The sequence below is a fragment of the Aquarana catesbeiana genome, linkage group LG04 (assembly GCF_042186555.1).
Source record: "Aquarana catesbeiana isolate 2022-GZ linkage group LG04, ASM4218655v1, whole genome shotgun sequence".
In the NCBI taxonomy this organism is placed as follows: domain Eukaryota; kingdom Metazoa; phylum Chordata; class Amphibia; order Anura; family Ranidae; genus Aquarana; species Aquarana catesbeiana.
The window spans coordinates 482,947,088-483,019,176 of NC_133327.1; the positions used below are offsets into that span (position 1 = coordinate 482,947,088).

The following is a 72,089-nucleotide window of genomic DNA, read 5'->3' on the forward strand; positions in this document are numbered from 1 at the left end:
AGGCCCATATCTCTTCTGAACGTGGATATCAAAATCTACGTAAAAATCTTGGCCAACAGATTGCTCCCTTTGATTCCCAAACTCTTTTACTTAGATCAGGTGGGTTTTGTCCCTGGAAGGGAGGCCATTGACAACACTATCCGTACCCTAAATCTCCACCACTGGCTCACATCCTCTAAATCACAAGGGTTCTTCCTTTCTCTTGATGCTGAGAAGGCATTTGACAGGGTGGCCTGGGACTATATGTGGGAGGTGCTAGCGGCTGTTGGCCTGGCGCCCCGCATGCTTTTTACATGTGCTAGCCCTATATTCAAACCCCTTTGCCAAGGTAAGAGTTAATGGCCACCTGTCAAATGCCTTCTCCATCAGCAATGGTACACGCCAGGGATGTCCCTTATCCCCCTAATTTACATTTTGACGCTGGAACCCCTCCTCAACAGAATAAGAACCAATCCTGACATTGGGGGTCTGACTGTCGGTGGAAGGGAATTCAAGGTTGCGGCCTTTGCGGACGGCATTCTATTGTCCCTGAAATCACCCCACATCTGATTGCCCAATTTACTGAAAGATCTTGAGCTCTTTGGCAGTCTATCCAATCTCAAGATCAATCACTCAAAATCATATGCTCTGAATGTAACTCTTTCCACTCAGGAGGTACTTCACTGCCAGGATGCCTTTCCTTTCTGATGGGAGAAGGAGGCGATCACATACTTGGGAATTAGAATTATCACCCCACTGTCGGGCCTCTATATTTCTAATTTCCACATAGACGTCAACAAAATTCAAAACCATTTTAAGGAGTGGATGGGCTTGAACGTTTCCTGGTTTGGCCGTTCGGCACTAATTAAAATGATCATTCAGCCAAGATTACTTTATCTCATGCAAACCATCCCTATCCACCTCACTCCAGCCTTTTTCTCAACCTATCGCAAAGCTTGTTCTACCTTTATCTGGAAAAACTCTCCACCTCACATAAAATATTCTCGCCTTATGCTGCAGAAAAAGAATGGGGACATCGGCCTTCCAGATTTATACAGATACTACCTGGCGTGTCACCTGACTAGGATAGTGGACTGGAACGTACACACCACCAGAAAGATTTGGGTAGCCCTGGAAAAATCACTTATACCAGTTCCTTTACATTTACTTCCCTGGCTATCTCACAAACACTGGCCACAGGCGATCTTTTCACATCCCCTTATCTACACCTCCCTGCTGGCCTTTAGTAAAGCAATGAAATCCGGGTTATCTGCCTCAGTGCCAGGTCCCCCAATTCCCCTAAGAGAAAACCCAGAATTTCCCCTGGGTGATTCCGGCTCCTTTTTGCTCCACGAATGGCCACATGATGACGTCCTAGCTCTCCACTTTTTCTCAAAGGGGACCCCTCTCCCCTTCAAGAGCCTGGTAAACATGTCCAAAACTGCCTCTTTTTCCTTTTGGTCATATAGACAAATCCGCCATTTTCTCTCGACCCACTCACACCAGTCCTGTTGGACCAGGCAACTTATTCCTTTCGAAATCCCTTCGTCACCACAAAACATTGCAAAGGCACTTAATATCCACTCTTTACTCCCTCCTTTCATCTACACTGACCCCCTCTCCGGCATCTTCACAGATGGCTTGGGACAGAGACTTTCAAACACCCCTCTCCACAGAAATGTGGGACACCATCTATGAATATGCCCACAAATGCTCCCTAAACATGGTCATTCAAGAAAATGGCTAAAAAATTGCCACAAGGTGGTATAAGACCCCTTCTCGGCTCCATAAATTTTCCCCCTCCATTCCCAACACATCTGGTGGGACTGCGAACGCCTTCAACTCTTCTGGAGAGAAATCATTTCACATGTCACTACATATACCCTTGATTACACCCCCGCACAATTTCTCCTACATCACACATTTCTATCCAAGAAAAAATACTACAAGTCTTTGGCTATGCATATGGTGAACGCCGCCAGATTATGCATCCCGATCCACTGGCGTTCCGCACACACTCCGACGATTGGAGAATGGTTTAGGAGAATATCTAAAATAAAAGGTATGGAAGAACTGATCCATATTTCACAGGAAAGAACACACACATTCTCCTTTACTTGGGCGTGCTGGACACACTTCATGACTACTGAACACTATCGCCCGTAAAAGATGGTACATGAACTTTAACCCTAGCTGTGGACTCTCCTCGGTCGATGGGATGTGGAGGGGAGTGGGCCCTCCAAAGGGTTGTCATCTATGGCACCTGCTCGACCCCTCCCCTCCCTGACTCCTCCCCCCTTCTTCACCCCATCTTTCCCTCCTCTCCCTTCTTGTCCTACTTTACCTATTTTACCCTCTTTACCCCTTCCTTTCCTTTCCCCCTGTGCTCTGTGTCCTTACCTCCCCATCGTCGGCTACCTACCTGATGGCCGACCATCACAATTGCATCTCACCACGGCCCTACCTATATGCTCTTAAGGGTACCTCACTCACAATGCTTTAACTGGTACCAACCGTATCAGCTACCTCCTTTCCTTAGTTGGGCTCTGCCACCCCACTTCTACCACAATATGTATATCTGGTTGTGTTGCCGGTATTTTATTATCATAGCCTACACTAGATGTATCCTGTGTTTCTTTTGCCTTTATACCCTGCTTGTCAATTGTCTTACCGTGTCATTTTTCGTGAATTATAACGAAATAAAATCTTTATGGAGAAAAAAAAAAAAATATGGCAATTAAATAATGGGAAAGTTATGTTTTTATGTATCTACAGATGATTAGATGACTTATTAGGTTTATAATTTTTCAGTGTAAAGGATAATGTATAGAGGTTTATATTGTAGAAATTATTTAGTTATTGAATATTGAATCCTGGGGGCAGGAGGCGGAGCCTAGCGGAGCAGACATGCATTGTTAGAGCTCCACACCGCTGAGGAGAGAAGAGAGGGACAAAGCGGAGCCTGCAGGCTCAAAAGGTATCCATTTGAACCTTTTTGCCCCAGGGAACAAACTGTGAAAGTTTGGGCAGGAAATATGGTACTGGGAGGAAACCGTGGCAGAAATAAAAATCACCTCACGAAGAGCTCACAGGCACTCACTGCAGCTGAAGCAGCTCCAGTCACCTCACAAGATACAGCATCAGGGCGCTCTCACAGACAGAAAATGTCACAGCAAGACTCTCCATTTGAGTCAGATACAGAACAAATCCTCTCACAAACTTCTCCACAAGCCTCCTCAGTATCCCCAGTAATATTATTACAATTTGAAAAGATGCTTCATAAGGCTTTAAAACAAACCTCAGACCAAATAACAAAAAGCCTAACCAAAGAAATAAGAGAGCTGGGAAACCGCACCGCAGCCTTAGAAATAAAAATGGATGAAATTGAAATTACAACCCAAGAAAATATAACAGAATTGGAACAATTAAAAAAAGAGAATTTAATACTTCAAACTAAGCTCGAAGATTACGAAAATAGAGCCAGACGTTCAAACTTGCGCATAAGGGGAATACCTGAAACTGTGACAGACCTGCAATCTACTATTACTGCTCTATTACAAGAACTAAAGCCAGATATCCCTATTGAACGTTTAGAACTGGACAGAGTACACAGAGCCCTCACAGCCAAAAAGAAAGATGGACCCTCACGTGATATAATCACAAAATTTCATTATTACAGAACGAAAGAACAAATACTAATTGCTGCAAGAGAAAAAAAGGAACTTAATTTTCAAGGACACAATTATCACATTTTTGCTGACCTATCCCAACTTACTATTACTAAAAGACGATCCATGAAACCCCAACTAATGGAACTGCAACGCCACAACATTATGTATCAATGGGGCTTCCCCTTTTCAGTCAGATTTAACTACCAAGGTACAATTTACAGAAGCAGATCAGCAGATGAACTACAACAAACCCTTTTAAAATTAAATCTGACAGAACCCACAAGCAGCAACACTCCCACACGCAGAAGAATGGCGTCATCTTCACCTTCAGGCAGCACCCAGAAAATTTCAGAACAAAATGGGAATCATCATTCTCACAAAAGAGGCTGTTATGCCACATCATCCATGGACCAAGAAGATTCAATGGACTGACATCCTAATTCCTGATATCTCTTCATTTATTATACTAAGAGATGGTTCTCTATAAAAAACCTATATTTATAACTGAATGTAACTGCATTCTGATAGTCACACACTGTGTGGGATCATGTTACATTCCAGTTATATTTCTTATTACTTCTGATTCATATAGCCTTAGAATATATAAGTGAAATAAGGAAATTCTTGTTCAGTTATATATTATCAGGTAATAACAATAGATTTATTACTTTTTAGGACAAATATGTTCAATAATCCAGAAGTAGTGGAAGCTTTTTCTTTCTTTTCTTAAAACAAATATATTATTACCTAACTAGTTCCTAGAATTATGTTTTTGTTTATTCTAATCTGAAGCAATACAACCTCAGTTTTATGAGTTAACATATCTAAACAGTTACATATGAATAAAATATGTAATTGTTTACTCTAAAAGGGTTAAAATCCCAAAATAATTCAAACTATCTTCATCAATACCAAAGTTATTAACAGTACCTTTCTAACTGAATTATTTAGCCTAGGGCAAGACTAACCATATACAACCACCCTGGAATAAATAATTTCAACAAAAACTATATTCTGCACTCCAATTAATGAAACATCATTTTGATGTCTTTTGACATAGCACTTCTCTCCTGTAAGCGGAAGATCCGTGTACCCCCATTAGCCCTCCTCATTCTCCCAACCATATTATGTGGGAGTGTGACGAAGGCACTTATTCCCCTGAGAGAGATATTTATTCTCTTTCACGGGTAAATTGTGATTACTTGCAAAAAATAATTTATGCAATGTATCATCTAATCTCATATGTTTTTTGTTTACTCTTTACTCCAGAATTCACTGGTTTCTTTTCTATCTATTCATCTCTTCAGTCCACACAGGTTGATCTGCGCAGTCAGCTCTGCATAACAAAAAGTAAGTCAAAACTATTTGATCTATTGCCATGGCACCACTGAATATATTTTCCCTGAATGTTCAGGGAATAAATGTCCCTCAAAAAAGGACCAAAGCCTTCCGTACTTTCCATAACAAGAAGGCTCACATAGTATGCCTCCAAGAAACACACTTCACCAAAGATTCTACTCCAAAATATATTTCTCCTTTTTATCAACAAATTTACATGGCTTCTGCCTGTACCAAGCAAAGGGGAACTCTAATTGCATTTCACCGATCCACACCATTCACCTTATCATCAGAAATTAAAGACCCAGAAGGTAGATACCTGATACTCATGGGTTATATAATGGATACAGCAATCACGGTGATTTCCTACTACGCTCCTAACAAACAACCTACACCATTCCTCTCACATATATTACAAGTGATTAATACACACAAAATAGGAACAGTGATAATGTGTGGGGATTCGAACCAGGTCCTCCTCCCATTTCTAGATAAATCACCTTTTACACCATCCAAAATAACCTCTAGATTACCTTTTTCTCAACTTCTTTCCAAATACAATCTGGTAGATTCATGGAGAGAAAGTAACCCAATGAAAAAGAAATTCACTTATTTCTCGCACCCTCATCAAACCTTCACCAGAATAGATCATATTTTTCTAACAATAGGAATGATACCAGAAATTATTGCATCAGATATAATTCCGATTCCGTGGTCTGACCATAATGCAGTATACACTACTATAGCCTCGGCCATACCAAAAGCGCATGACCCAACGTGGTACTTACCGGACATAATGCTCAAACACCCACTACATCAGATGGCCATTGAACAAGCTTTAAAGGAATACATATCAATTAATAATACAACAGACATCTCCCCAATAACACTGTGGGAAGCTCATAAGCCTGTCTTGCGTGGTACAATACAAAGACAAATGGCACTATTTAAACGGGAACGCAAAAATCTAGCAAAAAAACTAGAACTCAATGTTAATGCAGCCTACATATCATTTCAAGATAATCCATCTCAGAGTACAAAATCTCATCTGGAAAAATCTAGTTTGGAATACGATCTATTTCTCACTGAGTCGGTTGATAAATCCCTCAAACGCTCCAAACACAATTTCTACATGAATACAAACAAACCAGGTACATATTTGGCTCGGGCATTAAATTCAACTAACAAATCTTTCAAACCAATACGTTTGAAATTATCAAAAAATGTTTACACTTGTAATCCAGTTAAAATAGTCCATAAATTTCACTCACATCTCGCAACTTTATACAAGACAAACAATGAATTTAATCCTACAGAAGCTGAATCCTTCTTCTCAAAAATAACCTTACCTGAGTTATCTCAGAATCAAAAAAGCAGTTTGGATGAGCCTATAACTATAGATGAAGTTGCTAACGCCATAAAAGACCTAAAACTTAACAAAAGACCAGGCCCAGACGGCTACTCGGCTTTATACTATAAAACATTCTCAGAAATACTCTCTCCCATTCTCACTGAAACTTTTAACAAACTTCTAGATGGACATTCTTTTCGGCAAGAAACACTAATGGCAATTGTTTGTATGATCCCAAAACTCCTTTCTGATGATACTTCCTGTGTGAATTATCGGCCTATCTCTCTGTTAAACCTCGATATTAAATTATTAGCAAAAATAATAGCAAAACGCCTCAATAGCATTATAGGAAAATTAATACATAGAGATCAAGTAGGCTTCATGCAAAATAGACAGGCAGGCGATAATATACGCAGGGCAGTGTTATTGGCACATATTGCTAAAAAACGGAAAATCCCTTTATGTTTTCTATCTCTCGATATTAAGAGGGCATTTGACACAGTATCCTGGCAATATATGCAATATTCATTACAAAAATGGGGTTTTGGACCCCACTTTTTAACATGGATCAAAGCATTATATAATAAACCCAAAGCCTATATAAAATATGCTGGATACAAATCTGAAGCCTTCAATATCGAAAGAGGTACCCGACAGGGTTGCCCATTATCTCCCTTATTATTTGCCCTTATACTCGAACCCATGGCCCAATACATCAGAACAAACCAAACTATAACTGGCATTGAAGTAGGAGGTATTACACACAAATTATGTATATTTGCAGACGATATATTACTTTTTCTATCATCACCACAGGTCTCTGGTCCTAACTTAATACCAGCTCTTGATGGATTTGCATCCCTATCCGGCCTTATGATTAATCCTAAGAAATGCCTAGTGCTTAATATTTCACTCACAAACATGGAATTGATCCCGGCTAGGGCTGCACTCCCATTCACATGGGCAGAAAAATCAATCCCATATCTTGGAATTCATTTAACAGCATCTCATTCTGACTTATTCTCAACCAATTATCCTCCTGTATTAAGACAGATCACAAATCTAATAAAACAATGGTCACAACTTCCTTTATCCTGGATAGGGAAGATTAATGCAATCAAAATGACTATTCTACCCAAATTGCTTTATCTATTCAGAGTCCTCCCTATTCCAATTCCTTCCTATTTTTTGAGAATAGTACAAAAAAGAGCAACTTCGTTTATATGGGGCTCTTCTAAACCACGTATACCTATACACACACTACATCTTCCCAAAAATAAAGGAGGCCTGGGATACCCTAATTTTACTAACTACTACAGAGCAGCACATTTGGCCAGTCTGTCCAAATACCATGCAAAACAGGAAATCCCATTATGGGTATTTATAGAGGCTTCAGAAAATGACCCTCTATTAATATCAAATTTATTATGGCTTGATCCTAAAGACCGCTTTAAAATTCATAATCCCATAACTAAACACTTCTTATCTCTCTGGGATAAACTAAAAACCAAATATCAGTTACAATCTCCACACAATCCTCTCCTTTCTTTTATCAGAAATCCGGCCTTTTATCCCGCATGGATCTACTCAAATTCTTTTAAAGCTTGGACAACATCAGGCATTCAGACACTAAATGACTTCATAGCATCTAAATCATTCCTTTCATTCCCATTGCTTAGAGAAAAATATGATCTACCAAACTCTGAGATATTTAGATATCTCCAAATCAAAAATTTCTATACATCATTCCTAAAGGGGGATACACCATTATCCCAATTATCCATTTTTGAATCAATCTGTACAAAAGATCCATTTGCTAAAGGTACAATTTCATCACTTTATAATCAATTATATGGAGTAGCAAATCTTAATAGACCCTCTTACGTTCAGAGGTGGGAGGAGGACCTGGGACGAACTTTAGAAGACACGGACTGGTCTAACATATGGCTCACATCTAAGTCATCTTCACCCAACATCTTAGCACTGGAGACAAATTATAAAGTCCTAACTCGCTGGTACCTTGTACCTGCTAGAGTGGCAAAATATTCACCCAATACCTCAACTCTTTGTTTTCGAGGATGCCCAGAAATAGGCACATATTTACACATATGGTGGACGTGCCCAGTAATCCAAACCTTCTGGAAGGAAGTCTTCGTGATTGCATCTAAAATATTTAAAAAAATAATACAACCAGATCCATATTTAACTTTACTTAATCTAAAACCGGAATGGTTAACACTCTCTCAATTCAAACTTATGATCCAACTAATAACGGCTGCAAAACAAACAGTGGCCAAGGCATGGAAATCTCCTACATTGGTACTAGCAGAAACAATTCACAGAATGAATAATACAATGTCCCATGCTAAGATGGTAGCCATCGATCAAAATCAAATTCCAAAATTTGAAAAACTTTGGCATCCTTGGATAAAACAACAGTTCCTGTCAAACTTCAATGACTCTGTCCTGTTGCCATGGTAACAGATTAAATGAATTACAGAGACACCCATTCTAAGGCTTCAAAGAGAACTAAAAAGAATAATAAACTGACGAGCGGGACAACCTTGTGGACCATACCTCTACTTTTCAACCCTTTTTCTTCTTTCTCTTTCCTTTTCTCCACCTTACGATTAAAGCTCATTATCAGAATTTATTTGACCTATATACACTCTACTTGTAAACAATATGTATAGTAGGTATAAATCATTTAAATACCTACAAAAGTAACTAAGGAAATGATATATATCTTTAATTTAGGTTTACGTGAACCCAATGTTTAATATTTGAAATTTCATGATATTTACCTATATAAACCCTACTGTAAAACAATGAGCTTACTTTATAGATCCTTGTAAACTTACTTTATGTATCTTTAAAACATTGTATACTCAATAAACTTCTTTTGACAAGGAATATTGAATCCTGGAATGGAAGAGATTTATTTATTAATAATTGATATTATAGAGCAATATAATTGGATGATATTACATCATTTAGATAGAGAATTAATTAAAATTAATAAATATAATAAGTTATATTTTCTCGATGGAATGAAATAGTTACATTTTTCACAGGAAAATCTCAGTGTTTTGAAAAAAAAAAAATATATATATATATTTTTTTTACAAAACAAAGGTGCTTTATTGCTGTCAAAATGAATAAGACAGAGCATACATATTATCTTGAAACAAAACCTTACAAAATGTTTGGATACCATACAGAAGGTAAGGACAGACACAACGGTAATTAGCAGAGTCATTGATTAAGTACACGTTTGCAATCGGAGATAAACAGCTACAGGATTGAACAGGAGAAGAGATTTATAGCTGGTAAACATATACATACCCATACCCCACCCTTCTAGTCTCTACATGCTCACCCATGGGGCCCACAACTTGTCATATTTCCATTGGCATCCTCTATTAATGTAGGTTAATCTATACATGGGTAGGGCTGCATCTACCAAAGCTTCCCCGGAGGAGAGAGAAGGGGGGGGGCGACGGATATCCACTTCAGAATCTTCTTCTTTGCATAAAACAGGAGGCATGATATCAGCAGTTTCAAGTGGTGGGAAAATTGTGCATCACCATGGACCCCCCAGCAGTGCCAACTCAGGTGTAACTGAAAGGGACAACTGTAGCCTAATGCCGCGTACACACGGTCGGACTTTTCGTCTACAAAAGTCCGACAGCCTGTCCGACAGACTTCCGGCGGACTTTCGGCGGACTTGCAGCAGACTTTCTAACGAACGGACTTGCCTACACACGACCACACAAAAGTCCGACGGATTCGTACGTGATGACGTACACCAGACTAAAATAAGGAAGTTCATAGCCAGTAGCCAATAGCTGCCCTAGCATGGGTTTTTGTCCGTCGGACTAGCACACAGACGAGCGGATTTTGGGTCCGTCGTAGTTACGACGTAAAGATTTGAAGCATGTTTCAAATCTAAAGTCCGTCGGATTTGAGGCTGAAAAAGTCTGCTGAAAGTCCGGAGAAGCCCACACACGAACGGATTACCAGCCAGCTTTAGTCCGTCGGCGTCCGTTGGACTTTTGTAGACGAAAAGTCCGACCGTGTGTACGCGGCATAAGAGTAATTGCTCTAAAGACCTCTGACCAAAAGAATGTTATAATCGGGCATTCCCCAGAACATATGCAGGAAAGACCTGCATTTGTTTCCTGCATTTGGGGCATATCGGGTCTTGGTCCGGGAAAATATGATGTAGTTTCTGAGTGTAGTATACCCTGTGTAGGAACTTAACCTGAATAAGTTTGTCCCTAGAGGAGATTACCAGTCTGGGTTCCTGTTCCAGGCAGTCATCCCAGTCCTCCCTGTCCAGTGACGGTAGATCACTCTGCCACACCTTCCACAACCCCTCCATCTTACATGGGATCAGCCTGGAGGAGCGGCGGCTGGGGAAACTGTGCTCAAGCGGGATGTCGCAGTTGAAGATATCTAAATCGCATTCACTGGGGCAGTTGAAATTTGTGAATTAAGTCATCTATGGGGAGTAAAGCTCCTTGATACATGACATCTCCCAGGGTTACAACACTTCACCTGGCCCAAGCCTGGGGATCAAGCAGGGTACTGTTGCAAGCTGGGATCACCCCAAAGCGGTTGGGCCGGCGACAGCTGATTGGGTTGTACAAGTCTATATCCAGCAGCCACCGACACTCTCGTTGGTCCAGGAACCTGAGTGTACGCCTTGGGGCCTCTATATGCAAAATTGCTTAAATCAGCTAGGGAACGCAGACTAACTGCCTCCAAACAAGTAGCCGTGTTAGATCTCGAGCCCATGAACCACCACTGGACTGTAACCAGCATTACAGCCCAATAGTAGACCTTAAGGTTGGGCAAGGCCAGGCCCCCCAGACGAGCCGGAAGCCACGGGGTAGAGCGTGCCAGTCTGGGAATGCCTCCACACCAGAGGAAGGGCCCCATACATTGTTCAATTTCTCTAAAAAAGGAAACCGGGACCCATATCGGACAGTTCCTAAAAAAATAGTTGAATTTGGGCAGGAAGATCATTTTAAGAAGATTTATCCGTCCCAGTAAATTGAGTGGCAGGTGGGCCCAGGAGTTACATTTAGCTTTCAGAGTTGTCAACGGGGGGAGAAGGTTCTTATCCATGTATTCAGCAGGGCGTTATCACTATTACCCCCAAATAACGGAATTCCTCTACCCACCGCAGGGGGGAGGAGGCAGCATTCTTTACCGCATCTGCATCTATGGGGAAGAGGACCGACTTGGAACAATTTATCCTAATATCTGAGAAGGCACCAAACTCGTCAAAAATACGAAGAGTGGCCAATAATGAGGGGCCAGCGTCATTAAGATACAGCAATGCCTCGTCTGCATACAAGGACTGCCGCTCTTCCAACTTTCCCAGCCGAAGGCCCATAATGTCCGGAGCAGACCTGATCAAAATGGCCAGGGGCTCCAGTGCCAGGGCAAACAGACTGGGGGAGTAGAGTGTACAGTAGTTTGATTCCGTGGATAAATTTGGGGCCAAACCCGAATCGTTGAGGGTCTTCCCAAAGGTACACCCACTCTACGAAGTCGAATGCCTTTTCGGCATCTAGTGAGGTGATAACTCTAGAGCCCCGATTGTCATGGGGAACAGTCAGGTTAAGATAAAGTCGCCTGATGTTTATGTCGGTTCCCTTCCCCGGCATTGAGTCAGTCTGGTCAACATCAACCAGGTCCTCAATGACTTGGGATAACCGACTAGCTAGGACTTTCGCAAAGATTTTGGCATCCACATTTAGTAAGGATATTGGTCTATACGCCGCACAGTCCTGCGGGTCCTTGCCGGGTTTGAGAACCAACACAATCACGGCTTCATTCATAGTGTCAGGCAACTCCTCCAGGGAACCATAGTCTGAGATAAGGGCAGTCAATTTAGGTGCAAGAATTTCCATGAAATTGCTATAAAATTCAGACGGCAAGCCATCTGTTCCTGGGGCCTTACCACTTTTCAACCGTCCCATGGCCAATTGTACCTCCTCCAGGGTGATATCGGCGTCCAATCTCTCCCTATCCTCCACTGCCAGCGTTGGAAAGCAAATAGGATCAAGGAAAGAGGACAGATCGGAGGGCAAGAAATCAGCCCGGGAGGAGTATAGGTCCTGGAAGAATTGTAGAAAATGAGCATTAATTTGGTCTGGCGCTGTCAGTATGCGATTGTCTTTGTCCCTAACACAGCCAATAGGGGTGACCGGAATGTCTCCTTTCACCAACCAGGCCAGCAGTTTCCCATTCTTTCCCCCCCCGAATTAAAAAACACCTTTTGGGCTGAGTGTAGGAGGACCTTATCAGTCTGGGCCACTCAGAGAGGACAATTCCTTAAGAGCCCGCTGCCATGTCTTATACTGGTCCGGTTCTGGTGCCTGTACATAGGCTGCCTCTAACCTAGTCACCCTCCCCTCCATCTCCTTCAGGGACAGGGAAGCCTCCCTCTGGAGGCATGTAAAGCTAGAGATGTATTCCCCCCTTGCCCATGATTTAAATGAATCCCATAGCACAGGTGGGGAGGTAGTATCTCGGTTGTCTGTCCAGTAGTTATAAATAGAAGCCATCAACGGCTCTTGCAGTCTTTCATCGTTTACCCAAAATCTGGACAGTCTCCACAATCTAGACTCGGGGAACAGTCAGAGCAAGGGAGAGACATATCGGTGCATGATCCAAGATGCCCCTGGGAAGCATAGACATGTCCTGGACATACCTTAAAGCAGTTCTGGACGCAAAGACTAGGTCTATCCTAGATAGGGTCCTATGAGTAGCGAATGACAGGTGAACTCTCTCGTGCTCGGGTGCATATGCCTCCAGACATCCGTAAGGGCATAAGTATCCACCCACAGTCGGAGGTCAGGAGGGTCATGGGCCGAGGAGTGCAATCTATCAAGGGCCGCACATGGGACCATATTGAAATCCCCCATAAAATAAATCAGGTCACTGTCTAATTGAACCACTAGTTGCATAAGATGGTGTAATACCTGGACCGAGGTGGGAGGAGGAATATATACCCCCACCAATACCATTGTCTTGTCATAGATATGGGCGTGAATAACCACAAATCATAGTAGGTGAGGTTGAAAAAAGACACAAGTCCATCAAGTCCAATCCACGTATGTGATTGTATGTCAGTATTACATTGTATATCCCTGTATGTTGCGGTCGTTCAGGTGCTTATCTAATAGTTTCTTGAAACTATCGATGCTCCCCGCTGAGACCACCGCCTGTGGAAGGGAATTCCACATCCTTGCCGCTCTTACAATAAAGAACCCTCTACGTAGTTTAAGGTTAAACCTCTTTTCTTCTAATTTTAATGAGTGGCCATGAGTTTTGTTAAACTCTCTTCTGCAAAAAAGGTTTATCCCTATTGTGGGGTCACCAGTATGGTATTTGTATATTGAAATCATATCCCCTCTCAGGCGTCTCTTCTCCAGAGAGAGTAAGTTCAGTGCTTGCAACCTCTCCTCATAACTAATATCCTCCAGACCCTTTATTAGCTTTGTTGCCCTTCTTTGTACTCGCTCCATTTCCAGTACATCCTTCCTGAGGACAGGTGCCCAGAACTGGACAGTATACTCTAGGTGCGGCCGGATCAGAGTCTTGTAGAGCGGGAGAATTATCGCTTTATCTCTGGCGTTGATCCCCTTTTTTTTTTTTCAAATAACAGTTTTTTATTATTGTTATCATTCTCAGTTGCAATACAGGGTAAAGAAGCATGGAAAGTTGTAAATATTATCCATCATATCTTATCCACTATTAAACATATATTTGTAAAATAAGGGTGTTAAATTCGTGTTAAGTTTCAAAGATTCCTCAACGTTTAACTTATAGCAATTCCTTTTATAGATAGAGGATGTTAATTCAGTTACATTGTTGTAGCATAATGTCTATGAGAACTCAGATATTTTAAAATCTGTGATATAGAAGGATGAATAGGGAGAAAGAAAGAAAGAAAAAGAGGAAGAGAGAGGGAAATATACAGTAGGCCATCTGAGTAAGGTTGGTACCTGGTCATGGTGGGTCCTCCCGGAGATGCCACAGTTCCCAGACCCCGTTGTGAGCCTCCAGTCTGTCCTGCATCCTAGCCGTCATTTTCTCCATCAGTTCAATATCTTTAATTCTCGAGTAAAGATCTTCAGGAGAGGGTGGGGAACGGCGTTTCCAGTTTAGTGCTACTAGGCATCTGGCTGCTGTGAGTATGTGTCTTACTAATTTCTTATATGGCGTGCGGAGTTTGAGTGGTGATAGTCCCAGTAAGAAGAACTTTGGGGAAGCTCGGACCTGCATTTCCAGGAGATGGGACAGTAGAAGTTGGACCTTGTCCCAAAAGGGGGTAATCAGCGGGCACTCCCAATAGATATGTATGAGGGTGCCTTTTCCTCCCTGACAGCGCCAGCATCGATCTGAGCTAGTGGGGAAAATTGCATGGAGCACATCTGGGGTCATATACCAGAAGAATAAAATTTTGTATGCGTTTTCCTTATAGAGAGTGCATAATGAACTCTTTGCTGTTTGGTTCCAGATCGCCTGCCATTGCGCTATAGGGAGTTCCTCATCAAGGATTTTCTCCCATTTAAGCATGTAGGAGTGCTTTCCTTGCTCCTCTAGGGAGATGGTATTTAAAATCTTGTAAATTCCCGATATGATACCCTTCTGAGCATTCCCCTCCAATATTATAGTTTCAAAGGAGGTTGGGGGAGAGAACTGCAGGTTCGAGGTTATAGTTAGTGCATAGTGTCGGATTTGTAAGTATCCGTAGAATGCCTGTTTCGGCAAATCATGTTTTGCTTGTAATTCAGAGAAAGGTAATAATTTACGGGTTCTGGGTTCCACTATACTCCCAAAATGGAATAGGTTCCTAGAGGACCAAGGGTAGGACATCTGATGTGTTAGACTATCTGGCACTTTGGGATTGCAGATAAAAGAAGTCATTGGTGATTTCTCTGAAGATAGTTTATGAGGTCGGGCCAGTGTGCGCCAAGTCCGTCGTAGCAGAGACATGGGGCCCAGCATCCGATCGGGGGGGCACCTCCGCATTCGCACTCCATAGTAGGTTGTTCGGGTGTATTGGTGCTAGCCATAGCTTTTCGATTTCAGTCCATTTGTTATATGATTTATGAGTAAACCATGAGGCTATCGCTTTTAATTGCGCAGCCTGGTAATATTTAATAATATCAGGGAAAGCCAGACCTCCCTCGTTACGTGACGCCAGCATTACTGTCCTTGGTATCCTATGCCTTTTATGGTTACAAACAAATTGGAGTAAGTCCGCCTGGAGCTTTTTCAAGTGTTTGAGTGGTATAGGGATAGGGAGGGTCTGGAAGAGATATAGGAGCTTCGGGAGAATGGTCATCTTAATCGAGGCTTTGCGGCCCAAAAGGGAGATATGGTGTTTTTTCCACTGTGCCAGTAACGCTCTGATGGAGCGAAAGAGGGGTGGGAAGTTTTCTTGGTATAGGGTGTCGTATTTTGGAGTAATAAAGGTCCCTAGATATTTCAGAGCTGTAGTTTTCCAGCTATAATGGAAGTTGGCTTTTAATAGTGCGAGTTCAGCATCAGGGATATGTATAGGCAGGGCTTCTGATTTTGATGCATTGATTTTATAACCTGAGAGAGCTCTAAAGTTATCTAATTCCCTATGTAGGACCGGGAGGGTGGTATGGGGTTGGGTCAGTGTGAGGATGATGTCATCGGCAAATAGGGAGATCTTAAATTCCCTATCTCTAACCATTATCCCCCTTATGTCCTGGTTATTCCGGATCGTGGCGGCCAAGGGTTCCACACATAGTGCAAATAGCAGGGGTGACAATGGGCACCCTTGCCTGGTGCCATTTGCCACCGAAAAGGATGTGGAGAGTGCAAAGGGGGTTCTGACCTGTGAGGAGGGGTTGGAGTAAAGGTGCCTGATTGCTCGCATAAAAGGTCCACGAAAGCCCATGTGGGTCAGCGTGGCAAACAGGAAGGGCCACCCCAAACGGTCAAAAGCCTTTTCGGCGTCGAGGCTCAGTAGCATGGAGGTGAGTCCCCCCCTGCTCGCCACGTCCACCAGATCAATCACCCTTCTGGTGTTGTCACCTGCTTGCCGCAATGGGACAAACCCCACCTGATCCTTGTGGACCAGCGACGGAAGGATCGTGTTTAGGCGGTTGGATAAGAGCTTAGTGAAAATTTTTAGGTCGGAGTTCAGGAGGGCAATGGGTCTATAATTGGCGCATAGGGATGGATCTTTGTCTGGTTTGGGAATTAGGGTGATATAGGATCGCTGCATATCTAGGGGGATGGGGGTGTCACGGAGGAAGGTATTAAACAGCCTACACATATGGGGGAGCAACTGATGGAGGAATGCCTTATAATATTCATAGGGAAAACCATCCGGGCCAGGGGCTTTATGGGATGGTAGGTTTTTGATAGTCAGTTCTAATTCTTCCTCCGAGATCTGTGCATTAAGGAGTTGCAGGTCGGATGGTTGGAGTTTTGGAATACCGCTTTGTTCTAAATATTGTCGCATCTTTTGAGATAGATCTGGGGAGGGAGGGTTACTGGGTATGTCAGGGCTGTTGTACAGGTTTTTGTAGAAATCTGCAAAGGTGTGGGCAATATCCACTGGGTGAGATAGTAGCTGACCTGATTTGTTTTTAATCTGGTTCGGGGATGGCATGTGGGTGCGTTCACGGAGCTTGTTGGCCAGAAGAGAATGAGCCTTATTGCCTTTGTCATAAAACATTTGTTTCAGTCTGGTCAAGGCCCTCTCTACCTGACCTAGGGCCAGGTCCCGAAGAGTCATACGAAGGTTAGTTATTTTTTTAAGCAAAGGTACTGTGGGGTTAGTTTGGAGCTTGTGTTCCAGTGCTTTGAGTTCTCTTTCCGCTTTCACTTTTGCGGCTTGGGCATCTTTTTTTAGTGCTGCGGAGAGTGCTATACATTTACCTCGGAGGACCGCCTTATGGGCTTCCCAAAGCGTGGTGGATGAGACTTCCTGATTATTATTCTCTTTAAAATAGAGCTGAAGTGTGGAAGCTAATTCTGCCTGAGAGGGCTGGTGTTGGAGGAGGAAAGTGTTAAGCTTCCAATTATAAGGTCTACGGAAGGCGGTATCTAGGTCTACGGTGAGTAAGATAGGGGCATGATCAGACCATGAAATCGGGAGTATTTGAGCCTTGCAGGTGAGTTGTAAGGTGTGGTTATTGACAAAAAAGTAGTCTATCCTGGAGTGGGTGTGGTGTGGGGCCGAGTAGAACGTATACTGCCGATCGCCTGGGCGGAGAGCCCTCCACGCATCAAAGAGCGCATATCGTCTGGAGATTTGTCTGAATAGTCTCGAGTCTCTAAGGACTCTGGGTGATGCTGCTTGGGGGCCCACCGCCTGGCGATCAGCATAGGATGAATGGGTAAGGTTGAAGTCGCCCCCTATTACCAGAACCTTTGGTGTGACTTTAAAGAGGCGGGCGTATACCTTGGATAGGAAGCTGTGTGGTTTGGCGTTCGGTGCATACAGAGTACATAGGGTAATTTCCTGTGATTGCCATAGTCCCTGTAGGATTATGAAGTGGCCATGAGGATCACAGTGCTGGGTCACGCAAGCGAAGGGAGCTCCCCTCTTAACAAGTATGGCCACTCCTGCCCTTTTATGGGTACCTGAGGCCATATAGATCTGGGAGTAGTATCTGGAGGCGAATGCAAAGGAGCCCCCCCCATCATAATGAGTCTCCTGGATCATAATGATATCTGCCCCTGACTGTCTGAATTCCCTCAGCGCCAGATGCCGTTTTTTATTGGAGTTTAATCCGTGTACGGTAAAAGTGAGAACAGCAGGGTGGGACTTTGCATGAGGGTGTAGGGGCCGTTCAAAACCCCTCCTCCATCCCAATTAAGTAGTGGAGTATGGAGAGAACAGGTGCGGGACTTTATACAAGGCACATGGGAGCAGAGGTATGAGTTGGGTAAAAATTGAAATTTATTAATGAGAAAAAAAGGTTTTACAAAAATTCATATAGTACATAATTGAGCATAAATAGTACATAAATGATTTTACAAAAATTCATACAATACATAATTAGGCACATGGCTCTGCATATGTTGGCACTCAGCTCTAAGGTAGTAGATATTAGATATTAAAAGTGTAATCGAAAACTAATGCATCAAAAATGACAGATATAAATAAATGGATACAAGTAAATAGGAACGTTATATGCATATGGGTTCATATCGTGTACACCTAGCGGTAGATTGGAGCTCTACGTCGTTACGTCGTTTCGGGGCCTTAAAGCCACTCATCAGGAGCGATACCGAGGTGGTACCTATGAGTTGGGGAAATAGCGGTAATGAATGGTAGGAAAATGCAAGGGAAAAAAAAAATATATAAGTTAATCCGTGTACATTTAATGAGAGAATCTTAGCCATGGCAGTGTGTGTGGTAGATGATGAGATGCTCACCTGGTGTTAATGCACCTGCATTCAAGACTGGGGCTCGGGGCAGACCCTCTCCGGGAGGAGACCACGAAGTTGCTCGAAGATGGTTGGGTAGGTTTGGTGATGGCTGGATAGGAAGGGGAAGAGAAGGGTCAGAGAGAAAGAAGAACACTGTTAGAGTGCAAAAAACATGGAAAACGTACATTCCTAATAAACCTGTATAGGCCAACAGGCCTAGGTCCGGACGGAGTCCCCTGGGCCCCCCCACCCCAAGAAATAGGAGTGGAGAGGGGCACCGGGGAGCCCGTAACCAGCCAAAAACAACAATTCTACAGCACGTAGTCTGTGACCCTAAGCTGATATCTATCAAACTATCTAGGGGGGGTGATAGGGAACGGAAGCTATACCCATCTCTCCAGAGCTCATCTGTATTAAGCCCTAGGTGATAAAGTAAAATTCAGCATGGGGGGGCAATCTCGGGGGGTCCTAAACTGGAGTTGCATTAGACAAACTAAAATAAACTGCAGTCTAACTTGGCTTATATATTGAGCCTAAGTGCTCAGGTCCCTTAGTTATCTAGAGTCACAGTGTTTGCATCTCAGCGATTCTTTTGTTTGGTGGGCTTGCGTTGCGGGTCAGAGTCCCGGGGTCGATTGGAGGGAGACACTCTTTGCCAGATTGTTGGCGGTGGTGGTGGGGTTGCGACAATGTCCCAGTCCGGTAACTTTGGTGCTGGAATTTCAAGAATGTTACAGAAAGTGCGCAGGTCCTCTGGATATCTCAGTACAGCGGATTTGCCCTGATGCTTTGCAGTGAGGCTAAAGGGAAAACCCCAACGATAGGTGATGTTCTCCTTCTGCAGTAACTGTAGTAGAGGCTGGAGGAGTCTGCGTTTTTGCAGGGTGATCCAGGAGAGGTCTGGATATAGTTGTATCTGGGCATCATCAAAAGTCACTTTACGCGCCAAACGTGCCTGCTACATGATTTCTTCCTTGATGGGGTAGGAGCTGACTCTACATATAATATCTCTCGGTTTGGCGGTGGCGCCTTTAGGGCGAAGCGCTCTGTGGGCTCTGTCCATGTCTATGTGCTTATTGGGCGGCTCCCCAATTAAATTATTGAAAACAGATTGTAAGATTGTTTGTAGGTCCTCGGGACCCTCCGCCTCCGGGATGCCCCTCACTCGAATGTTGTTGCGGCGCCCCCGGTTGTCCAAGTCCTCCACGTGTCTTTGCATATCTCTCAGCATTTCTCTGTGGTCTGCTCCCTGCAGTTGTGTTCTATGGACTGCCAGTTTGGTTTCTTGTATCTCTTCCTCAGCCATTTCCATCCTGTCCGCCAGGTGTTTGAGTCCTGTCTGGAGTACTTGGATTTCTGTCCGGCAAGTAGATTTCACATCCTCAATAAGCTGTCTGAAATCTTCCTTTGTAGGTATAGCTTGTAGGTATGCTTGCCACTGAGGATGTAAGGGTGGGTCCATTGTGGAGCCATAGTGCTGGTTAGGTGATGACCTGCCCGATGGTGTGGCATTGGAGTGTGTGGTTCCCCTCTCCTGGTGTAGTTGTGTACCAGTTGCTGGGGAGTCCCATGGGTCTGTCCAGGTTTCAGCTTGTCGCTGCTGAGGGGGACTTGTAGAGCTAGCCTTTGCTGGGAGTGGGATCAGAGCTCCTGCCTTCTGCGCGTATGAAGGTGTAGGGAGCAGGTGGTATCTGGAGGTGCTGGAGTCTCTAGAGCGAGAGAGCCTCTGTGCCTTAGGCGGAGGGGATGTGACTGTGACGGCCCAGGCTCCATCTTGTGATCCCCCAGGGAGCTGATGCCCTCTGGCTGGAGGGCCTGCGGGGCTAGGTAAAGGTGGATAGTCCTGGGAGAGATCTGAGGAGAGCGGGGACATCGAGGATGTGTGGTCCTGGCTCTGAATCTGAGGGTCAGAAGCCGTTCTCAGTAGTCTCGGGAATGCTGCTGAGCAATGAGTATATGGCGGGGCGGAAGTAGGCAGCATGGGCAATGGCGGCCCGCATGGCTGTTCCCTCTGAACGGCGGGTTGCGGGGGAGAACTCACCGCTCCGGTATAGTGGTTGCGCTCCTGGAGGTTCACTTCTGCCAGTGGTTGATCCTCTGAGTGCTGGGGAAGATCTGGAGCAGGTTGTGAGGTCTGAGTGGAGCTCCGGTGCTGAGGCACGGAGGTGACCGGCGCCATGTTGGTCTCCTCGCTCTGGGATGCGTCCGGCTGTGTAAAGAAGGAGCGGAGGTCTGTGGATGCACCTGGAGGGGGTTGTGATGATCCCCTGTGCTTAGAGGAGCGGGTGGTCCGTGACTTGCCCATAAAGCTGTGGATGGTTGCCCCCAAGATTGTCTTTCTCGCTGCGGGCTTAGAGAGCAGGGAGATCAGGCTTCCATCTTGCTCGGCTTCCGGTCACGCCGATCCCCTTTTTAATGTATGCCAATATTCTGTTTGCTTGGTTAGCAGCAGCTTGGCATTACATGCCATTGCTGAGCCTATCATCTACTAGGACCCCCAGGTCCTTTTCCATTCTAGATTCCCCCCAGAGGTTCTCCCCCCAGTGTATAGATCGATGTAGATAGATATATCTACCATCTGGATCTGTTTTCACCTCAATGATTCGAAACTGCAGGGATTTCCTCACTAGGATGAGGTCCCCACGGGCATATGCAGAGAATGTAGTGTGGTAGTGGAGGCCCACCCACGCTTTTTTTAGGCAGATAGTTTTAGGGGTTTGTAGATGCGTCTCCTGTAAAATGCAGATATGTGGATTGTGTTTTTGAAGGAAGCGGAACACCAGGGATCGCTTAACAGCTGAGTTCAGGCCCCTGATGTTCCAGGAGATCACCCTAAACTGAGACATCTGAAAAATGAGGCGGCATCATAGAATGAGAGGCCCTCCCATAGGGGTAGCAACCCATCCCTCAAGGAGGTAAAATTAGGTATATAGTACTCAAGCACACTGCAGATCAACACATTAGTATAACATTTAACCAATCCAATGTCTGAGGACAGAGCATAGAGACAGAACAAAGCACCTTGAAAAATTAAGGACGTAAACTTACCTGTAACCCCAAACCTTACCTCTACCCACCCCCCTCCCCGCATCTCCCACCCCAACCAAGGAATGCTTATACCCACAACCATAGAACACCCAATGATGAGAGGCGTGGACCAATGGGTGCAGTTTGTAGTGGATTAGTCCACCAGCTGCAAAAAAAAGGGAAGAGCGGAGTCTCCTTGTATCAGGATTGTGAGAAAAAAGAAAATTCAGGCTGTCCCTGCAGTAAGAAAAACAGACAGTTTTGCAGGACAGGATCAGTAAGACACATTAAGTGCAATAGACCCGTGCCAGTTCCCCCTAACACAGGAAACCTTTCTGAGCAACCCCAATAATTGTCCTCAACACAACCTGTAGTGGAGAGAAAAATTAAGTATTCATTATCCCTGGGGATTGATAACATCAGCAGTTACTCATATGACCACTAGAGTCCGCCAGTGGCCATAGTATTGTGAGAACAGGGAATGGCAGCCTGCAAAATGCAGGAGAAAACCCCCATCCCTCCCCCTCCTTCCCTCAGAACACAAGTGCTGCAATAATGCCCATCAGGTGTACGATGTGAATTCGTTCAGAAGCAGAGCACTGGGGTCTGCAGTATTGAAGCAAATAAGGCAGAGAAGGTGCCAAATAAAATGAAGAAAAAAGTTTAACATCTATAACACACCTGGGCTAGCCAGGGGCACATATCTTCGGTATGTTACTGAACATAACAACAGGTGCATAGTTGCAACTTGCTGAAACTCCAATGCAAATAGAGCAACAACTAACATGCTGTAAGCAGCAGCAACCAGCGAAGAATAAAGCAGTGGGGAATCTTATCTCTCAGCGATGTGGAGGCAGCGAATCCAACCAGGTGAATGCATCTCTAGGTGAGATGAAAAATCTGGTGGTCTCCCCATCTTGGACCCTTAGCTGGGCTGGAAACAGGACACTGTACCGGATTCCACGTGTACGCATAGCCGCCTTGATATGATCAAACGATCGCGTTAGCTTTTGGGTCTCCACCGAATAATCAGGAAAAATTAGAAGCTTGGTGTTTTGGTAGTTAACGTCTTTCTGCAGCTGAGCATCATGGAGCACCTCGCCCCTGTCCCTGAAATTAAGGAATTTGAGGATGAAAGTGCGGGGCGACGTTCCTATGGGCCCATGTTTGTGAGGGATGCGATGTGCCCTTTCCACAGCTTAGAAGGGTGAAAAAGAATATGCAGCAACTGTTCCACAAATTCAGTGGGGTGGGGACCCTCCACTTCCCTCTGCAAGGCCCACAATACGGAGATTGTTTCTCCTGTTGCGATTATTTTTGTTTGCAGGGACCGGAGGCTGCTGGTATGTTCAGTCATTGTGTCCTCTGTCTGGCTAAGACGCTGTTCTGCTGAGGACATCCGGGTCCTCACCTTGTCCATGTCCTGTCTGAACAGCCCCACATCTAGTTGTACGACATCCACCTTTGAAGTCAGGGTGGTTATAGAGGTCTGGCAGTTGGCAATTGCAGCCAGAACCTCAGCTAGTCCCAGCTGGGGTGAGGAGGGCTGATCGCTCTGCTCTGTCTGGGATGCCATATTGGCTGTGGAGCACGTTTGTGTGTCCACACGGCCAGCAGAGGCCAGAGCAGTTTCCTCCGGTATAGGGGAGAACTAAATCTTCTTACCCCGTCCTTTTGCCGCCCCTCATGATCTGCGGCGCATGGAAGTGTCAGCCGTGGTCGGATGGCTGGGATATCAAGCGGATTGCAGGGATTCAGCCTGATACAGCAATGGAGCTCCAGCTCAGACATCCACTCAAGTCTCCATCTTGGCCACGCCCCTTGAAAAATATACTTATGTACAATATCTGACACACTAAATTGTATTATCCTTCCGGTTCTGGCGCCACATGAGGGAGAGGTAAATATCCTCAGCTCCCGCTGCGCTCCTCATAAAACTGGCCACACACACCGTCAAAAGCTTTGGGGAGACCCCCCTCCACCCCTGCTACCTGGTGGGCATAGATGGATCGCGTTGTCGAGCGATCATACGTGCGAGCGGCATCCTCCGCTATACCCCCGCGGGAGAGATGCCTCTTGCCTAAGCCAAGATGGTGGCCACGCCATCGCCAGCAGACACACTGCAGGCACATATGCAGTCACATCCACAGCTTTCTCCAGCCTCAACAACAGTTGCAGACCCTGCCTCCCCTGCTGGAATTGCACAGGCAGTGGTGACTCTGCTGGGCCCCACACTCACTGCCACCGTGGATGCAGCAGTCCACAGAGGGATGGAACAGCTGCACATAAAGGTGCAGGCACAAGCTCAGAGAATCACGCATACAGAGGAAAGGATCTCATCCCTGGAGGATGAACTCACGGCCGCATCGGCTATGCTAACACGCATGACTGCTACTAACAGAGATATCTGGGACAAACTCGACAATTTCGAAAATCGTTTGAGAAGAAACAATCTATGTATCATTGGACTCCCTGAATCAGTTTCCACTACTCAGCTCACAAATATCTGTGCAAAGATCATTCCTGAGCAACTGGGTCTCCGCATACCCTACGCCATTGAACGGGCGCATCGCATTGGGCAATACTCAGAAAGTCGCGTCAAACCTCGCCACGTCATAGTCAAGTATCTTAACTATGCTGACAAGACTGCCATTATGCAGAAGTTCCGCCGCACGCGTTCGCTGTCCATAGATGGTGCAAAACTACTGCTTTTTGCGGACTACTCAATGGACGTGATGAAACAGCGTAAAGCCTTCTCTCCGATCTGTACTACTCTGCACAACAACATCCATCACTCTGGATTTCATGTCGCCCACCACCCTTCCCCCACCTTCCTTCTCCCACCTTCCTTCTCCCACCCTCCCCGTAGCCCACACACAGGCGTCAGAATAGGAGCTAATAACTGGCGGGAGCCAAGCTAGGTAGTAGAACCTCATGTGGAAAAAAGTGAAGTCGTTAATATGTGTTAGGTGTTTTTACCACCTAAATTTTGTTATGCTATTTCTTCTATATACCAGTTATGACTGTTTGCTGACCATATTTACCTGTTTTGTACTTATACCCTCAGGAGACCTACGATACTTTGGTGACACTCAGATTGTAGATGTTCTGCCTACAGGGGGGCTCCTTTGCAAGCCTCCACTCCAATACATTACTTTATCTCTACATGGCCTCTTCAACCGATGGGAATCACCTAAGGTTTGTCTCTTGGAACGTTAAGGGGCTTCGCTCTCCATGTAAGCGTATGTCAATCCTTAGATACTTGAAGCGTTTCCTGGACGGATGTGGCCCTCTTACAGGAGACACACCTGTCCGCAGATGATCTAGCACGTCTTCGTAAACTATGGGTAGGCTCGGTGTACGGCTCAGCAGCAATTGGCCGTAAATCTGGAGTGGCTATTCTGATACACAAAAACCTAAGACACACTATCAGGGATATTAGGACTGACACGACAGGCCACAAATTGACCCTACACATGACTCTAGGGACCAAAGAAGTTGCTATTACCAACATATATGCTCCTAACTCTCCAGACACCTCCTTCTTCCAAGACATGGTGCAGTGGATACTTAATGCCCCGGAAACCCTTCACTTAGTGGGAGGGGACTTTAATTCTGTCATGTCCACACTAGCAGACCGTACAAGCGACCCGACTCGCAGAACACATAAATCTACCCCCCAACACCTGACTCAACCCTTCTAGCACAATCCATCGCCTCCATGCTCCATGTAGACTCATGGCGTCTAATGCACCCGACAGATCAGGAGTATACTTTTTTCTCGCCCCCACATAACTCCTTCTCCCGCATCGATTACTTCTTTGCATCCCCTGCACTTACGACTGCCCTATGCGATTCGGAATTCACAGACGCCAGAATTTCTGATCATAGTCTCATCGTAATACACATGACACATGCTAAACCCTCACCCCTCTCACCCGCATGGCGCTTTCCTTCGTATCTGGCGGACAATGAAGACTTCCGCCACATGCTATATGAAGCATGGAATGAATACACCTCCACTAATGGAGTTCTCATCACTCCTCTTTTGGGAAGCTGGTAAAGCTTTCCTGAGGGGGAAAATCATCTCCTATACCTCTCAATTTAAAAAACATGCCAGGCAACAATACAGACAAGCCAGTGAAGCTCTACATTTAGCACATGAACACCTAACTCTAAACCGCACCCCCGATAATATATGAACATGGCGTCAGGCTAAACGCACATTTGACCTTTGGGCAGAACAACAGGAAGCAGCTAAAATGTCATATTCTACTTTACATTATCACAGGTTTGGCAACAAGGCAGGCAAACTTTTGGCCAAACTATGCTCGGGACCAAGGCGACCCACCCATATCTCTACCCTGAGAGATGCGACTGGCTCCCTGGTTACCTCACCCGCCGAAATCAGCAACCTACTAGCAGAGTACTACACAGAACTATACGTAGCCAACCAGACAGACTAAGCTATAACGGAAGCTCTTCTGGCTAAGACCCGTCTGCCCAAACTTCAAACTGCACAGCTAGAGGGACTTAACGCTCCTATTACCTGACGATATCCGGCTAACAATTAAAAATATGCCATCTGCCAAAGCCCCGGGTCCAGACGGCTACACGGCAGAATTCTATAAATTGACCAACGACTTTATTCCCGACACCCTGAAACATGTCTATGCAGCCATGTGGGATGGGGGCCCCTACCTCCCTACTGGGACACAGGTACACATCAAATTGATATCCAAGAAAGGGAAAGATCCTCTATTACTGGGCTCATACCGCCCAATATCCCTAATTAACGTGGATGTCAAAATCCTTTCTACAATCATCGCAACAGCATTAGCACCCCGACTCCCTTCTTTACTACACTCGGCCCAATCTGGCTTTGTTCCAGGACGCTCAGCCACTCTAAACATACAGAAGGTTTTAATGGCACTAGAACACGCCAAAACACACCCCGATCAAGACGTCGCTATCATATCACTCGATGCCGAAAAAGCTTTCGACAACGTTAGTTTGTCCTGGCTGTTTAGAGTGATGGAATGACTCGGCTTCTCTGGCCCTATCATGCGATTTTTGCAACAAATGTACGCGTCGCCAACTGCACGTCTTGTCACTTCTGACTTCATCTCGGACTCGATACCCTTAACAAAGGGAACGAGGCAGGGATGCGCCCTATCCCCCTTACTCTTAAATATCGCCGTTGAGCCCCTATCCAGAATACTCAACTCACATGACGGGATCAGTGGCATCACCATAGGTAACCAAGTTCTACGCTCCGCTCTATTCGCAGACAACATACTATTATTCTCCACTGACCCCCTCACAGACTTTGACAGATTCCGAGAAATTTTTGCGGCCTTTCGACTAAGCTCTGGCTTTCGCATAAATTTTGATAAAAGCGAAATTCTAGAACTCTACCCATAGTTGTCTGCTAAATAGAGACATTTATCTCCGTTTGCTATGGCAACTCAATATATCACATACCTAGGCATCCATATAGGACGTGAGCCCTCCTCTCTATATGTACTCAATTATCCCCCACTAATAACGAAAATTATTAAGTTGGAAGCATGGGCGGCCCTTCCCCTCTCACTCTTTGGGAGATGTCACCTTTTTAAAATGTTGTCGTTTGCACGCCTACTCTAACCAATGCAGACCATACCTCTTTTATTTAAACATTCTGATGTACAAAAAATCCATAAGGCATTAACTACTTTTATATGGTCCCGCAAAAAGCCATGCATTGCGCTACAAAAACTATGCCTCCCAAAGTCCGACGGTGGGGCGCGTCTACCCAATATTCGTTTCTATAATCTCTCATGCCTACTTAGACAGGGATTGGACTGCCTGAATGGAAAATCTAAATACTGCAATATTTTACTCGAAGGTACTTTGACCTCCCCACACACCCTTTCAGCCATCCTTCATTCCAATCCTAACGCTCTACCACCTCATCTCAAATCCAGTGTACTCATCAGAGATACAGTTGCTGCTTGGAGAGAGGTACGGAAACTACTGGGATTACCATCAAGTATCTCGCGCTATCAATCCAAGGCAACTCTATGTTTCTCCCATCTACTCTCCACAAAGCGCTTGATCAATGGCAATCCAAGGGTCTCACGAAAATAACATCCATATACCATGACGAACCTGGCAGGTTCAAGCCATTCTGCGCCATGTCGAGGGAATTTTCCTTACCACCGTCACACACCTTCTTCTATCATCAATTAACTGACTATTTGAGGTCCTGTTATGGACCTAAATCTGATCCCTTCCAACAGTCCTTCATTGACACTGTGCTTCAGAGAAATGACTACTCCATATCCAGTCTATACTCCTACCTAATTCAACACCAATGAGAAAAATACCACCTCAAACAATTCAGAAAATAGTCTAATCTACTTAGCGACAAGGAACTGCCGGAAAAAATCCTTGAGGGATACCGACACGTCCGCAAGCTTAATATATCAGAAACGTGGCATGAAACAATTTAAGATCATGCACAGAGCCTACTACCCATTCCGTATCAACAAAGCAGACCCAACTCAGGCGCAATGCCCCTGGTGCTCCCTACCTCGCACCACGCTGTTACACCGTCTCTGGGACTGCACAGCCATCACCACCTACTGGGACTCTGTACCCACATCTGCAAAAGCAACAAAACGCAGATTCCAAAGGATCGTTTATTATGTTTGTTTGGCTACACACCACCAATATCCTCTTCAACTGCATTGGGACCCTTAACTATTCCACAGTGGGCTTATCTCTGTCTCCTGGTTGCTCGCAGGACTATTATGTCCCACTGGATTTCACCAACACCACCCACTCTACCAGCAGTGAAAAGAGCTATGCTATCGCTCTTCTACTTAGAGAGACTAGACACCATTGCACTAAACTTTCGTTCTACCTTATGCTTCTTCACAAGATGGCGTAAATATATAGAGGCCACATTAACCCAGAAAGTCTTACAAGAAGTCATGCAATCATTCCGCTATACCGACTGGTATCTGAAAAGAAATATCACCAACTCACTGGGCACCCTCAAAGTATCCAATCTATCCGACACCTCTACCTTTTGACCACCATAGGACATCCATTGACTGATGCAACTCTTTGACGTCCATGACTCTCTTATATCTATAACTAATAACTCCCGTAGTTATTTTTGTTCTGGTTAGGCCAATATCTGATCACCTGTCATCCATTTATATCCAATCCCTGCTTCCACTCCTGAAGGTATTATGGTATAAGTTGTCACTTCTGTATGTATCACACTGCTTTAACATTGTATAGGTAATTATGACTCACCTGTTCCAATCCCCTCCCCCCACCCCCCCCCCACCCCTACTCGGAACTGCACCTCCTCTGTTGTAGTGAATACCTATCTCTAAAGGTTTTGGAGATATTGTACTCTATATAATTGTACTATGAAAAACCCAATAAAATTTTTTTCTAAAAAAAAAAAATTGTAGTATTGTTTATTGTATTGTAAGAAAGAGGATCAGAGACATTTATTATTTAAGATGAATGCACTTATTTTGTTTGTTGATTTATAATGCATTGAGGGGGGATTTTTTTTTAGAGATTTAGGTTTTTTTTTTACTATTTTAAGTGTGCAAAAGTTTCTGAAATATATATGAAACACATGAATGTTATGATGTCATAATAATGTTAGTTTCTGAGGGTTACTGACAGAGGACAGAAGAGTCATTTGCTGTGTATCAACTTCTATTCTGAGTTCTATATTAGTATGAAAGGAGGAGTGTGACAGACTCACCCGGGACAGAGGCTTTTGGAGGGCCCTGAATGCTAGCCTCTTGCCTACCGATTATGGGCCCTGGCATTTGGGGGAATGGTGCTCTTTGTGAGCTGTATGCCTGGGGACCCTTGAGTTACTTTAGATTCAGGTCCATGTCCGCCAAGACACACAGACTCTGGGAACTCTGTATATGCCATAGTAGAAATAGTGACTGATTCATACTGTTGGGACACATACTGTTAGATGCTAATGTCATCAACTCCTTAATCCTCTTAATCCTATTGTATTGTATTATAACTGTATTGTCTCCCTTTTATATTGTAAAGCGCTGCGTAAACTGTTGGTGCTATATAAATCCTGAATAATAATAATAATAATCAACTCCAGCCACCTGTCTGTTGTCTTCTATAATGTAAATGAGTCTAGTCTGGCTTGCCACAGCTTCTAAGAGTATTTCACCCATTGTTGTTTGTGCTAATTAACCTTGCTATTGTATGAAGGAATTTTGTGTTGATGTTTATGATAATGTATAATCTACTGTGTGAAGCTCGGTGACAACAAGTCTGACCTGTAGTAAAATCCTGAATAACCATAACAATGCTCAGGAGGGCACGGAGTCACATCGGGAAAAGTTCTCCCCTCCATCCAGGAAAGGTACTGGTCGCAGTATGGATTGCGGGTGCTGTTTTTGGGGAAAAAAATGCACAAGGAGCAGACAGCTGAATTAAGCAGGCTGGTCTGGGCAGAGATGCGGCTGGATGAGAGCTACAGAGCCCTCCGGAGGCATGTATCCCAAGCATGCCCTTGGATATCGGATGACAGCCCAACAGAAGGCTTTGGCTACAGCGGCCTGGGACTGTCGTATGTGAAGCTGACAGGGGACCCTAACTTTGGGAGTGATTTGGAGTGGCGGTTGGACGAAATCATGGATTTCAGAGAAGAGCTACTGAACGTCTCGGAAGTGCACTGGAAGATATAGAGTTTCTGGCAGTTCAGGAATGGGAGCTGGAGATCGCCTGCAGACGGCTGCTAGACTCTGCTCAGTGCCAGGGCTGGGCCCCCTTTGTCTGGGACTATCAGGAAATACCAGTTGACAACTCTGAAATCCTGGCTGAAGAGTCGGCAATGTGGTAACAGTGTGCTTTGCCAACCTGCCCCCGCAGCTATGGACGCGGAGGTCTTATGGCGGATGCAGCAAGTGCTGACTGACCTTGATGATCCTGTTTCTGCATGGGATGATCTTGGATGGAGGAATGTGCCTGTCCAGCAGCATGCCAGAGAATCGGCAGTGGAAAATCTGGAGATTGTCATCCCCAAAGCTGACGTGCTGACAACAGGGCAGAACTCTGCTAACCTTTGCCCAGCACTGATAACATCTTCTGGGTTCCACGGACAGGAGATATGGTGGACCTCTATCCCCAGACACCAGTTGCAGAGACAGGGGATTTAATAGACTTTTCTGCTGAGGAAGAACAACCTGATGAGCCTCCAGCAGAAGAGCTGGTATCAGGGCCAAACTTCACTGTGCTCTGCCCAGCACCGATAGCATCTTCTGGGTACCATGGGCAGGAGATGGTGAACCTCTATCCCCAGACACCAGTTGCAGAGACAGGGGATTTGATAGACTTTTCTGCTGAGGAAGAACAACCTGATGAGCCTCCAGCAGAAGAGCTGGTATTAGGGCCAAACTTCACTGTGCTCTGCCCAGCACCAACAGCAGTATCTGTGGAGTTTGCAAGGAACTTCCCCAGCTGAAGCGCTGGTCACCGGACAGAGGGTCCAAGACCTCTGCCCCACACCTGCAGCAGTTCCGGAGGCTCATGGTGAGAAGGTGGCAATCACTTCCCAGCAGCAGATACAGGGGGAGAAGGGAGAGGAGGTGTTCATCGTCCCCTCCCCAACAGTTGGCCAGGGTGGAGGACGCGGTCTTTCCTCCCCAGCAAAGATCCGTGCACCAGGGAGACAGTACCATAGACATGCCGTCCCAGCAGCCAGATGAGGGAACAGAAAAGGAAGCAGCCAGCTCACCTCCCCAATGGCAGCTACACAGTTTGGGAGTGGAGGAATCCAGCCTCCTGCCCCAACCATTAGCCGAAGCGGATGATGTGGAGTCCCCAGCAGGAGTGCTGGCAACAGGGCAGAGTGCTACCAACCTCTGCCCAGCACCGGCAACAACTGTGGAGATCCAGGGAGCCGAGGCAGTTGGCTCCTCTCTCCGGCGACACGCTGATGTAGTGAAGCTGCTACTCCCAGCTGAATCACTGGCAACAGAGCAGAGTGCCGCTGGCCTTTGCCTAGCACCTACAGTGTCTCTACAGCTTCAGGAAGCTGGGGTGATCGGCCCCTCTGCCCAGCAGCAGACCGAGCCCCAGAATGTTAAAAACCACCCAGCTGAAGCACTGGCAGCTGGACAGAGAGTAAATGATCTCTGCCCCACACCTACTGGTGTGAACTATTCCTTGCAGCCAAGAAAGGAGATCATGTGGACAGACTATGTGAGTTCATTCTGCCTGACTAAACGCATGTCCAGACCAGGTGGGGGTCTGGGACCTTGTTAGTCAACTTTTGATGGGGGAGAAATGTGACAGACTCACCCGGGACAGAGGCTTTTGGAGGTGACTGAATGCTAGCCTCTTGCCTACCGATTATGGGCCCTGGAATTTGGGGGAATGGTGCTTTTTGTGAGCTGTATGCCTGGGGACCCTTGAGGTGATGTTACTTTAGATTCAGGTCCATGTCCCCCAAGACACACAGACTCTGGGAACCCTGTATATGCCATAGTAGAAACAGTGACTGATTCATACTGTTGGGACACATACTGTTAGATGCTAATGTCATCAACTTCAGCCACCTGTCTGTTGTCCTCTATAATTTAAATGAGTCTAGTCTGGCTTGCCACATCTTCTAAGAGTATTTCACCCATTGTTGTTTGTGCTACTTAACCCTGCTATTGTATGAAGGAGTTTTGTGTTGATGTTTATGATAATGCATAATCTACTGTGTGAAGCTTCAGTGACAACAAGTCTGACCTGTAGTGAAATCCTGATTAATCATAGCAATGCTCAAGAGGGCACGGAGTCACATCGGCTGCTTTAAGGAATTTGTTAATTAGCTCTTGATAATTCTGTTTCTGGTTACAGGTGTATTGTTAGAGTAATATGAGCAGGAGGGAGGAACCTCCTCTTTTACTGTATATAAGACTTGTATTTTGGTTCTCATAAAAGAGTCCATGTTCAGCAACTAAACAAGTATTGTCTTGTTTTGTGCTTGTGAGCGGTTGGAACATCTGATATCTATATTCAGACTGTGAGGAAGCGGTATATGACAAAATCACTCAAGCGGAGTGTGGGCCATTCCGTTATAAGGAGTTATGTAATTTTAACTATAGACTAAATCCATATAAGCATATATGCAAGAATGGGTGTTACTCTCATGAAGTGCTGACATAACTTTATGAAATAGTATAAGAATCCAATAGGGTTGAATGGCTTGTTGGGAAGAGATTAGGAAAGGAACCCTACACTCTGGAAGAATGTAACATCTGATATCTCTTCCTCCTTCTAAAGCCAATACCACATCACCATACCATATGTCACTATGTAAGTCTTGTCTTTGCTATGTGAAAATAAAAAACTTTTCTTGAAGTATTGTACAAGCTAAGGATTCTTCAATTTCTACTATGAAAGAAATTCCTGACAAATCCTGAAGTGGTTAAGGACAGTGGGGACCTTACTGACCAACTTAACTTATCATAGGTTGAACTTGATGGACTTGTGTCTTTTTTCAACCTCACCTACTATGTAACTATGTAACAAGTTGAAAGTGGCAGCTCCTTGCTTACATGTTACGATAGATGTAGAATATTTATATACTAAAAATAGGGTTGCACTGATACCGATACTTTTTTTCCAAGCACTCTCCGATACCGATTACAGATACTTTTTTTCAAGGTCATGTGACAGTTTTCAAAGCACAATACCGACTGGCACTAATGAGCACTGATAGGTGGCACTGACTGATGGGCACTGATATGCAGCACTTATGAGCACTGATAGGTGGCACTGACTGATGGGCACTTATATGCAGTACTGATGGCTGCCACTTATGGGCACTGATGGCTGCCACTTATGGGCACTGATAGGTAGCACGTATGGGCAATGATAAGTGGAACTGATGGGCAGGCAGTGGCACTGAAATGAGTGAGACAAACTTGAAGGATTTTGCAGCTCTAGTAAAAATGCTGCAATGTCCATCTTGGTACACCCTGCACTCAGCCGCAGAAAGCCTACAGTCAGAAGGCAGCAGTGGACATCTTGTTACACCCAACCCATATAGTTAGTGAACTATATGGGATGGGTGTAACAAGATGTCCGCTGTCGCCTTGTGACTGCAGGCTTACTGCGGCCGAGTGCATGGAGTACCAAGATGGTTGTCGCGGTGTTTAATCTCTGACGGAGACACTGAACGTCACTTCTGTTAATGAATAGAAGTGCCTGGGTCACTGATTCTGACAGAACATGCGGCTGTGAGTGCAACCCACACCCGCCAGCTTGTTGACTCGCTCTCTCCGCTCTGCCCTCTCCACTCTGACAAACTGACTTCTGGGAACGAGTGCGGCCGCCACTGCAGTCACAGGTATTGGATTAGGTATCAGGGCATTTGGTCAAGTACAAGTACTCGTGCAAATACTCGGTATCGGTGTGTTACCCGTTTATTATATTTAAGATTTAATATCTCAAAGATATGATGTGGGTTAAATGAGAATTTTTTTGATCAAGAGTGAAAGCTTTAACACGATAACATTTATTGGTGAGTAGTTGAAAGTTTATCTAATACACAGCCATATATCTATAGTCTACACCAAGGAAGAGCATATTAGGTTAAAATAAAAGAATACAGAGTATATTCCTCAATACATCCAAATACAAACAGCAAATAAACAAACATATGACAAGCAGGTATACCTTAAGTGCTGGGAGCTGACCTGATATTTACCAGTAGTGATGTGTGTGGGCCCACGTCAGACTCATGACTCATGAATCATTCCCTTCCCTGTGTGTACCTTACACTAATATAGGCCCATCTCTCATTGACTTGAACAGGGTCCGCCTGATTGGTGGAACAATGTTACCCCTCTTCTCCCTCCGAGCGTATCTCTTCCAAGATTGGACAATATCCCCTTCCCCCTAATTTAGCATAGCTCAGCCCCTCACTAGCACCTCCTCTCTTGTGGAGATAATAAGTTAGAAGAAAAATTAATTAAAGAGAAGGTCATCACCTTCTCTTGAATGGGCCACTTAACTATGCATGGTCATAGCTGGGCAAATTGACCATTCCTGAACAGATTAAAGAAATATTCTCAGCATATCAAACACCCTTTGAAGTGGGTAAAGGGTTGGTTAACACAGGGGACTACAAGGCCTTTATCTAGCTAATGAATTTGGCCCCGTCAAGTCTCCACTACAGTATTTAACTCAGATGGTATCTCTTCCTTGCATTTGAATTTACGACGGGAAAATAGCAGAGCATCTCCCATAACACACACCTAACATTCCTGCAGATCAAAAGGAACTGTTGAATGAATTAGGTTCTCAATCTAAAGCCTGTCACATGTGTACAGCTAGCTAGGTTAACCCCTTACTGACAACAAATTTTTCATACACCCTAATCCTTGTTTATTATTCTAAAATATATATATACACACACAAATATTCCCAGTTGCTAATGGAGATTACACATAAACTCCTTGTCACGGAACGTCCCACACTCCGCTTGAGTGCTTCCGTCATATACCACTTCCTCCCAGTCTGTATACAGATATCCCAACCTCTCTGAGCACAAAGAAGGCGACACTTGCTTGTTGCTACCAAGAACTCACTTTTTTAAGAATCAAAGTTACAAGACTTTATATGCCGTTGGAACCTCCTCTAACAATACAACTGTAACTTAATTAACATGAGCTAATTATCTAATCCTTTATACAGCCTAGGTGACTGAGATATGACCTTTTGCCCAGACTTGTGGTTACCGAGCTTCACACAGTTATATCAACACAATAGCAGCTCCAATAGGAGTCGTCCCGTCTCCTACATTGTATAGAGGACAATGTCATCAGCTCATTCAATTAACATAAACACAGGTAGTTGGAATTGATGACACCAGCATCTCCTCACAGGATGTGTCCCAACAGAATGAATCAGTCTTATCAGCAGGGGGCTGCTGGAGGAATCCCCCCTCCCTCTTCAGGGACACAAATCTACAGTAAGGAGTCCCCATACAATATATACATATATACACGACTGAGTCCGATTAGTACAGTTCAGCCTGGATTTCTCATTCACCTCACAAAGAGTATTGTTCCATTGAAAATCCAGGGCCCATAATCAAAAAGCAACAGGCTTGCATACAGTCCTCTCCAACAGCCTCTGTTCTGGCTAGGTCTGTCACATTTCTCCCCTTTCGGCAGGAGACTAACACAGGAGGAGACCCCAGACGGGTTGACTCTGAAGTTAGTCCATAGTTCCAGTCCTCTACTGCCTGTACCCACACAGTACCCCAAACAAATTATTCCAAACAGAGTATTACTCACCCAGCCATCCTCTGCCTCTCTCAGAGAACATATCTGCCGCTGGGGAGAGACCCGGACTGGCCCTTCTCCCTGGAATCCTTTCTGCCGCTGGAGAGAAGACAGGGGGACTGGGCTCACTCCATCCTGCTGTTGGGGATCTGGGCCGACTGCCCAGCATCCCTGGGGTATACAGGTGGGGACTGAAGCCCCATCAACCGACACCAGATCAAGCTGCAGTTGTGAGGTGATGACTGCATTCTCTCCTTGGATCCTGATCTGCAGCTCGCGATAGACTGCCACCTCCTCACCTTGGGCCTCCACAATTGCTGCAGGTGTGGGGCAGAGGTCTTGGACCCTCTGTCCGGTTGCCAGCACTTCTGCTGGGGGTTTGCCAGGTGGTTCCTCCTCTACAGAAACGTCTATTAAATCCCCAGTCTCTGGAAGTGGTAAAAGTGTGGGACAGAGGTCTTGGACCCTCTGTTCAGCTACCAGATCTTCAGCTGGAGAAGTTTGTTTTAACTCCATAGATGCTGCTGGCAGAAAATCACATGTCCCTGTCAGTGTTGTGGGAGAAAGGCCGACTACCTCTTCTCTCAAGAAGGCCGAAGCCACTGTTGGTGCTGGGCAGAACACAGTGAACTTTGGCCCTGATAGCAGCTCTTCTGCTGGAGGCTCATCAGGTTGTTTTTCCTCAGCAGAAAAGTCTATCAAATCCCATGTCTCTGCAACTGATGTCTGGGGATAGAGGTTCACCATCTCCTGTCCATGGAACCCAGAAGATGCTATCATTTCTGGGCAGAGGTTAGCAGAGCTCTGCCCTGTTGTCAGCACTTCAGGTTTGGGGACGGCAATCTCCGGATTTTCCACTGCCGATTCTCTGGCATGCTGCTGAACTTGTTCTAGCAGTTTCCTGTATGCCCTTTCCAGATGCTGTTCCTTCCTTAGCAAATGGTCCAGATCAGGTTTGAGCTCTGGGACCCCTGCAAGACCGAGCATAGACTCTCTATATTCTCTTAGGTCCTCAAGGTCAGGTTCCCCTTCATCGCCAAACATAAAAAGATCTGTAAAGTTCTCCCACAGCAATCCAGGGCCGCCAAAGTCATATTCCTCTGGAGAGCATTCTGTCGTCTCCCCTAAATATCCCTCCTCTGCGTGCCATTGCAGAGCCCGATAATGATTGTCCAGCTCTATCTCCTGCTGGACCAACCTGTCCAACTCAGTCACCCATTGCTCCTGGGGCTGCTCTCCCAGGAATGCCATCCGCAATGCCCGTTGGTCACTGGCCCGTTGCTCTTGGGTTGGAAAGCACTTGCCCTGTTTTATACCAGCGAGACGGAGGGCTGCAATCCAGAGCTCCACCCGAATTTGCTGCCTAAGCTCCAGGTATTCATCCTTAGACACAGTCCTGGTGTATGTTGAAAGGATGATTCGCAGCAGCCCCGGGAATTCTGATGCCAGGTCCATATCTCCGCTGGGGTGACTGAAGTCTGCTATCCTGATCTTGGATCCAGGTGGAGGTTTACATTTCCCAGACTGCAGGAAGCTTTCCCGCTGCTTGCCACCAATGTCACGGAACGTCCCACACTCCGCTTGAGTGCTTCCGTCATATACCACTTCCTCCCAGTCTGTATACAGATATCCCAACCTCTCTGAGCACAAACAAGGCGACACTTGCTTGTTGCTACCAAGAACTCACTTTTTTTTAGAATCAAAGTTACAAGACTTTATATACCGTTGGAACCTCCTCTAACAATACAACTGTAACTTAATTAACATGAGCTAATTATCTAATCCTTTATACAGCCTAGGTGACTGAGACATGACCTTTTGCCCAGACTTATGGTCACCGAGCTTCACACAGTTATATCAACACAATAGCAGCTCCAATAGGAGTCGTCCCGTCTCCTACATTGTATAGAGGACAATGTCATCAGCTCATTAAATTAACATAAACACAGGTAGTTGGAATTGATGACACCAGCATCTCCTCACAGGATGTGTCCCAACAGAATGAATCAGTCTTATCAGCAGGGGGCTGCTGGAGGAATCCCCCCTCCCTCTTCAGGGACACAAATCTACAGTAAGGAGTCCCAATACAATATATACATATATACACGACTGAGTCCGATTAGTACAGTTCAGCCTGGATTTCTCATTCACCTCACAAAGAGTATTGTTCCATTGAAAATCCAGGGCCCATAATCAAAAGGCAACAGGCTTGCATACAGTCCTCTCCAACAGCCTCTGTTCTGGCTAGGTCTGTCACACTCCTCATAAGGCAACAGGTGCAACCCTAACTAAAATCAAGCAGAGCAATGCCCTTAAAGCAGTTGAATGGGATTCGGACCTACATTCTGACCTTAAAACAGAGCAGAAGTAGCCAGAAACAGCGAGTGCCAGAGACTGTCTGTGTTACTATTGCTGTGTGAGCAAAGAGATGTGTATTGTCTCACATCCTTAAAGAGACAGTACGGCAAAAAAAATTTTTCTAAGAAACTGTGTGCCCGTGACTACAAAGAGGAGTGTTGTTGTCCATAGCAACAAAGTCAAGGTCAATTGTGAGACCTGTGGTGGATGGTGAAGTGGTCCTGACGAGAGCTGGTGGGCTCAAGAGGAACTGCTACAGCCAGTTGGAGAGTGCTGGAAAAGTTCTGCTGGGAGAGTTCAGTCTCCCATGGCAACAAGGGACGATGGTGGAACTGAACTGGAGAGGCGGCTGATCATTCCCAGAAAGAGGGCTGGAATGCCTGAGAGTCTTTGATGCCAATGAGGGCATTTGTTTCACCCTTTGACCGCATGGGAAAATATGCCAGGAAAAGTGCCGCAGAGGAATGGTTCCTGCAGCGACACATACAAAGTGCAAAACACGCTGACTGGAGTGGTAAGACTGTTCTGGTTTCTTGTGTGAAACAGACAGATTTTTTGTCTTATACCAGTGCAGTGTTGACAAGCCCGGTGAAGAGATCACGAAGGAGTTGCTGCTGTGCAGTGTAAAAGATGAGTTAATGCGATTGTGATGTGAAAATTGATAAGTATAGTGGGTCAGATGCTGTTTAGCCCTTTGATGTGTCAAGATCTCCTTGGGTGGATGCAGTGCTACAGAGCACATCTGATTGGGATGATTGGGCCAAGAGTCTAATAGCAATGCTGAAATAAATTTCTGTAGGTAAAAGTGAGGTGGACACCATGGTTGCTGTGCCATGAGATGGGGCTGAACCCCCTATACGTCAAGGTGCATTAGCTGTTGCAGAGATTAACCCTCTCATGACAGAAGGTCTGAGTGAGAGTAAACGCACAGCAGAAATTTTGTCCACAATGCATAAAGGGAAAAATAATGTATTTGTAAAGACAGACATGCTTAAAGTGACTGTATAGTCTAGTTTTTTTTTTTTAAATAAAAATAACAAACATGTTATACTTACCTGTTCTGTTGCAGTGGATTTGCACAGAGCAGGCCCAATCCTCCTCTTCTTGGGTCCCTCTTCAGTGCTCCTGGCCCCTCCCTCCTGTTGAGTGCCCCCACAGCAAGCAGCTTGCTATGGGGGGCACCCGAACCAAGTCACAGCTCCCTGTGTCCATTCAGACACAGAGCTGCGGCCTGGCCCCGCTCCCTTTTGATTCTCATTAGCTGACTGACTTTGACAGCAGCAGGAGCCAATGGCGCTGCGCTGCTGTCTCAGCCAATGAGGAGGGGAGTCCCGGATGAGTGAGACATTCCTACAACATCGTTGGAGCTAGAGGGTCTTGCTAGAGCTATAGAATGCATTAAGATAAAAAACTTTCTGCCTTTAAAACCACTCTAAAGAAATGCCAGCATTGTTAATTGTACAGCCGGTGTATATCTTGCTGTCATAGGCGTGCACAGGGGGGGTGTCAGGTGTGCCTGGGCACAACCTAATCACTATGTGCGGTGCTGATTCCCCCTACTGCCCTCCCCCATGTTGGCCCCCCCGCCCCACAGTGCTGCTGGCTTCCCTTCTCTTCTGCCCCCCCTCCCTGGCTGCTGCAGGGGATATTTCAGGATGGAGAGTGGGGGAAGGGGCTAGTAAATATGTCATTTAGCAGTGCCTTCCTTTTCTAAATAAACACAGTGAACACACACTCACTCACTGTGTTCATTTATAACGGAAACATAGTAAACTGTGTTTACTATGCTTCAGTTTGTGAATGAACAGGAAGCAGCTCAGCACAGAGCACTTCCCATTCATTCACTATCCCGTGCAGCTGAAGCTGCAGAGAAAGGCATGTGTGTTTAAGCTCTGGGGTGCACACCCTAATGCAATAGGCTGTGCACACTTATGCTTGTCGTCCTCTCCTGCATTAGGAGAACTTGTACAACGGGGTATGCCTGATTGGAGCTGGATATTACAGGCCATACTGTGTAGCCAATGTTGGAATCATTTAATGCAATGTTTGGTCTTACGATGGAAAGTGGTCTCAGTGTGCTAGATTGCTTTATACAGAAGTTGTGTATGAGAGGCACTCTGGAGTACTGTTGGACAGGTTAGATGTATTGAAAATACCAGTGGTAACAGAAATGGTTAAAGAGACTGGTGGTGAAAAATGTTTGTTGGTAGAACAGTCGCTGATGGAGTGTTGGACAACAGGGAGCGATGTAAAACTGTGGGAAGGTCCCATAGAGAGTAACTGCTTGCCTGTATTTGGTCCCTCCTCAGACACTGTAATAGCAAGCAAAGGGAAGAGTTCTTTATGATATTGACAATGTTGAGATGTGGATTGAGTCAGGTAATGAGACAGGTGTAATATAAGTAGGCCCCCTACAGTCCTGGGAGAGTAGGTCTGGGGAAGGTGAAAAGAAATGTAGGGACCCAGGGCCAACAGGTAGATGGGATGATAGAGAGATCAGTGGGACCCCAAAGGTCAGGAAGAAGTGCTTGTGGAAGCACACCTGGAAAAAGATGTTGGATGGAGTGCCCCTTTAGGAAGAAGGGCAGACAGGTTTGGTTTAGTAACCAAGAATCCACAAATTACTTATAAAAAAGCGGGTTCAATTGGTGAAAAACTTGTCCAAAGTGAATACATAGGGGACTTGAGGGGGGACACTTGTAAGACCTGGGGAACCTTCCCATTAGGGGTGTGCATCTTCACTGGCCTCACGATTCGATTACGATTATCATGTCAACGATTCGATTCGATACCGCGATGCATCACGGTGCATCACGATTTCAGCGCAAGTCCGCAAGTGCTCATGGTTTTCATTGAAAAAAATTCAAGTAGTCATTAGAACTCCATTTTTTTTATTCTATCTGTTCTTAAGAAAAAAAGAGACAGCAGAGGAGCTCCAGGCTCTCTTCTAAAATACTAAAGGAGATGGTCAGAGACTGCAGACATACTACAGGAGACGATCAGAGACTGCGAACATGCTACAGGAGATGGTCATAGCCTTAGGACATGCTACAGGAGATGGTCAGAGACTGCAGACATAGTACAGGAGATGGTCAGAGACTGCGGACATAGTACAGGAGATGATCAGAGACTGCGGACATAGTACAGGAGATGATCAGAGACTGCGGACATAGTACAGGAGATGATCAGAGACTGCGGACATAGTACAGGAGATGATCAGAGACTGCGGACATAGTACAGGAGATGATCAGAGGCTGCGGACATGCTACAGGAGATGATCAGAGACTGCAGACATGCTACAGGAGATGGTCAAAGACTGCAGACATGGCACAGGAGATGGTCAAAGACTGCAGACATGGCACAGGAGATGGTCAAAGACTGCAGACATGGCACAGGAGATGGTCAAAGACTGCAGACATGGCACAGGAGATGGTCAGAGACTGCGGACATGGCACAGGAGATGGTCAGAGACTGCGGACATGGCACAAGAGATGGTCAGAGACTGCGGACATGGCACAGGAAATGGTCAGAGACTGCGGACATGGCACAGGAGATGGTCAGAGACTGCGGACATGGCAAGGGAGATGGTCAAAGACTGCGGACATGGCACAGGAGATGGTCAGAGACTGTGGACATGGCACAGGAGATGGTCAGAGACTGCGGACATGGCACATGAGATGGTCAGAGACTGCGGACATGGCACAGGAGATGGTCAAAGACTGCAGACATGGCACAGGAGATGGTCAAAGACTGCAGACATGGCACAGGAGATGGTCAAAGACTGCAGACATGGCACAGGAGATGGTCAAAGACTGCAGACATGGCACAGGAGATGGTCAAAGACTGCAGACATGGCACAGGAGATGGTCAGAGACTGCGGACATGGCACAGGAGATGGTCAAAGACTGCAGACATGGCACAGGAGATGGTCAAAGACTGCGGACATGGTACAGAAGATGGTCAGAGACTGCGGACAATAATGCAGAGTTGTGGTGTGATGAAGGCACATAGAAGACAATTCTATGATATGGACTTGTGTTGGGATCACAGTGCCCCCCTCCCCCTCTGTACTTACATGCTGCTCTGCTGGTGCTGGTGGCAGCCTGTAATGAGAAGGACGATCTGCCCGCTCACCATCTCCCCCCGATCTCCATTCCAGCCCCCAGGCGTTTCACGTCTCATGTCTCTCCTGACTCGGTCAGCAGGGAATTCTCCCGGGAGAGCGATCCGTGCGTAAAGCTGTTACTAGTGTGTGTATATTCCGCTCATGTGACTCCCGGCCACGCCTCCCTCCTCTCACGTCTCTCTTGATGTCAGCCCCGCCCACCTCTCTTCTGACCTGATAGCTCCAGTCATTGGGCGGGCTGACATCTGGAGAGACGTGAGAGGAGGGAGGTGCGGCCGGGAGTCACATGAGTGGAATATACACACACTAGTAACAGCTTTACGCATGGAGCGCTCTCCCAGGAGGGGGCGGGGCAAGAAATCGATTTTTCGGGTCGCATGCATCGATGCCACATCGGGGACACCCGAATCGCGATGCATCGATGCAGTGATTCATTTCAGCACCCCTACTTCCCATGTGGGTCATGGTCCCAATGCCCTGTAATTGGAAGAAGGACACAATTTTCTTTGCCCAATGGTGATTCTTTCCGGGTGAAGCACTTTGCCAATTGTAAGACGCGAGGTGTGGTGTATCTTATGCAGTGCCAGTGTAGGGGGTTCTATGTGGGCAAAACTAAACAAGAACTAGGTCAACGGTTACCAAACACATGCATAGCATATGAGTATTGGTAATCTATACTTACCACTTGGCCGATATGTGGCCAAGGAACACAATTATAGGATGCTCAAAGTTAACTTTACCTTTGACAGAGTACATGTTCCAGCCCATGGAGGGGATTGGAACAAGATACTACTCCAGCGAGAAATGCGCTGGATTAGATTGCTTAAGGCAACTACACCTCCAGGCCTCAATGAGTGTGAGAGTTTTAGACCTTTTCTAGATGGGTTTTCCTTCGGAAAAACTGATTGATGATCATATATTGTGAATACATGTTTCTGTATTCTTGTGCCCCCTTGTTATAGTATACCATATACATACATTGATATAACCTTTCATCTTTATTTAATTTCTGTTTTGTTCTTGCTCACAATTATGACTTAATAGCGTTTGGCCTAAATGATTAGCAACACTTGGATTCTGGGGGCTTCTTGCTTGTCCTAACTTTTCGTGTGGACTTTCCATTAGTGGGTATTGGCACATGGCAACGCTCAGAATGAGACTGACATGCAGTATGTGAGAGCTGTCTTTATAGTGCTCACACTGGGGGAGCCAAGCCCCAGTGGCAGGAGTGCTGGAAGCCTGACACCGTCAGCTGCTAGCAATGCAGCTGATGCCAGGCCTAGGATGTTTCTCCGAAGCAATGGCGTGTGACATAGCCATGCCCACTGGGGCGCGATGACGTCTCGTGTTGCTGCATCGCAGGTGGGAGATTCCTCTGGCCGCAACGTCATTCGCAGTGTGGGCAGGGTACAGGAGGAGCTCCTCCCCAAAAAAGAGGGCCATGGAGACACCCGACAGGAAGTGTCGGCGTGTATGGCCCAGATGGTTGGAGCTCAACCGCCAGGCGATGCACAAAGGAGCTACACAAGATGCCCCACACCGAGGACACCTAGTGGATAGCACTAATACTGCAGCCAATAAATGGTTGAAATTGCCAGAAACCACAGCATGAGCGGCAATGGGAATAAATGACAACATAAAATAATAAAATAAAATTGACATACAGAAACAGAATGGCAATAATGAAAAATAACAAATAAAAACTGCAGTGGTAGAGGAAATTATTGTTGCTGGGATAAAGACCTATTCCAGAAAGGGAATCTGGTGGAGAAAGGGAAATGAGTAGATGGGTGAAGATCAAGGAGATACAGATTAAATGCACAATGGATAATGTAAAAAAATAAAAATAGATATAAAAGATCATGAAAACAATCTGTAAATTGAGTTCGCATCCTCCTGATGTAAAGCCTGGAAGATAAGGCTTGAGGTAAATGCCTCATTTAACCCAGGAGGTGAGGTCACCTGTAGGTCAAAGATCCATCTTAGTTCACATTGCAGTAAACGTTTGTTGTAGTCACCTCCTCTTTGGTTTGGATGGATACGATCCACTGCTAAAAAAATAACCCTAGGAAATGAATCAGCATGAACAAGGACCATATGTCGACCAATGGGTAGAGATGGATCTCTCTTGCGTATACTAAAGTGTCGGTGAATAAGTTTCCAAAGCTCATTTACTGTTTTCCTGACATAGTAACATCCACACTCACAAGAGAGTAGATATACTATGTCAGTAGTCCTGCAGTTGGCATAGTGCTTGGGACGAAAAATATAACAGTTAGGCAATTTAATATTTTTGCATCTATCCATATATTCACAATATGTGCAACCTCCACATGAAAAAGTACCCAACATTTTACATGGGTCGTCCCTAGTGGGGTTAAACTCACTTGATGTGGTGGAAAAAACCTGCGCTAATGAGCAAAACATAATAAATGAAAATTACTTAAATTCAAAAAATGCAGCTGCAACAAAATACTCCAAATATCCATGAAGTAAAAAACATATAAATTAAAATTTGTGCGCTAGCAAAATATATAATGAAATCGTACAATTAGGAAGCTCCTTGGGATAATACCCGGAGCCACAATGTGTTTGAATCCCAACATAAAAAATACCAAAAACAACAAATACAAGTAGTGCATTAAATCATATCTCCATACACATAATAAAAGTGAAAGAATGTGAAAAAATATTTGGAAAGAGGTGAAAGTTCTGAAAGTATGATTGATCACCCAATCATTTAGAAGACACCACATTCAGTCCATAGAAACAAATTGGCAAAAAATAGGTGAAAAAGAAAAAAAGAAAACGTTCCTTTAGTGTGTCACATCAAAAGCAGGAAAGTGAAAAGATGCCAAAAACGCTTCCAAACCACCATTGATTGCAGGAGAGGGGTAATGGATGTGCCCTTACCCCATTCGTTGGACCTCCTCTATGGCGAGGTCATACGGGCTTGCAGATATAACCCTCTGCGGGGATAGATGGAATATTGGTGTCCGGGTCCTGTTAGCGTGCACCACCGACTCCGAGCTGGTCCGACTGATCCGACTGCTACAGCGTCAGAAGGGAGACTCAGGATTGGGAGGATCCATAATTAAGAAAAGAAGGGGAAAAACTCCAATGGTGTAGTAATATCAGGGATTTATTGGTTAAAATAAACCGAGGGTATGTATACAAAAGAATTCCAGTCTGAAAAACATTAAATCTAAAAAGCTGGCATAAAAACAAAGGCTAAACGCCTGTGCAAACAAAGAACACGTGATGGCAAGCACTGAGAGGCCACGCCCTACATGTTTCGTCATACGTGACGTCTTCTACGGGGCACGGGTGACGCAATGAACCATCACCTTATATAAGAACAAAATGCAACCAAGCTTTGTCTCCGCGCAAGTCCGTCGTCTGACTGGGCATGCGCAGAGACTCGATCCGGCCGTCATTGAAGACCGCCTTTAGGGGCGGAACATAACACATAAACAGGAAATGTTGAGAGGGCACAAAACTAAATACAACCAAGCCTCATCTCCGAGCAGGCCCGTTACACGACTGGGCATGCGCAAGGATATACCAAGCCTCGGTCTGGCTGTCATTGAAAACCTCCTATAGAGGCAGGAACGTAATGCTCAAGCATGTGTCCCCAAGTTTTAACATAGAGCAACGATCTCCAACACGCAAGAAACATCCGGTATCTTATAGGTAAAAATCAAATTTAAAAACATCTCAACATAAATAAAACTACTCCACAGCACATATGATACGCTCAAATATAACTACAATACTATGATGCGCTGTACATTTATTATAATAAAAAGGTCTTTTTATAGGAAATCCCTTATTTTTATTTTATATTCTTTATGAAAAAGTAAAAAATATATAAGTATACTGAAAAAATTTTATTTAAAAAATATAATTATAAAATAAAGAATTACATATAAATTAAAAATATCCAAACTTATCAGAGGAATTATATGAGGTTTGGACCCATTATATTAGGATATGGGCATTATATCCTTAGAATTAAAACATATTAAGTTTAAATTTAGACATGACAGCCAGGTCAGGCTCCAGCACACCCCTTTACAATCATCGTCCTAGCGGATAGAAGCTAGAGTCTTTCAGACACAAGAAGCCCATAAAATAAACCTAAGAGTGAACACATATTTGAATAATCAATACTCTCATTCAAACAAAAATATAAATAACCAATGAATAATAAATTAATTGCAATCACAAAAAACGCATAAGTTGTTATGTCTGAAATTTCCATCATGCGTTATCAATAAACGCATTGATTTCAATATCGACATTGAGTCCTCGTGGTTTAAGACATCCAATTTTGTATATTCATCCCATTTCTAACTTAGATATAGCTCGTCTCTTGGGCCCTCCTCTCCATGGTACCTTCAGTCTGTCAATATCTATGAATTGGGTGCCCTTAGGGTCTTTATCGTGTACATTAAGATAGTGTTTGGATACCAGATGGCCTATGAAGCCTCTCCGAATATTACCAATGTGCTCGTTTAACCTGACCTGAAGCGGGCGAACCGTGCGTCCCACATATTGGAACCCGCACGGACAGGTTAAAAGGTACACCACATGGGTGGTGGAACATGTGATAAATGATTTTATTGAGAAAGTTTGTGACGTGCTGGTAGAGTGGAAATGGGTCACCTTCCGGTCTTTAATAGCATTAACAGTACAAACTGCACATTTTCTACACCTATAGTACCCCACTAAATTCTGAAAGAACATTGGTTTCTTTATCGGAGGGTCACATACACTGGGGGCCACCAATGTTCTAATAGATGGTAACCCCTTAAAGACCACCTGAGGCCTCTCAGGGAGTAGGGGACCCAATATATTATCATTTTTCACAATATGCCAATATTTATGTATCAGCTTTCTGATTGAAAAATGTTGATGGGAGTAACTGGTTACAAATGGGCAGGTGAAATCTTTCCTTGTATTGTTCCCTACTTCTATTTGATCTCTTAATAGGGATTCTCTATCTAACTTCTCTACCTCTTCGACTCACTCTCTTGAGAAAGAGGCGTCATAGCCTTTTTCAATGAATCGATTAGTAAGAACCTGAGACTGAATCCTGAAGTCGCCTATAGAAGAACAATTGCGTCTAATCCTAACATATTGGTTCTTCGGGACTGAGTCCAGCCAGGCTTTATGATGGCAACTAGCTCGCGATATAAACGCGTTTCGATCCGTGGTCTTAAAATAGGTAGAAGTCAGTATCGTATCTCCTTCTCCCCATATTTTAAGATCCAAAAAGTTTACAGTACTCAAACTGGCTTCATAATTAAAGTGAATTCCCCTATCATTTTCATTTAGGTCCTCCATAAATCTACACAAAGAATCGTGGGTACCATTCCATAGGAGGAGGACGTCATCAATATATCTTGCCTACAGGACTAATTCAGGTCTGCGTTGGGCATAGATGACGTCCTCCTCCCATTTACCCATGAATAAATTAGCCAGGCTGGGGGCAAACTTTGCCCCCATGGCTACCCCCTTCTTCTGCAGGAAGAAGAGATTCTTATGCCAAAAAAAAAATTATGAGTAGTGGCATACTCCAGTAGATCCATTATGAACCTCTTTTGTTTTCTCAATAATGTCACGTCTTTATACAGATAGTATTTCACTGAGGATATACCCCAGGCGTGGGGGATCGCCGTGTATAAAGACGTGACATCAGCCGTAATCAGTCGATATTGAAATCAATGCGTTTATTGATAACGCATGATGGAAATTTCAGACATAACAACTTATGCGTTTTTCGTGATTGCAATTAATTTATTATTCATTGGTTATTTATATTTTTGTTTGAATGAGAGTATTGATTATTCAAATATGTGTTCACTCTTAGGTTTATTTTATGGGCTTCTTGTGTCTGAAAGACTCTAGCTTCTATCCGCTAGGACGATGATTGTAAAGGGGTGTGCTGGAGCCTGACCTGGCTGTCATGTCTAAATTTAAACTTAATATGTTTTAATTCTAAGGATATAATGCCCATATCCTAATATAATGGGTCCAAACCTCATATAATTCCTCTGATAAGTTTGGATATTTTTAATTTATATGTCTCCATTAAATAGTTTGGGCTAATTCTTTATTTTATAATTATATTTTTTAAATAAAATTTTTTCAGTATACTTATATATTTTTTACTTTTTCATAAAGAATATAAAATAAAAATAAGGGATTTCCTATAAAAAGACCTTTTTATTATAATAAATGTACAGCGCATCATAGTATTGTAGTTATATTTGAGCGTATCATATGTGCTGTGGAGTAGTTTTATTTATGTTGAGATGTTTTTAAATTTGATTTTTACCTATAAGATACCGGATGTTTCTTGCGTGTTGGAGATCGTTGCTCTATGTTAAAACTTGGGGACACACGCTTGAGCATTACGTTCCTGCCTCTATAGGAGGTTTTCAATGACAGCCAGACCGAGGCTTGGTATATACTTGCGCATGCCCAGTCGTGTGACGGGCCTGCGCGGAGATGAGGCTTGGTTGTATTTAGTTTTGTGCCCTCTCAACATTTCCTGTTTATGTGTTATGTTCCGCCCCTAAAGGCGGTCTTCAATGACGGCCAGATCGAGTCTCTGCGCATGCCCAGTCAGACAACGGACTTGCGCAGAGACGAGGCTTGGTTGCATTTTGTTCTTATATAAGGTGATGGTTCATTGCGTCGCCCGCGCCCCGTAGAAGACGTCACATATGACGAAACATGTAGGGCGTGGCCTCGCAGTGCTTGCCATCACGTGTTCTTTGTTTGCACGGGCGTTTAGCCTTTGTTTTTATGCCGGCTTTTTAGATTTAATGTTTTTCAGACTGGAATTCTTTTGTATACATACCCTCGGTTTATTTTAACCAATAAATCTCTGATAATACTGCACCATTGGAGTTTTTCCCCTTCTTTTCTTAATTATGGATCCTCCCAATCCTGAGTAGGCATGTGCATTTCGTTTCGTTCCGAATCGAAATTCGGACAAATTTTTCATTATTCGGAAATTCGGATGCATCCGAATTTCCGAATGACAAAAGTAAAGAATTTAAACGAATCCGAAAAAAAACGAACGAATTCGAATCGAATTCGAAAACATATTCGAATCGAATTCGAAAACATATTCGAATCGAATTCGAAAACATATTCGAATCGAATTCGAAAACATAATCAAATTAAAAAAAAATAGAAAACGTTTTTCTAAAAAAAACCATAAGGTAGAATATAAAATAATAAAGCAATAGAATATATATATATATATATATATATATGTTTTTTTATGCTTTTCTTTTCTATTATTTTATATTCTATAATAGTATTTTCAATTCAAATTCAAATTCATTCTATACGAAATTCGAATTTCGGAACATGGCTTCTGAAGTTTGAATTTCGTATAGAATGAATTCAAATTTGAATAGAAAAGATTAGAGCAGAAAATAATAGAAACGTATAGACTAGAAAAACAATAGAACAGAATAGAAGAAAATATAATATATACATTATATTTTCTTCTATTCTGTTCTATTGTTTTTCTAGTCTATTCTTTTCTATTATTTTCTATTCTATTCTAATCTTTTACATTCAAATTTGATTTCGGTCTATATGAAATTTGAATTTTGGAAGATGTTATATATATATATATATATATAATTTTCTATTCTGTTTCATTGTTTTTCTATGCTATTCTTTTCTATTCTATTCTAAACTTTTCTATTCGAATTTGAATTCATTCTATACGAAATTCGAATTTCGGAAGATGGCTTCTGAAGGTGGAATTTCGTATAGAATGAATTCGAATTTGAATAGAAAAGATTAGAATAGAAAATAATAGACTAGACAAACAATAGAACAGAACAGAATAAAATATAATATATATAATTTATTCTATTCTGTTCTATTGTTTTTCTAGTCTTTTCTCTTCTACTCTATTCTAATCTTTTCTATTCAAATTCGAATTCATATTATAAGAAATTCAAATTTCGGAAGATGGTTTTATATATATATATATAATATAATATATATATATATATATATATATATATATATATATATATATATATATATATATGTGTGTGTGTGTATATGTATAATATATATATATGTATAATATATATATATATATATATATATATATATATATATATATATAAAACCATCTTCCGAAATTTGAATTTCTTATAATATGAATTCGAATTTGAATAGAAAAGATTAGAATAGAGTAGAAGAGAAAAGACTAGAAAAACAATAGAACAGAATACAAAAAATTATATATATTATATTTTATTCTGTTCTATTGTTTGTCTAGCCTATTATTTTCTATTCTAATCTTTTCTATTCAAATTCGAATTCATTCTATACGAAATTCAAACTTCAGAAGCCATGTTCCGAAATTCGAATTTCGTATAGAATGAATTTGAATTGAAAAGACTATTATAGAATATAAAATAATAGAAAAGAAAAGCATAAAAAAACAATAGAAGAGAATAATACAAAAAAATTACCGTATTTATCGGCGTATAACACGCACTGGCGTATAACACGCACCCCAAGTTTAGGGGGGAATTTTAAGGAAAAAAAAACTTTTAGGAGGGAAGTTTATGGGAAAAAAACTTACATTTAAATGCCCATCATTGCAGCCTTCTCAGTGCAGCCTTGCCCCAGTGCAGCCATGTCAGTGCAGCCTTGTCAGTGCAGCCTTGTCAGTGCAGCCTTCCCAGTGTCCATTGCAGCCTTATCCCAGTGCAGCCTTGCCCCAGTGCAGCCTTGCCCCAGTGCAGCCTTGCAGCTCGCAGTTTGAAAATCCTGTGATCCCCTGCGATCCTGAGCTTCAAAATCGCCGACCGCGATTTGAAAATGGTGCCGCCGGCGCCAAAATACACAGAGCCGGTCCTCGGCTCTTCTTGGCGGCTCTCGTTCACTTTCGGCTCCACTCGTAGTCCCGCCCGGGATGGGCGTGACTGTGAGCGGAGCTATCCTGAACCTAGCCGAGTACACTCGGCTAGGTTCGGGCGGCACTCGAGTGAAGCCGAAAGTGGCCGAGAAGAGCCGAGGACCGGCTCTGTGTATTTCGGCACCATTTTCAAATCGCGGTCGGCGATTTTGAAGATCTGTCAGCTCAGGATCGCAAGGGATCGGCGTATAACACGCACCCATGATTTTCCCCTGATTTTAAGGGGAAAAAAGTGCGTGTTATATGCCGATAAATACGGTATATATATTTATATATATTTTTTTTATTTTTATTTTTTTTCTATGCTGGTCTATTGTTTTTCTATTCTTTTCTATTTTATTCTAATCTTTTCTATTTGAATGCGAAATCATTCTATATGAAATTTGAATTTCCGAAAATGGTTATACAGAAACAGAATGAAATAGAATGAAATCGAATTCTAATAGAAAAGACTAGAACAGAAAAACAATAGAACAGAATAGAAAAAAAAAAAAAAAAAATATATATATATATATATATATATATATATATATATATATATATATATATATATATATATATATATATATATATATACACATACACACACACATCTTCCGAAATTGGAATTTGGTACAGAATGAATTCAAAAAGATTAGAATAGAACAGAAAATAATATAAAAGAATAGCATAGAAAAACAATAGAACAGAATAGAAAAAAATATAAAATATTCTATTCTAATCTTTTCTATTGGAATTCATTCTGTACCAAATTCCAATTTCGGAAGATGGTTTTATTTATTTTTATATATATATAAAATATTTCTTTCTATTCTGTTCTATTGTTTTTCTATTCTATTCTTTTCTATTAGAATTTGATTTAATTCTATTTCTATATAACTATTTTCTGAAATTCGAATTTTGTATAGAATGAATTTGAATTCAAATAGAAAAGATCAGAATATAATAGAAAATAATAGAAAAACAATAGAACAGAATAGAAAAAATATTTTATATATATATATATATATATATATATATATATATATATATATATAAAACCATCTTCCAAAATTCGAATTTCGTATAAAATTAATTTGAATAGAAAAGATTAAAATAGAGTAGAAAGAATAGACTAGAAAAACAATAGAACAGAAGAGAATAAGATATAATATATATATTATATTTTATTCTCTTCTGTTCTATTGTTTTTCTAGTCTATTCTATTTCTATTCTAATCTTTTCTATTCAAATTCGAATTCATTCTATACGAAATTCTAATTTTAGAAGCCATCTTCCGAAATTCGAATTTCGCATAGAATTAATTCAAATTCGAATAGAAAAGTTTAGAATAGAATAGAAAAGAATAGCATAGAAAAACAATGGAACAGAATAGAAAAAAAATATAATATATATATTTAACCATCTTCCAAAATTGGAATTTGGTACAGAATGAATTCGAATTCAAATAGAAAAGCTTAGAATACAATATATTATATTTTTTTCTATTCTGATCTATTGTTTTTCTATGCTATTCTTTTATACTTTCTATTCTATCCTAATCTTTTCTATTGGAATTCGATTTCATTCTATACGAATTTCAAATTTCGCAAAATGGTTATATATAGTTTACTTTTTCAAATTCAGTTATTGTTTTTTTCAAATTTTATAGTTTTTTTCGAATGTGGTAGAATTTTTTCGAATTTAATATTTTTTTCAAATGTAGTAACATTTTTTTTTAATTTGATAGTTTTTTTCGAATGTGGTAGAATTTTTTCGAATTTGACAGTTTTTTTCGAATGTGGTAGAATTTTTTCGAATTTGACAGTTTTTTTCAAATGTGGTAGAATTTTTTCGAATTTGATAGTTTTTTTCAAATGTGGTAGAATTTTTTCGAATTTGACAGTTTTTTTCGAATGTGGTAGAATTTTTTCGAATTTGACAGTTTTTTTCGAATGTGTTAGAATTTTTTCGAATTTGATAGTTTTTTTCGAATACGGTCGAATTTTTTCGAATGCGGTCAAATTTTTTCGAATTCGGCCGAATTTTTTCGAATTCGAATACGAAACGAAACGAATTCCGAAAACGAATGTAATGAATGCAACGAATTTAACTAAACGAATTAAGTTAAATAACGAATCGAAACGAAACTAAACTAAACAAATTTTTTCATCCTGCACATGTCTAATCCTGAGTCTCCCTTCTGATGCTGTAGCAGTCGGATCAGTCGGACCAGCTCGGAGTCGGTGGTGCACGCTAACAGGACCCGGACACCAATATTCCATCTATCCCCGCAGAGGGTTATATCTGCAAGCCCCTATGACCTCGCCATAGAGGAGGTCCAACGAATGGGGTAAGGGCACATCCATTACCCCTCTCCTGCAATCAATGGTGGTTTGGAAGCGTTTTTGGCATCTTTTCACTTTCCTGCTTTTGATGTGACACACTAAAGGAACGTTTTCTTTTTTTCTTTTTCACCTATTTTTTGCCAATTTGTTTCTATGGACTGAATGTGGTGTCTTCTAAATGATTGAGTGATCAATCATACTTTCAGAACTTTCACCTCTTTCCAAATATTTTTTCACATTCTTTCACTTTTATTATGTGTATGGAGATATGATTTAATGCACTACTTGTATTTATTGTTTTTGGTATTTTTTATGTTGGGATTCAAACACATTGTGGCTCCGGGTATTATCCCAAGGAGCTTCCTAATTGTACGATTTCATTATATATTTTGCTAGCGCACAAATTTTAATTTATATGTTTTTTTACTTTATGGATATTTGGAGTATTTTGTTGCAGCTGCATTTTTTGAATTTAAGTGATTTTCATTTATTATGTTTTGCTCATTAGCGCAGGTTTTTTCCACCATTTCTTAGTTCTAATTAATATCTACCTACTTGCAGCTGGAGCGTTTTATTAATTGTGTTGATTTACACTTAGACTTGTAATTTACTTGCACTTCACTTGGTGTATAATAGAAAATACATTTAATCAATTATTCATTAGTTTACTATTCAATATGGATGTTTTCGATTACCGTTCCAAGCACACTATTCTTAAAGAAGGTGTATTTGAGGGTAACAATGAACCTGAGAGCGACCTCGGCGGACTGTTTATGAGACTTAAAAATCTCATGATCGCCGAGGTACACACCCAGTGGGATATATTTTTTTTGGAACACTATGTATCCGTATCAATGGTCCCAAGAAGCCTGAGATGGGAGGTCAGTCCCCAGAAAGGTGAATCTGACCTTCAAGATTGGTACAAATATTTCAACGAGGCTGGAGGAAAACTCTTGGAATTTTTTATTCCCAGAAAGAGAGCCAAGTTGAATAGGTTAGTTGCTGAAATTAAACTTATAAAAGAAAAATTATCCCCTTTCAATGGGAGCGATGAATACAAGGAGCGATCCTCTAACTTAAGGAAAATTTTGGAAATGGAAGAGATAGAACAGAAAAATAAAAAAAGGAAAAAGTTTAGTAGGGATTTTACAGACTATAAAAATGGATCTGTATTCCAATGGCAGATAAAAATTGCCGCTGAGGAAGCCGAAGCCAATAACAACATGGAGGTGTCGGCTCCCGCAGATTCAGGTCAGGATAGACAGCCTAGAGAATTAGATAGACCCCCACCATTGCAGAAACAATATCCTAACCCCCCGAGAAGGGTGTCTTATCGCTCTCCAGGTAGATCCAACCCTACTCCTTATGCACAGCCCCCAGCCCGGAATGTGAGAGCTCCCACTTATGCTCCTAAAAAGAAACCAAGAAATCAAAAACTAAGAAAACATCATAATGAAGAGAATCAATATTATCAAGAACGATCAGGTGGATACCATGATGGTCGCTACGATGGTCAATATGATTATCATGGGAGACCCTATAGAGATGATCGGTCTCCGGGATATTCTATACCCACCCATAACCGCTTCCAACCACTAAGGGAGCATCTTAATAGGGACAGTGATAACTATGGTAAGTTTAACCAGGGATACCATACCCCAAGGCGTGAAAAAGGGTATGATCAGTCACCCTGGTACCAACCCTCTTTTCCCCCTCAAAGGAATATGCAGAGGGATGAATATACTCCCCGGCAACCCCACCGGGAAGAGTATTCACAACCTCAGCATTGGGGTTTTCCCAGGGGAGGACAAAACTTCCAACGACCAATAGAAGAAAGAGAGGAGCTAGAGGGGGGAGGAAGATTAGGAGCAAAAAGAAAACGGGTATAACCGGGCAGGGTATTTTTAACCTTAGTAATATTCCCCTGACTCCTAATGAGACTGCTATCCTCGATAAAGGGCTCAAATTTGCACCCCCAAAGCCGCTTAACAAGTTCCAAATATATATGGACATACACAAGTATACTAGAAGACTGAACATCAAGCGATACTTGTTGTCTAATCCCATTAATACTCAAAATTATGACCATACTAATGTCAAACATTCAGGCCTAGCGAACGCTTCATTGTTCAATCCACCCGGTGGTTTACCGACTTCCATTAAAGTCTTTAGGGATCTCCTCCTGAGGGATCTGGATGGCATAAAGAGTAAAAACATTAAAATGACCAAAGATTTAGAATCCGGTTTAGATCAACTTTGTAAATGGAAAGATCTAGTTGTGAGACCAGCTGACAAGGGGGGTGGGATAGTGGTTCTGAATAAAAACGACTATCTCCAGGAACTGGACAAAATAGTGGGAGACACTACCACTTATACTCCTTTAAAATCAGACCCTCAGAATAAATATAAAAGGGAACTTGAAAATATTGTGGAATATGGTTTCGAATCAGGCATTATAAACAAGAAAGAAAAATCATTTCTGGTACCGGTGTCGTCACGGATACCGATTATATACTACTTACCAAAGGTCCATAAGGACCCTGTTCACCCGCCCGGCCGCCCAATAATTAGCGGTATTGATTCAATCACCTCGAGGGCTGGCAAGTATATTGATAACTTTCTCCAGCCTTTAGTTCGATCACTACCTGCTTATATTAAGGATAGTAGACATGCCATCAACCTACTTAGGGATTGTGGGTATAAGAATGGATACTGGCTGGTTACGGCTGATGTCACGTCTTTATACACGGCGATCCCCCACGCCTGGGGTATATCCTCAGTGAAATACTATCTGTATAAAGACGTGACATTATTGAGAAAACAAAAGAGGTTCATAATGGATCTACTGGAGTATGCCACTACTCATAATTTTTTTTGGCATAAGAATCTCTTCTTCCTGCAGAAGAAGGGGGTAGCCATGGGGGCAAAGTTTGCCCCCAGCCTGGCTAATTTATTCATGGGTAAATGGGAGGAGGACGTCATCTATGCCCAACGCAGACCTGAATTAGTCCTATGGGCAAGATATATTGATGACGTCCTCCTCCTATGGAATGGTACCCACGATTCTTTGTGTAGATTTATGGAGGACCTAAATGAAAATGATAGGGGAATTCATTTTAATTATGAAGCCAGTTTGAGTACTGTAAACTTTTTGGATCTTAAAATATGGGGAGAAGGAGATACGATACTGACTTCTACCTATTTTAAGACCACGGATCGAAACGCGTTTATATCGCGAGATAGTTGCCATCATAAAGCCTGGCTGGACTCAGTCCCGAAGAGCCAATATGTTAGGATTAGACGCAATTGTTCTTCTATAGGCAACTTCAGGATTCAGTCTCAGGTTCTTACTAATCGATTCATTGAAAAAGGCTATGACGCCTCTTTCTTAAGAGAGCGAGTCGAAGAGGTAGAGAAGTTAGATAGAGAATCCCTATTAAGAGATCAAATAGAAGTAGGGAACAATACAAAGAAAGATTTCACCTGCCCATTTGTAACCAGTTACTCCCATCAACATTTTTTAATCAGAAAGCTGATACATAAATATTGGCATATTGTGAAAAATGATAATATATTGGGTCCCCTACTCCCTGAGAGGCCTCAGGTGGTCTTTAAGGGGTTACCATCTATTAGAACATTGGTGGCCCCCAGTGTATGTGACCCTCCGATAAAGAAACCAATGTTCTTTCAGAATTTAGTGGGGTACTATAGGTGTAGAAAATGTGCGGTTTGTACTGTTAATGCTATTAAAGACCGGAAGGTGACCCATTTCCACTCTACCAGCACGTCACAAACTTTCTCAATAAAATCATTTATCACATGTTCCACCACCCATGTGGTGTACCTTTTAACGTGTCCGTGTGGGTTCCAATATGTGGGACGCACGGTTCGCCCGCTTCAGGTCAGGTTAAACGAGCACATTGGTAATATTCGGAGAGGCCTCATAGGCCATCCGGTATCCAAACACTATCTTAATGTACACGATAAAGACCCTAAGGGCACCCAATTCATAGGTATTGACAGACTGAAGGTACCATGGAGAGGAGGGCCCAAGAGACGAGCTATATCTAAGTTAGAAATGGGATGGATATACAAAATTGGATGTCTTAAACCACGAGGACTCAATGTCGATATTGAAATGCGTTTATTGATAACGCATGATGGAAATTTCAGACATAACAACTTATGCGTTTTTCGTGATTGCAATTAATTTATTATTCATTGGTTATTTATATTTTTGTTTGAATGAGAGTATTGATTATTCAAATATGTGTTCACTCTTAGGTTTATTTTATGGGCTTCTTGTGTCTGAAAGACTCTAGCTTCTATCCGCTAGGACGATGATTGTAAAGGGGTGTGCTGGAGCCTGACCTGGCTGTCATGTCTAAATTTAAACTTAATATGTTTTAATTCTAAGGATATAATGCCCATATCCTAATATAATGGGTCCAAACCTCATATAATTCCTCTGATAAGTTTGGATATTTTTAATTTATATGTCTCCATTAAATAGTTTGGGCTAATTCTTTATTTTATAATTATATTTTTTAAATAAAATTTTTTCAGTATACTTATATATTTTTTACTTTTTCATAAAGAATATAAAATAAAAATAAGGGATTTCCTATAAAAAGACCTTTTTATTATAATAAATGTACAGCGCATCATAGTATTGTAGTTATATTTGAGCGTATCATATGTGCTGTGGAGTAGTTTTATTTATGTTGAGATATTTTTAAATTTGATTTTTACCTATAAGATACCGGATGTTTCTTGCGTGTTGGAGATCGTTGCTCTATGTTAAAACTTGGGGACACACGCTTGAGCATTACGTTCCTGCCTCTATAGGAGGTTTTCAATGACAGCCAGACCGAGGCTTGGTATATCCTTGCGCATGCCCAGTCGTGTGACGGGCCTGCGCGGAGATGAGGCTTGGTTGTATTTAGTTTTGTGCCCTCTCAACATTTCCTGTTTATGTGTTATGTTCCGCCCCTAAAGGCGGTCTTCAATGACGGCTGGATCGAGTCTCTGCGCATGCCCAGTCAGACGACGGACTTGCGCGGAGACAAGGCTTGGTTGCATTTTGTTCTTATATAAGGTGATGGTTCATTGCGTCACCCGTGCCCCGTAGAAGACGTCACGTATGACGAAACATGTAGGGCGTGGCCTCTCAGTGCTTGCCATCACGTGTTCTTTGTTTGCACGGGCGTTTAGCCTTTGTTTTTATGCTGGCTTTTTAGATTTAATGTTTTTCAGACTGGAATTCTTTTGTATACATACCCTCGGTTTATTTTAACCAATAAATCCCTGATATTACTACACCATTGGAGTTTTTCCCCTTCTTTTCTTAATTATGGATCCTCCCAATCCTGAGTCTCCCTTCTGATGCTGTAGCAGTCGGATCAGTCGGACCAGCTCGGAGTCGGTGGTGCACGCTAACAGGACCCGGACACCAATATTCCATCTATCCCCGCAGAGGGTTATATCTGCAAGCCCGTATGACCTCGCCATAGAGGAGGTCCAACGAATGGGGTAAGGGCACATCCATTACCCCTCTCCTGCAATCAATGGTGGTTTGGAAGCGTTTTTGGCATCTTTTCACTTTCCTGCTTTTGATGTGACACGCTAAAGGAACGTTTTCTTTTTTTCTTTTTCACCTATTTTTTGCCAATTTGTTTCTATGGACTGAATTTGGTGTCTTCTAAATGATTGGGTGATCAATCATACTTTCAGAACTTTCACCTCTTTCCAAATATTTTTTCACATTCTTTCACTTTTATTATGTGTATGGAGATATGATTTAATGCACTACTTGTATTTATTGTTTTTGGTATTTTTTATGTTGGGATTCAAACACATTGTGGCTCCGGGTATTATCCCAAGGAGCTTCCTAATTGTACGATTTCATTATATATTTTGCTAGCGCACAAATTTTAATTTATAAACTCACTTGATGTCAGTCTGTCACCCACAGAGAGGACCCTCCTGTAGGCGACAGCCAGTATATCATGTACAAAGGAGGCCAATGCTGAATCCATAGTTAGTAAATGCCAGTATTTGTTCAAGATATGCCTTGGGTTTTTTATGGGAAAACATAAAATCGTGATGAGGTAGCTTCAATGCTTTGTTATATGCCCTTTTAAGAGAGGCCCAGGAATAACCACGTTCCAAAAATTCTGGTTCTTAAAACATTGGCCTCTTTCTGAAATCTGGCATCATCAGATCAATTGAGTCAAGCCCTAAGATATTGACTAAATGGGAATGATGCTAGCAAAGGTTTTGTGTGGAAACTTGAAGCATGTTGTAGCGAGTTCCCTGCAGAAAGTTTGCGGTAGAGTTAACTGGCGTCTTATCAGGGAGATCAATAAGTCACTTTTAGGGATGAGCTGAACACCCCCCGGTTTGGTTTGCACCAGAACCTGTGAACGGACCGAAAGTTTGCGCAAATTTTAGAACCCCATTAAATTCTTTGGGACTCGAACGTTCAAAATCAAAAGTGCTAATTTTAAAGACTAATATGCAAGTTATTGTCCTAAAAAGGGTTTGGGGACCCGGGTCCTGCCCCAGGGGACATGTATCAATGCAAAAAAAGTTTTAAAAACGGTCGTTTTTTCGGGAGCAGTGATTTTAACCACCTCAATACAGGGCACTTTCACCCCCTTCCTGCCCAAGCCATTTTTCAGTTTTCAGCGCTGTCGCACTTTGAATGACGATTGCGCGGTCATGTTACACTGCACCCTAATGAAATTTTTATCATTTTTTCCCCACAAATAGAGCTTTCTTTTGTTGGTATTTGATCACCTCTGTGGTTTTTATTTATTGCGCTATAAACAAAAGAGGGACAATTTTGAAAAAACATTTTTTTTTTTTACTTTTTGCTATAATAAATATCCATTTTTTTTTTTTAACAAATTTTTTCCTCAGTTTAGGCCGATATGTATTCTTCTACATATTTTTGGTAAAAAAAAAAAAAAATCGCGATAAGCGTATATTGATTGGTTTGCGCAAAAGTTATAGCGTCTACAAAATAGGGGATAGATTTATAGCATTTTTATTTATTTATTTATTTATGTTTTACTAGTAATGGCGGCGATCTGTGATTTTTATTGTGACTGCGATATTGCAGAAGACATATTGAACACTTTTAACACATTTTTGGGACCATTCACATTTATACAGCGATCCGTGCTATAAAAATGCATTGATTATTGTGTAAATGTGACTGGCAGGGAAGGGGTTAACACTAGGGGGGCGATCGAGGGGTTAATGTATGACCTAGGGAGGTGATTCTAACTGTGGGGGGAGGGGACTAACTGCAGGAGGTGACCGATCGGTGTCCCTATGTACAAGGGACACACCATCGGTCTCCTCTCTGACAGGACGTGGATCTGTGTTCACATGCACAGATCCACGGTCCTGCTCTGTTACCTGGCAATCGCGGGTGCCCGGCGGACATTGCGGGCGCCGGGCATGCGCACCGGGTCCCGAGCAACGCAGCGGGCTCACGTGAGTGGCTCGGGAGGGTGATCACGTCATATGACGTCCGCCCAGAACAAGAGAAGCCTCGTCCCGCCTTCATATGACAGTGGGCGGTGGCTTAGTGGTTAATGATGCTTAAAGTAAAGTGAAATATTCCGGGGGCATGTCCAAGATGACGGTGTGAGCAGTCGACTGTTTCTGAGCTCTGCCGGGGCCTAATCTGCAATCCGAGCCATCGGCACTTAAATCGCTCACAAATTGGGGTCTGAGGTGACCTGAGAGACTGTGTACCAGAGACGCTGCATCCCGAACCCTGAAAAGCCCGCACAGGGACCAGCAGCCATCCATTCTTTAGAGGCCCGGTCCTCACGTGTGGCGAATTTTCCCGGGCCTACAGCGGGACAGAACTGGGTGCCTGGAGGTCAGTACGGGCCCCCTGCTGGAGGACACTCGGATCTCCTCTCATCACGGCCACTGGCCGTCTGCCATCCTCCGGACCTGGCCTCCCCTTGCTGTGGACACGGAGGCCTATGACTTCCACTAGGCCCCAGGTGAAGCCGCGGTCTCGCCTAGATGGGCGGCCGGAGCTGTCGGCGGAAGAGACGGCGCTGAATAGATCTCCTTTCCCTCTCATTGCGGCCGCCGGCCGTCTGCTAACCCCCAGACCTGGCCTCCCCAGCTGTGGACAAGGAGACATACGACTTCCATTAGGCCCCAGGTGAAGCCGCGGTCTCGCCTAAACGGGCGGCCGGAACCGCCGGCGGAGGAGACAGTGCCGATTGGAGGACCCTGGGAGCCCTCTCTCATCACTCTGTTTGGACCTTGAGGCGCAGGGGACCCCAGCGGATCCTGAATGAGGCTACGCCAGTCGGGCACAATGGCCGGTAAGGGGAAAAAATATAAATTCCCTCCCTCCCCAGAGATACCCTACCCGCAGTCAGCACCCTCACAAGCACCCAGGCCCACTCGCAGTGTACACAGGGCCTCACAGACTGCACTAATGGAGGCTGATGAGGCCAGACCCCCTTGGCTGGCAGAAGTCATGGCAGCCATAGCCACGTGTCAATCCACGCTCACTGCAAAATAGATGCAGTGCAAATGGATGTGGGCCTCCTACAACAGGACATGGACAAGCTCCACTCCAGGGTGACAGAAACAGGAGCAGAGGGTTAGCAACGCAGAGGACACAGTCGCTCAACACAGCGCAGCACTCCATACACTCCAAACCAAGGTTAAGGCCCTGGAGTACAGGGCGGAGGATGCGGAGAACAGAAACAGGCGCAACAACCTGTGCATTGTGGGCTTGGCAGAGTGGGCTGAGGGCAACAACCCCACATGCTTTGTGGAAGACATGCTACGCAACCTCTTACCGGAGGCTCGTTTATCCCCCCATTATGCAGTGGAAAGGGCGCACAGAATTCCATCCAAACCCGGCCCTCCAGGGGCCCCTCCTTGTACTTTTATTCTTAGACTTCTCAACTTTCGGGATAGGGACGAGATCCTGTGCGCCTCTAGGAATGTGGGTGACTTACGGTATCAAAACAACAAATTGATGATCTTTCCTGACTACTCGATAGAAACGCAGAAACTCAGGAAGTCATTTGACCATGTGAAAGCGGCATAGCAGGCGCTCAACATCCGCTACAGTGTCCTATTTCCAGCGTGCTTGAGGGTCCAGGATGGTGAATCAGTCCGCTTTTTCACCTCCCCCAGGGGGCATCCGCCTGGCTGGACACACTGCCCCATGACCGACAACCGAGAGCTTGATATGGGATTACTATATGTTCATGATTGAATACATTGGGCCCTGAGCACCAAACTCCTGCAATGATTATGAAATGAAAGCTATTCCTGCGCTACCAACTTGGAAAAAGAAAAGAAAAAAGGCAAAAGGTTTGAGAGCTGTAGTGGACCTATGCGACTGGACGGCTGCACACACCAGAAAAGGGCCAAGCATAACCCAAAATAAACAGAAATAAAAAAGGGGGGGGGTTGCACTCACCAGGGAAATTGCTATAGGTCTCTGTGTGTGGTCTCTTAGGCCCCTTTCACACTGGAGCGGTTTTCAGGCGGTATTGCGCTAAAAATACCGCCTGAAAACCGCCCCTAAACAGCCTCCGCTGTTTGTTCAGTGTGAAAGCCCGAGGGCTTTCACACTGAAGCGGTGCGCAGGCAGGGCGGTGAAAAAAGTCCTGCAAACCGCTTTTTTGGAGCGGTGAAGGAGCGGTGTATTCACCGCTCCTTCACCGCTCCTGCCCATTGAAATCAATGGGACAGCGCGGCTATACCGCGGCAATACCGCGCTGTACGAGGGATTTTAACCCTTTTTCGGCCGCCAGCGGGGGTTAAAACCGCACCGCTAGCGGCCGAATACCACTGCAAGAACGATGGTACAGCAGCGCTAAAAATAGCGCTGTTGTACCGCCGACGCCCCCACCGCCCCAGTGTGAAAGGGGCCTTACTATGTGCTAGTAGCCCATAATAATTAAAATCGTATGGAAAAATTCAAATAAAATCGCATGGTGAAAAATCGCATGGGTTAGTGTTGGTTACTAAAAACCTTGTGAGATGTGAAAATGTTGTAATAGTGTGATGTTCCAAAGGAGTGGTGTAAAATAACTTCATGTGAACAAAACGTAAAAATGTCTACAAACCATCCGATACATATAAAACAAAATGATAATCTATAGTGTGATAATATATAGTGATATAGTGATAATTATAATCTATAGTGCAAAACACATGTAATAAAAGTGCTAGTGCTCAGGTGACCTGAATATAATTATTCAGACAAATATAACAAAGCATGAAGTAAAATTAGGTTGTATATAAGTAAATAAATAATCCAGTGAAAGGTGGTAGGAATGGTGATATAATGACCCAATCCTAGTGATTTAAAATAAATGCTAAATATAAAATCTAGTGAAAGTGGTCAGGGTGGTACTATAATGTCTGAATAATTATATTCAGGTCACCTGAGCACTAGCACTTTTACTACATGTGTTTTGCACTATAGATTATAATATCATTTTGTTTTATATGTATCGGATGGTTTGTAGACATTTTTACGTTTTGTTCACATGAAGTTATTTTACACCACTCCCTTGGAACATCACAATACTACAACATTTTCACATCTCACAAGGTTTTTAACACTAACGTATGCGATTTCATCTCACAAGGTTTTTAGTAACACTAACCCAATGCGATTTTTCACCATGCAATTTTATTTGAATTTTTCCATACGGCTTTAATTATTATGGGCTACTAGCACATAGTAAGAGACCACACACAGAGACCTATAGCAATTTCCCTGGTGAGCGCAACACCCCCCCCCCCCCCCATTTTTTATTTGTTTATTTTGGGTTTATGCTTGGCCCTTTTCTGGTGTGTGCAGCCGTCCAGTCGCATAGGTCCACTACAGCTCTCAAACCTTTTGCCTTTTTTCCTTTCTTTTTCCAATTTGGTAGCGCAGGAATAGCTTTCATTTCATTTTTTTCCAATACATTCATACATTCCTGCAGCAACCATGGAAGTTTTTTCATTTTTGGAAAAAAGAAAAATAAATCTAGAAGAAGTTTTCAGTACTACTAATTCAAGTAAAAATAAAGTAGGTGACCTGGAAAGTCTAATGAGAAAACTAGGACATAACATGGAGAAAAAAGTAAGCCTATGGTGGGACATTAATACCTTTGAGACCTATTTAAAAGAAAGCATTGTCCCAAGGAGGCTAAGATGGGATGTCCCCCCTAATGATGGCCTAGTAGACCAGGATTCGAATGGTTGAATGAATGGTTCAAATTTTTTAACGACAAAGGCCTGGAACTATTGAGGTTCCTATTAGAAATAAAACGGAGGAAGACCGAAATAATTAATCAGAATATCGCCGAAATTAAAGAAGAGTTGGAAGCTTTTAAAGAAACTACAGAATTCAAAACACTCACCACGCAGCTAAATAGGGACCTAACCAAGAAGGACAAAGAGGTACAGCAAAGAAAAAGCAAAAAATACATCAGGGATATTAATGATTTCAGGAACAACCAAGCTTTTAAATGGCAAAGCCAATTAGGAAAAACAGAAGTAAGCTCCACTTATTCAACACCAGAAAAAATAGGGAGGATGTACTCACAACAGATAAATGAACCACCCACATAAAGCTCGCAGAGGAGAGGCAATTACGATCAAAGAGATGGAAATGGAGGAACTACACCCAGACAACAATACCAAGATGATAGATACAAGAATGAATATCCATACACCCCCCAGAGAGGGAACAGAAGACCCCAGCAAAATGACAGGATGCCACAAAATGGAGGAAGGAGACCGTTCTATGGAAGAAATAATAGGAAGCCACAAAATTGGAATAACTGGTATAAACCCCCATACGACCAGAGGGCCCACAGAGGATACACACAAGACGATAGGGAACACAGGAGGCCATATGACTATAGAGATAACAGAGGACCAACATATGACCACCATGGACCAAGAGAAAGAAGCCCCAGTCAGGACTATGGACATGGGGAAAGAAGAGGACCACAACAGAGAGACCATCGATACCATGAACGGAGCCCGGTACCCACATATAACTATTATGCTCCATTGACCGATCGAGGGGAGGAGAGAAATAGCCAATATAGGCAATACCCCCCACAAAATGAAAATTCCGACCACAGCAGGCCTTTTTTGGACAGAGGCCGGGAGAACCCTCCCTTGAGACACATAGACGAAAACAGAAGTCGCAGAAGAAGTCAAGAAAGAAGAGAGGAAAGCGATCTGGAAAGAGAGAGCAAAAGAAAAAGAGAGTAAAAGGAGAGGGAATCTTTAATCTCTGTGGCCTAACACTGACACACGAAGAAATAGGGGTTTTAGACAAAGGATTAAAATATGCACCCTCCAAGAATCTGGATAAATTTCAAACCTATTTAGGAATTCAGAAGTTTGAATATTGCCAAGTATATTGCAGGAAATCCAGCGAGGCCGAGACATATAGAACCCTGCGATGAAGAGATTGTCCATAGTACACTACGAAACAAATCTGTTTTTAATCCACCAGTAAAGAACAACAAGTACACTGAAGTTTTTAAACAAGTTGTTTTAGATGATATTAAAGTTTTAAAGATCAAGAAGAAAGAAGAACCAAACCACATAAAGAGCGGCATCAAAAAAACTAACAAGAAGGAAAGATTTGGTCATACGACCAGCTGACAAGGGAGGGGGAATTGTGATTCTATCAAAAGAACAATACCACACCAGTATGACTAAGATGTTGGAAGATGAGACGACTTATAGCAGACTATTAAGCAACCCGATGTTTAAATGCAGAAAAGCACTAGAGAAGGTGGTGTGCCTAGGAGTAAAGAAAAACATACTGAATAAAAAAGAAGCCAGATTCCTGATACCTGATTCCTGCAGAACCCCGATCTGCCGAAAATACATAAAGACAAAAGAGATCCACCACCAAGACCGATAGTAAATGGCATAGACTCATTGACATCAAGGATCGGGCAATATATAGATGTTTTCTTACAGCCAGCGGTCCAGAACACAGAGGCATATCTTAGAGACACCAAACAGATGTTACAAATACTAGAAGACATCCCGAAAGAAGAAGGACCTTGGATTTTGGCTACCACAGATGTCTCATCCCTATATACAGTGATATTACACCACCAAGCATGCAAAGCCGTAAAATGGGATCAAGCTACCATGCGTTCAAAGGAAGTTCATAGTGAAATGCTTAGATTTCTGTCTAAAGAACAACTATTTCTGGTATGATAAGAATTACTATCACCAACAGACAGGGGTAGCGATGGGAGCCAAATTTGCCCCAAGTGTGGCAGGCCTTTTCATGGCTCAGTGGGAGGAACAGAATGTTTTCAGCAATAGACCCACTGAATTAGCCATTTACAAGAGGTACATTGATGATGTCTTCATACTCTGGAAAGGTGAATTAGGCCAACTTAACAGTTTTTTGGAAAACCTCAACATGAACGACAGAAATATTAAATTATCCTGGGAGACCAGTAAAGAAAAAGTGACATTTTTAGATTTAGACATCATACAGGAAGACAGGAAAATACGGTCATGCACGCACTTTAAAACTGTGGACAGGAACAGCCATCTCCCGAGAGATAGCTGTCACCATAGAAACTGGTTGTTTAATGTCCCCAAAGGCCAACTTATGAGGGTAAGACGGAATTGTACCCATCTAAACACCTATCTAGAACAAGCAGAACTGATTGCACAGAAATTTACCAACAAAGGTTATGATCAGCAATTTATAAGAGATAAGATAGTTGAAGTAAAAGAAATGGACCGAAAATAATTAATCAGAGACAGAACCAGAAAAGAGACGGCATCTACGGTAGCACCATTAATCCTGGATTTTAATGCCCAATATAAAAGAATTGAAAAGATTATCAAGAGACACTGGCACATACTTTTAGCAGACAAAGATTTACAAGAAAAATGACCCCCCAATCCCAGATTTATTTATAAGAAAGCACCCACTCTTAGAGACAAAATTGTGAAAAATGTTATTGACCCACCAAAGAAAACGATTTCCTTCTTTACGCGGAACGGTTTCTTCCCCTGTAAAAGATGCTTTGCATGTTTGAGAACCAGGCGCCCTAATGGGAAGAAATTCCACTTTTCGTCGACAAGTACAGGAGAGACATACGAAATTAAAGATTTTATCTATTGCAACACGGAAGGAGCGGTATACCCCCTAGAATGTAGTTGCCGCCTACAGTACATAGGCCGCACAAAAAGACCCCTTCGAGTAAGGATCAAAGAACATGTGAATGATATTTTAAAGGGGTATGACAAACACAGTGTATCTAAACACTTCCTGTTGTGTCATAATAAAGACCCTACACAGCTAAAATTCTGGGGAATTGAACCGTATGTCAGGCACTGGCGGGGGGGCCATAAAGTGAGAACCCTCAGCCAACTCGAATCTAAGTGGATATTCACGTTAGATACTTTTGCCCCTAGAGGTTTGAACATCGAGTTTGATTTGAATTGCTTCCACAAGTTATGTTATGTAAACGGATCTCCCTCCATAGTACCAGGCTGTATTCAGGTTCAGCTACATATGATCAAGACAACACACAGCAAACCTGATATCTATCCATTGAATATGGTAAATTTAGCCAAAAATACTAACCAAAAAGATGGCCGCGCACATAGGACACTGAGTAATGGCCGGCGCGGCTACAAGAAAATGGCCGCCCATTATTCTCTATGGGAGAGACTATTTAAGACCACAATTAGCCTATCTCGTTCATCCCCTGAAGAAGTCACGTGATCGGTGGGACGGAATAGGCTTGTTCATACTGTTGTAAGCATTGCGAGCTCGCTGCTCGTAGGAGAAAAGCTCTGACTTGTTACTGCTCAATGTGAGTACCTTTTCCTATGTTTTTTGAATAAAGCGACCCCCCTGTTTAAAAACATACTTCACTATTGGGTACCTTTTGTCCTGTATATCCGTTTTACATATATCTGAGATGTGGAGGATGAGCTAGGATCCGCTCTGGTCCAGGACCCCAGCTAGGACTATAGCTATACTTATCCAGCTGCCATAAGGATCTTGTTAGCACCGGCAAGCGAGGACATAGTGACGCGATTGAGACCCAGGACCCTGTGTTTAAGCGACCTATTATGCGGTTGACCTAGCACCGCTAGGTAAGGGGCCATTACCCACACTAGTGTATGCTGCACGAAGAGGACACAGAGTGTTTTGCATCCCATCACCCCACTGTTGTGTTCCGAGCACTGTTCCTTGTGCACTTGTTATGGACAATTTTTGCACATTATTTGCTGAACTACTGGCATGATATCCATTACCTTTGTATACCAGCATTGTGATTGGGTCATTATAGTACCACCCTGACCACTTTCACCAGATTTTATATTTAGCATTTATTTTAAATCACTAGGATTGGGTCATTATATCACCATTCCTACCACCTTTCACTGGATTATTTATTTACTTATATACAACCTAATTTTACTTCATGCTTTGTTATATTTGTCTGAATAATTATATTCAGGTCACCTGAGCACTAGCACTTTTATTACATGTGTTTTGCACTATAGATTATAATATCATTTTGTTTTATATGTATCGGATGGTTTGTAGACATTTTTACGTTTTGTTCACATGAAGTTATTTTACACCACTCCCTTGGAACATCACAATACTACAACATTTTCACATCTCACAAGGTTTTTAGTAATCAACACTAACCTATGCGATTTCATCTCACAAGGTTTTTAGTAACCAACACTAACCCATGCGATTTTTCACCCTGCAATGATAAACACTACATCCCTTAATGCAACACTTGATATGAGGTAGTTCAGTTGCACCTGCCTACCTGCTCTTAAATGTGACAGCCTCCATGAGGGACCCACAAGTACTAAGTCAGTGCCCCTGGTGGCGTACACCAGGAGATCTTTCAAGTTGGAAGGAGTACTGTTCCCTCTCTTACAGGGACTTCAGGGAACCGGATCACCACACACACTCAGATGGCGGAATTTCCCCTCTTTCTCAATTTTTTTCACCATTTTTTCCTTTATTTTTATTTTTTACATATATATGCAAGGGATGGGCCCAGCCCAATGTTTAATTGTTTTGTTTCATTTGCCCTCCTCATTGCGGGTCCTCCTGACAGATTTAGTGGTGCTCTGGCGGAGCCCCAAGCTAGAGGACAGCGACTCGGCTCACCTGAGACCCCCAAAGACTCTTGAGGGGTCGAAGCGCCTTTTGCACAGGACCCCCCTTTTGCAGCCGGCATGCTGATTTTGGTTGGGATAGATGCCTGCCTCAGTTTCAATGGGTTGGGTGGGGAGGGTTAGTGGCCCCATAAGGGCAGATTCATTGTTTTGGGTTAAACTTTTGTTTTTGAAAAGTTTGGTTTCGCAAAAAAAATGTTTTATAAATGCATTACAAATGTCAGTACTGTATGACTTCGTATGTTGTATCCTCTGGGTCAGGGTGGTAGCCTCGGGGGAATAGCACCCTCCTAATTTGAGCATCCCCAATCTACTGTAATATTCTGTCCTGGAACACCAGGGGTCTGAACTCCATGGTCAAGAGATCGCTGGTGTTCCAATTCATCAAAACCCACAGCCCACATGTCTGTATCTTACAGGAAACCCACCTAGTGGGTAGAAAAACTATGGCCCTAAAGAAACCCTGGATTGGATATCATTATCATTCCACGTACTCTAGCTTTGCGAGGGGCGTAAGTGTCCTAGTCCATAAACCTCTCCCCTTTAGGCTGCTAGACCTGGAACTGGACCCGGAGGGTAGATATGTGGTGGTTCATGCTCAGATACATTTTATGAGATGGGTAATAGTGGGAGTGTATTTACCCCCCCCCCGGCATCGATACCTCTCCTACACCAGGTAGCCTCCAAGATAGTGGACTTTCAAAATGATAATATAGCTATTTTAGGTGATTTTAACATGGTCCCCGATCCGGAGGTGGATAGGATGTCCAGCGCTGGGCACCCCCACCTTGGCTTGGCGGACTGGGCAGAGCTGTATGGTTTGACGGATGTGTGGCGGTGGAGAAACCCTCACTGTAGGGCCTACACCTGCCACTCAGCCTCACACAGATCCTTTTCCAGGATCGACTTGGCCTATGTGGACTGCTCTGCCCTGTCTAGGATAAGAGACATCAGAATCCTTCCCAGGTGGGTGTCTGACCATGCGCCGCTCCTCCTGACACTGGAACTTTCTCACACTTCAGGATTATCCCTGTGGAGACTGTCCAGATTCTGGGTGTCGGACGAGACGGTGGATGGACACTTCGGAGGGGCGATGAGGGAGTACAGCGATACCAATCCTGGCTCGGCCAGTGCAATAACAGTTTGGGACACTTTCAAAGCGTACACCAGAGGGAGATACCAGACTATTATAGCCAGGGTTCGTAGGGAGAGGCGAGCAGACTTGGTTGACGCAGAGAGAAAGGCAGACCTGCAAGAAGTACGGTTCCTTAGGACGAAGGACCCTGGTGACTATGATGCGCTTCAACTTCTGACCGGGGAGGTTGTCCGTATCCGCACTTCTCTCATTCAGAAACGCCTTCTCGCCCAGACACAATGCATATTCGAACAGGGAGAGAGGTCAGGGAAACTATTGTTTTGGTTGTCTAGGGAACAACAGGGGGGGATGTGCGTACCACACATACAAGGACCTGACGGATGTCTCACATACGACTCAGACGAGATAAATGACAGCTTCGCCTCTAAGGCCACGTATACTAGGGACGAATTGACCGATTACTTGGAACCCATTGACTTCCCGGTTCTGACGGTAAAATACCGAGACAACCTAGATGCCCCCATCACCACGGACGAATTACTGAAAGCTCATAAGTCTCTCCAGTCGGGCAAATCTCGGGGTCCGGACAGGATACCCGTCGAGTTTTATAAACAATATGCTGAGGAGCTGACGGGGAAACTACAGGGTATGCTAACGGAGGCGCAACGACTGGAGACACTTCCAAACTCATTGAGTGGGGCGGTGATTGTTGTAATCCCCAAGCCAGGTAAAGATTCGTCTCTGTGCTCCTTTTATCACCCCATCTCCCTAAGCAACGTTGATGCTAAGCTCCTGGCCAAGGTGTTGGCCATGAGACTTAACACAGTAATAACAGCCCTAATAC

The 72,089-nt window shown here is 43.4% G+C and overlaps 1 long non-coding RNA gene across 1 annotated transcript; it reads right to left on the minus strand.

Annotated features, from left to right (window-relative positions):
• Positions 1–18,292: 18,292 nt before the first annotated feature.
• LOC141141557 (uncharacterized) lies at positions 18,293–19,181 on the minus strand. Its single transcript, XR_012244129.1, has 2 exons — positions 18,790–19,181; positions 18,293–18,653 (listed from the first exon to the last, which is right to left on the minus strand). It is a non-coding gene; the product is annotated as an uncharacterized lncRNA (long non-coding RNA).
• Between the last annotated feature and the right edge of the window lie 52,908 nt (positions 19,182–72,089).